Source organism: Gopherus flavomarginatus, chromosome 9 (assembly GCF_025201925.1).
Source record: "Gopherus flavomarginatus isolate rGopFla2 chromosome 9, rGopFla2.mat.asm, whole genome shotgun sequence".
Lineage (NCBI taxonomy): Eukaryota > Metazoa > Chordata > Testudines > Testudinidae > Gopherus > Gopherus flavomarginatus.
In genome coordinates, this window is record NC_066625.1 from 178,973 (window position 1) to 250,351 (window position 71,379).

Here is a 71,379-nt window from a genome sequence, read left to right on the forward strand (position 1 = left end):
AAACAAACAAAAGGAAGTACTTTTTCACACAACAGACAACCTGTGGAACTCGGTGCCAGGGGATGTTGTTGTTGGGGGGTGCAGGGCTCCAAGTAACTGGCAATATGGTGTGGGGTCAGAAGTTTACATTCTCAGGCCTACGACTGCCTTTCGAGCTAAACAATATGTTCCTTTAAAGTTAGCATGAGTACATGTAATCATTTATCATTTTCTTGTGTTCTTTTGTTTATGGTACAAGATGTAATCGATCAAAGGGGGGAGGGTTAGTAGTATGGGTTAATTAAAAGATCCGGTAGTTAATGAATTGTAAATGATGAATTGTAGCACCTGTGAACATCTTTGTAAACAAGTAAGGTATATAAGACATGGCAATGAATAGTGATGTGTGCATGATCTGAGATTTTACATCTCCTTGCACCTTATTTGACTCAAATAAAGATACTTGCTTCTCCACTCCGGTGTGGTCATTGCGGATAAGCACACTGGGCAAACGAACCCCAACTGTTGCACCCCCTGCAACAGCTTTGGCGACCGCGGCAGGACGGTCTGAGGCTGAAAAATTAGCCTTGCCCGGACCCTCTCCGGTGGCCGATGGACTGAGACAGTCACTGATGCCCAGCGCGCACCGGTGCTTTCACCGGGGGCCTCAGCGAAGTCTGGTACGGTCGACCCCGGGAGGCACAATGGTGCAACGCCCCAGAAGGTGGAGAAGCTTTGGTCCTGAGCGACGGTGAGGAACCGGTCTCGGGGATAAGGTAGGATAAAAGTTAAAGGGTTTAATCTGTCACCTGCTAAGACCTGGGGACGCCCAGGGTCTCCCGGTAAGGAATGGGACAGGGACAGTCACAGGATAAGGTAGCGTGCACGCCTTTAGAATGCATTCTGGTTGCATTCTCGGTAATTGGAAAATCTTTGGAATGGATCCACTAACTAAGGGTAAACTAAAAAGGTATTGTACAATAGACTGGCCTCAATATCAGCTAGAGGACCAGGAACGGTGGCCACCGGAGGGTTCAATTAATTATAATACGATCCTCCAACTTCTTTTATTTTGTCAACAAACTGGTAAATGGAATGAGCCTATGTATGGTCAGATATTTATGTCATTATGGAACAGAACAGATATTTTGAAGCAGTGTAATTTGATTCCAACAGGCTTAGGGAAGAGTTATGAAAATGTTTAAAACTCATTATTTACTGTAATAGCAGGAGCGGGGTCACATTCGGCCACAGCACCCCCATTGTATGGTGACAAAGTCCCCTCAGCCCCGCCAATTGAGCCCGCCACAGGTTTGTACCCTTTAATTACTGAAATCCGAATCGCTCGCAATGCTACGGCTACTCAGGAGTTAACCACTATGCAGGTGTACTCTCATGTTCCTTTTAATTCTGTGGATCTAGCGGCTTTCAAAGCGCAGGCAGGGGAATTTTCTACCAACCCCTCCCGATTTATTTCAGTTTTTGAAGGCTGTCTGGTTAGTCATAAACCTGACTGGGATAACTGCCAGGTACTTCTGTGAACACTCCTCTCTGAAGTGGAGCGAAACCAGATTTCAGCTAAGGCATGGGCAGAAGCAGAATGAAGATATGAGCAAAGTCTTGATACTTAGAAGGAGGCCAGGGAGGAATTACAGAAAATTATAGATAAATTCCTGCAGTGTGGGGTATTACAGGAGTGTCACTCAGCTTGGAATACCCCTATCTCACCAGTCCAGAAACCGGATGGCAGTTATCGATTGGTGCAGGACTTAAGAGCAGTCAACGAGAGGGTTAAGACTTTATACTCCCTTGTGCCCAACCCATATACGCTGCTAGCCTCTGTGCGGGGACAGTATTCATGTTTCTCAGTTCTTGATTTAAAGGATGCCTTTTTCACAATTCTGGTGGACACAGGGTCCCAGGAAATTTTCTCCTTTGAATGGGAAGACGCAAACAGGAATAAAAGGCAACTGTGTTGGACAGTGCTGGCACAAGGATTTAAGAACTCCCCCACTCTTTTCTGTCAAGCTTTATCCCTGGACTTGGAAGGATGGGAAAATGAGAACAAAGTCCTTCTCCTACAGTACGTTGATGATTTATTAATCGCAGCAGTGGGACTAGAAGTATGTCTCCAGGCAACCGTAAGTCTTTTAAACTTTCTCGGGCTGCGGGGGTATCGCGTGTCAAGAAATAAAGCCCAAATTGCCCTCCCCGAAGTACGTTACCTAGGCTTCCAGATCAGACAGGGGGAACGCCAGCTTTCAAGGGGGAGGCTTGAACCTATTTGTCGAGTTTCTACTCCCCGAAATCGCAAGCAGCTCAGAGTATTCCTGGGAATGGCAGGATTTTACCGCATATGGATTCCAGAGTTTGGACTACTAGCTAAGCCACTGTATGAATGTGTTAAAGGGACCGATCAGAAACCGTTTTACTGGACAACAGAGGCAAATAATGCCTTTACCTTAATAAAAAGAAAATTGATGGAAGCCCCAGGCCTGGGTCTGCCCGATCTTTCTAAGCCCTTTCAATTGTATGTACATGAAAGAAAAGGGGTGGCCCTGGGACTACTTACACAGTTATTGGGCTCTTGGAAACGCCCAGTGGCTTATTTCTCCAAACAATTGGATCAGGTTGCTAAGGGGTGGCTGGCATGCCTATGGACAGGTGCAGCTACAGCTCTGGTGTTAGAGGAAGCAGAAAAACTGACTTTGGGGGAGGGCTGTTCAAGTATACACTCCACATATGGACCAAGCCTTACTGGACACAAAGGGGGGTCTCTGGCTCACCCAAGCTCGGTTAGCCCAGTATCAGGCTAAGCTCTTAGAGAACCCCTAAGTTACCCTGCAGGCTTGCCCCTCCCTTAACCCAGCCACCTTGCTGCCAGAAACAGAGGGCCAAGAGCATGACTGCTTGGAAGTTATAGATGCCCAGTATTCCAGCCGTCAGGATTTAAAAGATCAACCTCTTGCTAACGCAGACTATGAGTGGTACACGGATGGCAGTAGCACTGTTGTAAATGGACTTAGAAGGGCGGGCTATGCCGTGGTGTCTCTCCATGAAACTGTGGAGGCAAAAAGCCTGCCCCCCGGGACTTCAGCCCAGCTAGCCGAAATAGTGGCTTTAACTCGTGTGCTTGAATTGTCAAAAGGGAAAAGGGTTAATATCTTCACAGACTCTAAATATGCTTTTGGTGTACTACATGCCCATGCAGGTTTATGGAAACAAAGGGGATTATTGACGGCTCAAGGCTCCCTGGTCAAGCACGGGTTACAAATTCTTCAGCTTTTGGAGGCCGTACAACTCCCCTTAAAGGTAGCAGTAATGCACTACAGGCTCATCAAAAGAAGGATCACAGTATTAACCGAGGAACACTGCTAAGACTGTGGCTCTTAAACTTGTTAAAGAGATTTTTCCTAGATTTGGCCTGCCTCGATGGATGGAGTCTGACCAGGGAACACACTTCACCTCAAAAATTGTCCAGAATGTCTCGGATATCCTCCAGCTCAACTGGAAACTTCACACCCCTTGGAGGCCACAGGCCAGTGGAGTGGTAGAATGTACTAATCAGACACTCAAAAGGCATCTAGCCAAGATATGTCAGGAAGCGTCTTTAAAGTGGTCTGATGCCCTACCTTTGGTTTTACTCCGCATTCGAGCTCTTCCTAAGGGAAGAACTGGTTTAAGCCCCTTCGAGATTATGTTTGGAAGGGCATGGCCTGTGAATGGTACCTCGATCCTGCTAGGGGAATGGGAGGCTGGGTGTGGACATTTGTCTCAGTATATGTGTTCTCTGTCTGCTGTTTTATGTTCTTTTTACAGGTACATTAAGGACTCTCAGCCACTCCCTTTGGATGCACCTGTCCATTCCCTACAGCCAGATGACTTCATCCTTGTCCGTACCTGGAAGGACGAACCTCTCCAGGAGAAGTGGAAAGGACCCTATCTCGTTTTACTGGTGTCCCACACGGCAGCTAAAGTAGAGGGACACAAAAGCTGGATTCACTACTCCCGATTAAAAGCTGTACCTCCACCGCAGAATCCAGACCCCGAGCAGTGGACGGTCCAGCCTACTGGAACCAGAACATCGGAAGATTTGGGACTCAAGTTATTGTTTAAACTCAAATCACTCTAATTTGGCCATGTTTTTAATACTTGTATGGGTGTTTACTGTTTCTGGACAGTTGGCCGCTTTATCTTTCCGCTCCCCAGAAAATAACTGGTGGGCTCTTTTAGCTGCCACAGCCTCTAATTCTTCTCACTTTTGTGTAGGGAGCGGTTACACTTTAGGGTCTGTATTTACTACTTGTTTTGTGGGAGTAGCTATGCCCTTGCAAGAAATTCACAAATATACTAAACTTGCTGGTTTCAATATTAAATTGACAGCTGGGCATCTGTCTCAGTTTGGTTCTATCTCAAATCCTAAACCCTATACAAACCAGCATTGTCTTCAGATTAGGCTAATGGCCGTGTCCTCAAATGTTATTTCCTGTTTTGCTATTGTAGGGGCACGGAAGGTTGATACTAATTTGACCAACCATGAGATGAATTGTTCTGTTTCCCCAACCCCGACTTCTTATTTTAATGCACACTTATATCTTCCCCGTGGGTGGTTTTTGCTCTGTGGACTAACCGCATTTACCTATGTCCCAGTTAACAGTTCGGGAGGCCCTTGTTCTCTCGGACGATTAACCATGGGAGTTGTCCCTGGCCATGCTCTAGTTTTAAAGACACCTGGACCTATCCGAGCCCGGAGGGCTCGGCGTGGCCAGCCTCTGGATGAAACATGTGATACTAAGGTAAACTTGGTGTCTAAATCTCAGGCCATAGCCCTTGCTACTTCATTGGTCGGAGTCCCAGGCCTGGCCTTAGATGCAGAGCTCCAGCTTGTTAAAGTGGCCTATGCCCTCGCCAAATCCATTAATCTAACTTCCATTTTAATCTCTGATTTGGCCTCGGAACTCACAGGGGTCTGAGAAGGGATACTCCAAAAATCGAGCTGCAATAGATTACCTCCTCTTAAGGCATAATCATGGCTGTGAGAAATTTAAGGGTCTCTGTTGCTTTAACCTTTCTGATCACAGCCAAAGCATTGAAAATAGACTGGTTAAGTTGCGTGACATTGTCACTAACATAACGCAAAATAGTGACAATAATTGGTGGGGTTCTTGGGGTTTTGGTAATTGGTTTGGGTGGCTTAAAAGCATTTTTACCTCTCTGCTAGTAGTGATAGCGATTGGTTTGCTCTTCTGCTGTGGTCTGCAGTTAGGAGTGCCTTGTTGTAAAAGTTGTCTTTCTGCCCTCCGTCAGCCAACAGAAATGTACCCCCTTAGGGCAGTCTCGCTGCCAATATCAGGTGGCTTGCCCTTTGACCTTATTCTAAGTAATGAATATGAGAAAACTCAACGAAAGACCTTTGAGTATTCTCAAAGGGGGGACTGTTGGGGGGTGCAGGGCTCCAAGTAACTGGCAATATGGTGTGGGGTCAGAAGTTTACATTCTCAGGCCTACGACTGCCTTTCGAGCTAAACAATATGTTCCTTTAAAGTTAGCATGAGTACATGTAATCATTTATCATTTTCTTGTGTTCTTTTGTTTATGGTACAAGATGTAATCGATCAAAGGGGGGAGGGTTAGTAGTATGGGTTAAGGATATAGTTAATTAAAAGATCCAGTAGTTAATGAATTGTAAATGATGAATTGTAGCACCTGTGAACATCTTTGTAAACAAGTAAGGTATATAAGACATGGCAATGAATAGTGATGTGTGCATGATCTGAGATTTTACATCTCCTTGCACCTTATTTGACTCAAATAAAGATACTTGCTTCTCCACTCCGGTGTGGTCATTGGGGATAAGCACACCGGGCAAACGAACCCCAACTGTTGCACCCCCTGCAACATTGTGAAGGCCAAAACTACAACTGGGTTCAAAAAAGAAGTAAGTTCATGGAAGATAGCCATTGATGGGCCTATTAGCATTAGCAGGGATGCAACCCTATGCTCCGGGTGTCCCTAGCCTCTCACTGCCAGAAGCTGGGAGTGAACGATGGGATAGATCACTCAATGATTGCCTATTCTGTTCTCTCCCTCTGAAGCACCTGGCATTGGCCACTGTCAAAAGACAGGCTACTGGACTAGATGGACTGTTGGTCTGACCCAGTATGGCTGCTGTTACGTTCTAAAAAGGTAAAGTTCTGAATTAGAAGTGCAGGTCCTTTGTTCAGCTCTAAGGGATCACTGATGGGGATATACAGGTAAGCTTCTTCCTAACTGATATCAGAAAGATTCCTAGGGACAGTGTAGCTAAGATTTATGATAGTCTTCATCCTACACTTGGATGTCTTCATGGAGTTACTGGTTTCAGAAGGGCAACTTGCCTTTACTACCACCCACCTTCTGCATAGATCAGCTGAATTTGGTTAAATTTGGCTTCTAAGGGAGGGGAGAAAACTTCACACCATGGTAATAGGTTGTACTCATGATGCTACCATAACTATCTCAGTTGAGGAAAATTGTTGGTGCTAAAATGAAGATTTGAGACTCAGTAGAATCTACTGTAGATTAGCATAGTGGTTCTCAAACTTCTGTACTAGTGACTCCCTTTCACACAGCAAAGCCTCTGAGTGCGACCCCCCTTATAAATTAAAAATAAACACTATTATAAATGCTGGAGGTGAAGTGGGGTTTGGGATGGAGGCTGACAACTCGTGACTCCCCCTGTAATAACCTCATGACTCCCATAGGGGTCATGACTCCCAATTTGAAAACACCTGAATTAGGTGGTCAGGGTTAGCTAACACAGCAAGGGAAGGTATTGTAATAATTATTTAAGTACAAATTATGTCCTTGCTGCTGGACAACTTGCTAGTATAACATTCCACAACTTTGTTAGAAGAATCCATACATTTATTCTTTATAATATACAGAATAGAGATACACTCCTTAAACATTACTGGTCTTCTGTAAAAAAAACATTCGATTTTCATTTTTCATCCATAAGAATCCCAAGGTGTAAGCACCTCTCAAATGCAACCAATCCTAGTGTGGGAGAACTGCAGTTGCAGATGATACACACCATAGAGGGAAGGAACATTTTTGCCTAAGCCAAAAGAGAAAAGGCTTACTCTTTAAATTGGGAAGGTGATTTTAATGTTCATGCAATGCAGACTTTATCTCAGTTTGCAAGATCTTGTCTGAAAAGTAGTGTAATTATTTTGCATTCACATCTGACATTATGCACTGGGTATGCTAAATGGATCACTAAGATTTCCTTGATTTGAAATCTATTACAATGTACGTTTGGAGTAGTAAATGCAAAATGCACACAAAAATGATAGTGTTTGTGATAGTACCCCAATATGTGACTAGAAGGATCAGGAGCAAGCTGTGGATGGCTGGAAAGAAAAGTCAGGGGAAGGGGGGCAGCACTACGGGTAAAAAGTCCTGAGCCAACACCAAAGCTGAGGTAGGAAAGAACTTGTGAGAGAGCATCACGGCCACCTGAGGCAAACCAGAAGGTTAGGAGGAAAGTATCCTACTTACAAATGGTCGTTCTGTTAGTCTTAACTTTTAGTAAACTGTGTGATGGTTGTCTTAAACAAGAATTTGCAGCAGAGATGGATAAGAGGTGAATATTAGCTGCTAGTGTGGAAACAGGTGTTAAAGGAATAACTATTTACACCTTACAGCTTTAATGTGGAGTAATTTCTCTAGTCTTTATGCAGTCATTTCCTTCTATCTTTTTCAATACAGCGTACTCCCAATTATCTGAATAGCATGAGGGACACAGATTTGGTTCAGATAATCAAGAGGCCATTCAGCAGCAGGGTGGCCTCCTCCACAGTCAGGGGCTTGTCATCCTCTTCACAGTCCTGGCCAGGGGTCTCTGCTGTGCCCCACTCACTTACTCCTGTGACAGTAATGTTGCAGACTCCCTGTGCAGCCACATGGCAAGTGACACCCAATTCCCTGCAGGCGCAAGGAAGACTGTGGTCCTGGCAGGGCAGAACAGAGTCTGCCCTATCAGGACCATAGCCTTCCCACTGCACCTTGTGCCTGCAGGGATCGGGTGTCACCAGCACTGTGGCAACATAGGGAGCCCTCTGCAGCTCTGCTGTCTTAGCCTCATTCACTCCCATGACAGCAGTGCTGCAGAGGGCTCATTCAGCAGCAGGATGGTCTTCTCTGCAGCCGGGGGCTCATCCTTCTTGCAGTCCTGGCTAGTAGTGTCTGCTCTATTACCCAAACCTCCACATTATCTGAATCACTTCCTTATCCTCCAGCATAAGATACATGCTGCAGAGAGCATGTATCTCATGCTAGGGGACAAGGAAGGGATCTGGATAATGCAGAGGTTTGGATAATGGAGTTTTGGATAAATAGGAGTATACTGTATATAATCTACCTGAAAGACTAGAAGGTAAATTTTGCTTTTTGCTCACATGTTCATCTCTGGCTAAAGGTTCCACATCACTCCATCCTTCTAGCCTCATCAGTGCTGCTACAGGATTAGCAAGTACAATGTGAACTACTCCTTCCCAAAGGCAAATAAACTGCCCCTGCTATCAGTGGTTAAGAAGTTTAGTAATCCATCCAAATTTGAGGACAAAACTGTTCCCCCCACATCAGGCAGAAATACAGATGCTGGGTATACAACCAATCACCTTTCACTCTAATTAGTGCAATAATTGATCAAAGCAAAGAGCACAGAACTGAGATTGGAGAAGTAGAGTCTGCAGACCCAATGGTTGGTAACAGTTTCAGCAAAGAGAATTTTTACAACTTAAACATCCTTGTAACCTGAACTACAACAGCTGTCTTCAATGGCAGAATTTAACTCAAACATTCTCTTCCTGTTGCCTTAGGGCAAGAATATAGAGCATTAGAAATATTCACAAAGCGTTGTTAAATTATCTTAGTACTATGATATACATCCAATTTGCTCAATAGTTTAGTCTATATGAACTTGATATTTATCAGCCAGACAAATTTCTTTAAAAGGTGTCATTCCAAATGCCTGTGTCTTCCTGTAGATGTTCATTAGCCTTTGAACCATTCAGAACACTTGGCTTTGCAGTCACCACTTTATGAATGACGTGTTCAGCACTTGTATTTTCAGCTGAAATATTTAATTGTAAAATGTTAGTTATTTCTTAACTTTTCATAATAAAAGCTGCAATTCACATGATTTTACTTAGTCACAATAAGTCACAGGATACTGTTGAGTTACAAAAACAATGAGGAGTCTGGTGGCACCTTAAAGATTAACAGATTTATTTAGGCATAACCTTTTGTGGGTAAAAAACACATTTCTTCAGATGCATGGAGTGAAAATTACAGATACAGACAAATAGATATTGGCACCAATATCAATTCCAAGAGAGGGAAAATTGCCTTTGTAGTGAGCCAGCCACTCCTTTAACACCATCAATTTGGGCTTGAATAGGGACTGGGAGTGGCTAGCTCACTGCAAAAGCAATTTTCTCTCTCTTGCTATTGACACCTCCTCCTCAACTATTGGGAGTGGTCCACATCCACCCTGACTGAACTGGCCTTCAACATTGTTTCTCCACTTGTAAGGTAACGCCCTTCTCTTCATGTGCCAATATATATTTATGCCTGTATCCGTAATTTTCACTCCATGCATCTGAAGAAATGGGTTTTTTACCCATGAAAGCTTGAGCCCAAATAAATCTGTTAGTCTTTAAGATGCCACCAGACTCCTCGTCGTTTTTGTGGATACAGACGAACACGGCTACCCCTCTGATGTTGAGTTACAATAAGTCATCCAATGCAAACTGTGATTTTTGCTCTTGAATATACAATTCAAATTCTGCTCTATATGGTTACACAAGTTATCCAGTCAGTGAACAGAAATCCTGTGTAATTTATGTAAATAATAGTTTAAACTGGATATTAATTAGCAAAATCTATAATCTGCATACGTTCCAACACAAGATTTTTTTCCCTGAAAAAAGTCACTCATTTCACATAATGAAAATGAAAGTTTCTCATACAGAAAAGAACTACGAAATGCAAATATATCACTTGCTCAGTTCTAGTCATTAGGTTACAGCCTAATATTTCACTGAGATGCCAATCTCTGAACACAAACTACAAAGAGGTGCACCTTAAGAAGCTAAATGCCCAAGGGGCATCACGTGGAACTTAGGGAATTAACTACACAAGGACTGGAATTTGACATGATAATTGGGGAACAAGCACTGAGAAGAATGAGGCAACTTGGTTCCTAGGAGGCAGGATGAGACTGGAACTTGCCTGGAGTAAATCCAGACTGCTTCTTCACAGCCAGGACCCACCCTCCTGCTGTTGCTCTCTTCTTTAAACCAGGAAGTAGCATGGGACAGGTGGTGAATATCTGCAGCGGAGGCCAGTGAGAGAGAGAAACTGACCAGCAAAGAGTGGAATGAAGTATGAAGCAGGAGACTTTACACACACCAAAGGAGAACATTTCACATACTCATGGGAGCAGATTTTATCGTTGGCGTGCATTTGGGAGAAATGAGATGAAAATATTAGTCTTGAATGCTGTGGACATTAACACTTAGCACGGAGGAAGAATCAGAGACTGAAGCTCAAAGTATACCAAAATAGAAGTGGTAGCAGCTACAGTCCCATTGTAAAGGCTAGGAGTACTTGTGGCACCTTAGAGACTAACAAATTTATTTCAGCATAAGCTTTCCTGAGCTACAGCCCACTTCTTCAGATGCATAGAATGGAACACACAGACAGGAGATATTTATACATACAGAGAACATGAAAAGGTGGAAGTATGCATACCAACAGGAAGAGTCTGACACCAACAAAAACCTACATATATTTTTAAACAAGTTCTCGCAGTCAAGGGTCTGTTCAGTCAAAATCACATACAGTATGCTTTATGGTGGGGCTTGACCCCTCCGATGAAAGATTATTTGTTTATCCTGATCTTAACAATATTTTTCATTTAAAAAGAGAAAGCTGAGCATTCATGTTCTAAATAGATAGGAATGAGAAAGTAGAACTACACAAAGAACTTACCTGTGTTTCTTTCATATACAACACCACGTTGAGTTAATAAATCTTTAAGCCTTATTATTTCTTCAGAAAGTTTCTTGTACTCCTGGAATAAAAAATATTTTTAAAATGGACAATATGTTTTGCCTAAATACACATGTCTACTTAAAAATTCAGTTTGCATCAAGTATAAAATGTCCAACCATAGTTATAAGGGCAGCCACTGGGAGGAAAAAAAAACATGTTTGGAATCTTGATTTACCAGATGACTGGAGGATAGCTACCAATTTTTTAAAAAGTTTCCAGAAGCAATCCTGGCAATTACAGGGCAGTAAGCCTAATTTCAGTACCATTCAAACTGGTTGAAACTACAGTATAAAACAGAATTATCACACACACAGATAAACACGATTTGTTGGGGAAGAGTCAACATGGCTTTTGTAAAGGGAAATCATGCCTCACCAATCTATGAGAATTTTTTGAGGGGGTCAACAAACATGTGGACAAGGGTGATTCAGTGGATACAGTGTACTTGCACTTTCAGAAAGACTTGACAAGGCCCCTCACCAAAGGCTCTTAAGTAAAATAAGCAGTCACAGGATAAGAAGAAAGGTCCTCTCATCAATCAGTAACCGCTTAAAAGACAGGAAACAAAGGGTAGGAATAAATGCTGTTTTCAGAAAAGAGAGAGGTAAATAATGGCATCCCCCAGGGATCACTACTGGGACCAGTGCTGTCCAACATGTTTATAAATGATTTGGACAACAAGGTAAACAGTGAGGTTGCAAAATTTGCAGACAATACAAAATTACTCAAAATAGTTAATTCCAAAGCAGACAGAAAGAGTTACAATGGGATATCACAAAACTGGGTGACTGAGCAACAAAATGGCAAATGAAATTCCATGTTGATACGTGCAAAGTAATGCACATTGGAAAAGATAATATCAACTATACAAATAAAATAATGGCCTCTAAATTAGCTGTTACCACTCAAGAAAGAGATATTGGAGCCATTGTAGATAGTTCTCTGACAATATCTGCTCAATGTGCAGAGGCATTCAAAAAAGGATGGGTAATAAGACAGATAACATCACAATGCTACTATATAAATCCGTAGTATGCCTACACCCTGAACACTGCATGCAGTTTTGGTTCCCATTCTCAAAAAATATATATTAAAAATTGGAAAAGGTACAAAGAAGGACAACAAAAAATATTAGGGGTATGCAATAACTTCCATATGGGGAGAGATTAAAAAGACTGGGACTACGCAGTTCAGAAAACAGATGATGAAGGGGAGATATGATAAGAGGTCTATAAAACTATAGAGTCATAGACTTTAAGGTCAGATGGGACCATTATGATCATCTAGTCTGACCTCCTGCACAATTCAGGCCACAGAATCTCACCCATCCACTTCAATAACAAACCCCTAACCTATGTCTGAGTTATTGAAGTCCTCAAATTGTGGTTTGAAGACCTCAAGCTGTAGAGAATCCTCCAGCAAGTGTCCCATGCCCCACGCTGCAGAGGAAGGCGAAAAACTTCCAGGGCCTCTGCCAATCTGCCCTGGAGGAAAATTCCTTCCCAACCCCAAATATGGCAATCAGTTAAACCCTGAGCATGTGGGCAAGACTCACCAGCACCCAGGAAAGAATTCTCGGTAGTAACTCAGATCCCACCCCATCTAACATCCCATCACAGACCACTGGGCATACTTACCTGCTGATAATCAAAGGTCAATTGCCAAATTGCCAAAATTAGGCTATCACATCATATCATCCCCTCCATAAACTTATCAAGCTTAGTCTTAAAGTCAGATAGACCTTTTCCCCCCACTACTCCCCTTGGAAGGCTGTTCCAGAACTTCACTCCTCTAATGGTTAGAAACCTTTGTCTAATTTCAAGTCTAAACTTCATAGTGTCCAGTTTATATCCATTTGCTCTTGTGTCCACATTGGTACTCAGCTTAAATAATTCCTCTCCCTCCCTAATATTTATCCCTCTGATATATTTATAAAGAGCAATCATATCCCCCCTCAACCTTCTTTTGGTTAGGCTAAACAAGCCAAACTCTTTGAGTCTCCTTTCATAAGACAGGTTTTCCATTCCTCGGATCATCTTAGTAGCCCGTCTCTGAACCTGTTCCAGTTTGAATTCATCCTTCTTGAACATGGGAGACAAGAACTGCACACAGTATTCCAGATGACATCTCACCAGTGCCTTGTATAATGGTACTAACACCTTCTTATCTTTGCTGGAAATACCTCGCCTGATGCATCCTAAAACTCCATTAGCTTTTTTAATGGTCATATCACACTGGCGACTCATAGTCATCCTGTGATCAACCAACACTCCGAGGTCCTTCTCCCCGCTCCATTACTTCCAGCTGATGTGTCCCCAATTTATAACTAAAATTCTTGTTATTACTCCCTAAATGCATGACCTTGCACTTTTCACTATTAAATTTCATCCTATTACTATTAGTCCAGTTTACAAGGTCATCCAGATTTTCCTGTAGGATACCCCGGTCCTTCTCTGTGTTAGCAATACCCCCCAGCTTTGTGTCATCTGCAAACTTTATTAGCACATTCCCACTTTTTGTGCCAAGGTCAGTAATAAAAAGATTAAATAAGACTGGTCCCAAAACTGATTCCTGAGGAACTCCAATAGTAACCTCCTTCCACCCTGACAGTTCTCCTTTCAGTACAACCCGTTGTAGTCTCCCCTTTAACCAGTTCCTTATCCACCTTTCAATTTTCATATTGATCCCCATCTTTTCCAATTTAACTAATAATTCCCCATGTGGAACCATATCAAATGCCTTACTGAAATCAAGGTAAATTAGATCCACTGCATTTCCTTTGGCTAAAAAAATCTGTTACCTTCTCAAAGAAGGAGTTCAGGTTGGTTTGGCACGATCTACCTTTTGTAAAACCATGTTGTATTTTGTCCCAATTACCATTGACCTCAATGTCCTTAACTACTTTCTCCTTCAAAATTTTTTCCAAGACCTTACATACTACAGATGTCAAACTAACAGGCCTATAGTTACCCAGATTACCCTTTTTCCCTTTCTTAAAAATAGGAACTATGTTAGCAATTCTCCAGTTGTACGATACAACTGCTGAGTTTACTGATTCATTAAAAATTCTTGCTAATGGGCTTGCAATTTCCTGTGCCAGTTCCTTTAATATTCTTGGATGAAGATTATCTAGGCCCTCTGATTTTGTCCCATTAAGCTGTTCGAGTTTTACCTCGGATGTGGTAATATCTACCTCCATATCCTCATTCCCATTTGTCATGCTACCATTATCCTTAAGCGCCTCATTAAAGACTGAGGCAAAGTATTTGTTTAGATATTGGGCCAGGCCTAGATTATCCTTAACCTCCACTCCATCCTCAGTGTTTAGCGGTCCCACTTCTTCTTTCTTTGTTTTCTTCTTATTTATATGGCTATAGAAACTTTTACTATTGGTTTTAATTCCCTTTGCAAGGTTCAACTTTACATGGCTTTTGCCCTTTCTCACTTTATCCCTACATGTTCTGACCTCTATAAGGTAGCTTTCCTTGCTAATCCTTCCCATCTTCAACTCCTTGTAGGCTTTCTGCTTTTTCTTAATCACCTCTCTGAGATGCTTGCTCATCCAGCTTGGTCTACAACTCCTGCCTATGATTTTTTTCCCCTTTCTTGGGATGCAGGCTTCTGATAGTTTCTGCAACTTTGACTTGAAGTAATTCCAGGCCTCCTCCGCCTTTAGATCGACAAGTTCTTCAGTCCAATCCACTTCCCTAACTAATTTCCTTAATTCTTTAAAGTTAGCCCTTTTGAAATCAAAAACCCTAGTCACAGATCTATTTTTGTTTATCCTTCCATCTAGTTTGAACTGAATTAACACATGATTACTCGAACCAAAGTTGTCCCCTACAACCATTTCTTCTATGAGGTCCTGACTACTCACCAAAACCAAATCTAAAATGGCGTCCCCTCTTGTTGGTTCTTCAACTACTTGGTGAAGAAATCCATCAGCTATCACATCCAGAAAAATCCAGTAGCTTTCTTTTCCAATGTGATTTTTGCCCAGACAGACTCTGTCTTATCCATTCCATCACTTCTTATTTCTTTACAGTTAACCTCCTCATTGATATACAATGCTACTCTACTACCTTTGCCTTTATTTCTGTCTTTCCTAAACAGCACATAGCCTTCAATACCTGTACTCCAGTCATGACTACTATTCCACCATGTTTCTGTTATTCCTATACTATCCGGTTTCACTTCCTGCACCAGTAGCTCTAATTCCTCTATTTTGTTACCTAGGCTCCTCGCATTAGTGTACAGACATTTTAATTTTTGCTGTTTGGCTTCACTGACATTCTTTACCCGATTAGACACAGACATTCTACCACCACTATCACCTATTAGACTGGTATCTACACTACCCTTCCTCCCCATGTCCATTCTTCTGCCCACGGCTGTATCTTTTCTTACTTTGTTTTCTTCCCTCTCAGTGTTGAATTCTGGCATGGAGATTACCTGGACATCTCCCAACCATCTCCTCCAAATTCCTAGTTTAAAGCTCTCTTAATCAGTTGTGCCAGCCTCCATCCTAGAAGTCTATTTCCCTCCTTTCTCAGATGAAGTCCATCCTGAGAGAACAGTCCTCTGTCCATGAATGCTTCCCAGTGGCTGTACATCCCAAAGTCCTCCTTATAGCACCACTGCCTTAGCCATCTGTTAATCGCCATAATCTTGTCTCACCTTTGTTGCCCCTCTCTAGGAACAGGCAGAATCCCACTGAAGATCACCTGAGCCTCGATTTCCTTAAGCATCTTCCCCAGTCTGGCATAGTCTCCCTTGATACGTTACAGCGAGAATCTAGCCGTATCATTCGTTCCCACACGAAGGACAATCAACGGATTCTTTCCTGCTCCCGTTAGGATCCTTTTCAGCCTCAGGTCCACATCCTGTATCTTAGCACCCGGCAGACAGCACACCCTTCTGTTCTCCGGATCAGCTCTAGTTACAGGCCTGTCTATTCTTCTCAGTAAGGAGTCTCCAATCAGGTAGACCAGCCTTTTCCTAGTGACAGTGTGATTCTCCGGTCTATCCCCTGCTCCCACTGGCTGCAAGTCCTCTCGATTCCTATTCATCCTTGCAACCCTCCGCAACCCATCCTGTATCCTCCTGGGGCTCATATTTGGTGTTGTCTCCATTAACTCTTCCCCTCTTCCTGTAGGACTAGCTGCTCTTCTCTTGTTCCTTGCTCTCTCATCTTCCGCGACCACTTGCTGTGCTCCTTCTTCATTTTCCAACTCTGCAAACCTGTTCCTGAGCTCTATTTCTCCTTCACTGGCCCGTCTTTTCCTCTGCCTGGTTCTCTGAGTCACATGCTTCCATCGTCCACTTTCCTTACCCAGCAGTCTCCCCTCAGAATTCTTTGGTCCTGCTTCCATCTGCAAGTTTGAGCTTATCCCTTCAGCCTCCTTATATCTTTGCTCCATCATCTGCTCGGACCCCCTTCTACGCTCTACCAGAGTTTCCACCTGCATCTCCAGTCCTCAGATCTTTTCTTCCATCAGCTCAGTCAGGCGGCACTTCATGCAAACAAAACTCTTTTCAGGCACCCCCTCCAGGATCATGTACATGCCGCAGCTCCCACATCCAGTCATCCTCATTGGGTCTTTCACTGCTGCCTCTGTATCGGTCATAGCCTTCCCACCTAAAACTTGTTAGTCCAGGAAACACAAACCAAAACAAACCCCCAACAGGCACCAGAATACCACCCACTCCCTTCACTAGCCTGTGAGTTCCTCTACTTAGGTCTCCAAGTCTTCCCCGCAACCTCCCCCTGTAAACTCCCACTGAAACGCCCGTTTACAGCTCTGTTTGCTGGCTCCTGTGCCGCTGCAGCTGTCTATGCCACTGACTGACTGGCTGGCTACCTTTATAGGACCCGTAAGCAGGGAAGCCCCACCCCCTCAGCAGGGCTCAGCTTCTCTCCCAGCACAAAGCCCCTACCAGCCTCCACACACACAAACTACAAAATACAATCCACAAGATACTAAAACCTATGAATGGTGTGAAGAAAGTGATCATCCTAGAGGATCTCCCAGTCGACCGCGATCTCCGGCAGCAACACAGCGTGGCTGCTTAAGGCAGGGGTCTACCTCTGTGCATGCTGCTCCTGCCTGCAAGCTTGCAGAGAGGGGCAGCGCGTGGAGCCACATGCCTCCTGCCCTCCCCACCCCAGGGACTGCAGGGGCACATTGGCCCCTTTCAGGAGAAATATGGGGGTGGGGTAAGCAGGGAGTCTGCCTTACCATCGCTGCACCCACCACCGATCGGGAGCCACTGGAGGTAAGTGCTGCCCAGCAGGAGGCCGCACCCAAACACCCATCCCTGAGCCTCTTCCCAGAGCCAGCACTCCATACCCCCTTCTGCACCCCAATCCCCACCCTGAGCCCCCTTCCGGAGCCAGCACCCCATACCCCCTCCTGCACCAGGCTCATACCAGAGCCCCCTCTCACACTGCGAATCCCTCAGCTCCAGCCGAGAGCCAGCACACCCTCCCAAACCTCAACCCCCTGCCCCAGCCTGGTGAAAGTGAGTGAGAGTGGGGGAGAGCAAACAACAGAGCGGGGGGGATGGAGTGAGCACAGCAGGGCTTTGGGGAAGAGGCAGGGTGGATCCTTAGTTGCCCTTAGATTCAAAAAGTGATCTTGGGTGTAAAAAGGTTGGAGACCACTGCTATAAGGAAAGCTGGAATCCCATAATATTCATCACTAGCTAGCTAAATTAAAATTGAAAATAAGGTTCAATTTTTTAATAGAACTGGACATAAGCAGCGGGTGGAGCCCCCCTTTGGGGAAGCTAGCCCCTGGCTCCGCCCCTTCCGCCCACACCCTCCCCATGGCCAGAAACCCGAGACCCCCTGCTCCCCCCCACGGCCAGAGCTACAACTCTCCCCCACACCCATCCAGAACACCCTGACCCCCCCAGCCATGGGAGCCCTGGGCTGGCCGAAGTTCTGAGCACTCCCCACCTCGGCTGGAGAAGCCTCAAGGAGCCCTGGGCTGGCTAAAGCCGCGCTGTGCCTCCCCTCCCCAGACCCAATCTACGCAGAGGAAAAGTGTCTGTTAAGGTGTTTTTGATATGCCCCAGGCAACTTCCAGGGTGGCTGAGGAGGCAGTATGTGCCTCCTCAGCCGTTCTGGAACCTGCGTGGGGCATAATAAAACAAAACTTAACCGCCAAACCCTGCAACGGGAGGCTGGGGGTGTCTGGCCGCCACAGCAGAGCCTCTCCTGGCCTATTAAACCCACCGACCATGGAACTGGACCAACCCAAAAAGATGTGGTGGATTGTCCACTGCTTTAAATCACCACGTATATCTTTCTAAGAGAGATGATTTAATTCAATCACAAGTTATTAGGCCTGATGCCAGAATTAATGGGTGAAATTCTATAGGCTTTGATATCCACAAGGTCAGACTAGATGACCACAATGGTCTCCTTCTTGTTTTGCAATCTATGACTACGCTTCCATATCCTGTTAATGAATCTCAGCACATCAATGAGATGGTATAACCATAGCACAAACTTTTAGGCTGAATGTATTCTCTCCATACATATTATGCACTTCATTTAATGCTCAGTGCTTGCCTTTAATTCGTACTAACAAGCCTTGTAAATTCTGCTGCAGAGTGTATATGTATAGGCATATATAGTTGTAGATACAGGAGCACACACAGAGAATTTAAAGGATACATGATATGAACCACTGGGCCTTTGTTTGTAAAATGGCCTGAAGTTTTTGCATAGTGTGTATATTATATGATTACCAAGTACCCATCCGTCACAAGGCTCTGGTCCACCTTCCACTTTCACTAACTTCCTTCTGCTTCTTAATCTCATTCCAACCCCACTTTATGAGAGCATGTCTAAGATGCACATCACCTAGGTATCCAAACGACTTCCCATATGCCGCCCCTTAACGTCTCCTGGAAAGGCATTCGGTAATGCTAGTTTGTTTCCAATTTTCAGCATTAAAATAAGTTCTGCTATTTCTATTTATTTTTAAATATACTGTTATTTAGGCAACAGAAGATAACCAAGGGAGCAGACTTTATCTGAATGGACAGGCAGCTTGGCTGAGAGTCCAGTGGCTCAATCACACAGCAGAAGGATGGTGATTAATTCCATGTTGGTAAAATTTATTAGACAAGCATTGAGAATTACTTTCCATACCTTATTGCATTTCTCCACTGTTTCAAATTCCAGACTTTTTAGCTTTTTATTTTTTTTCTCAATCTCCTTTTCTTCTGTTGCTCTTAAAAGTCCTGCTTCCTCAAAAATCTCCTTCAACAATTTTTTGTATCCCTGGAAAAAACAAAGACATTACATAAAGCCATTCTATTTCTGTTTGTAATTTGCATTGGCTATTTATTTTACAAGGTTTTGTGATTACCAATAAGCTGTAGTTAGATGCAGAACACTAATAGTTTTTGCCAATAGTAGGATAAAAACATCTATCCTAAAAAAAGCTGGAACTACAGAAAATGGACCAGTACTAAGTAATTTTAAAGTGATAGTCCTTTAACAAGAAATCAGAATGGATCAGCAAACCTGTTCAGTTATTAGCTCATCATAAAGAGACTGCTCTGCTTCATCCCACTTCCTTCGCAGGGCTTCAGTCAGTGTTGGATAAACTGAAAAATGGAAAGTAAAGCTGTCATAAATACTAACAGCTATACTTTCCTTAATTGACTACTTGAATGTAACCCTAATGCTGCTATGTGTGTGTTTTAACAGCTTAATGCTTCACTTCAACATGGATCACTGAGACCGTAAACTGCCACATTCACGTGCCTGGACCTGTTCCTCAATCCTATTTAAATCAATAGGAATTTTCTCAATCACTTCAAATGGGAACAGGAGCAGGCTCTAGAGGTCTAATGCTCCAAGACAGCAGCAGTGACCAAAGGTCTCTTCTTCCAGCTCCAGCCGTCCAGAAGGATGCACCCTTCACTGCTGAATGAGATCCAGACTGCACCCTCCTCACTTATAGACTACTGAAACACATCCTATCTAAGAATGACCACTAAGGCCAAATGGAGGCATACTCCAAGGGGTAGCTGGAGTGCACAGCATATGGTGGCAGTATGAATCCAATTCAAGGTGCTGGACTTCAGTTACAAAACCCCAAAAGGGCTGGGGCCTGACTATTTCTGTAAACCCCTCTTAGGGCTGAGCCTCACTCTTACTACCTTCAGGGAATATTTCATTAAATCTCTCTTCATGCAGACATTTTTCCAAACTGTTGAATGCACCCACTGACTTGTCTAACTGGAGACTGGGATGGAAGTGGTGAGAATGAGAGAACTACACTCTTGTACACAAATAAATTTACGAAGGTGTTGTTTGTAGATTATGTAGGCTGAACTTATTGCAATGCTCTTTGTATTCCTCCATTCCCTCTCCCACAAGCTCTCTGTATGCCCACCATCCCAGCCCCTTCTTTTTCCAGGAATTTCCTGCAATTCACCCGAATCTCTTCCTTGCAAGGGTCTGTGTGCCCCTCACTTCCCTCTTCTTCCATATCAGGTCCCTCACTCTCTCCCCATACCAGCAGCTCAGCATGCAACCTATTATCCTCTTTCCCCCATACTCCATTCCTCATACGAGGGTCCTCCAATCAACCCCACACAGGAGGTCTGTGTGCCCCTCATACCAAATCCCCCATGCCAGGGGCTGTGTCTGCTCCAATTCTCTGAAGGCCCTTCATTCTGGCCCCCAAGCCAGGGGCTGTGTGCAGTCTTATTCCCCACCTTCCCTGGGTCCCTCAATCTTCCCCCAGCGGGCTCTGTGCCCCCAATTCTCTCTCCCCCATATCAGATCCCCCCAACCAGAGGTTCAATGTGCTCCTTTCTTCCCTCCCTCCATATGAGGGTCCCCAATTTTCCCCTAACATTCCAGCAGCTGTGTGAACTTCTCTCTGCTCCCCTCAGGCCCCTCCATTTCCCTTTCCCCCTACCACCATTATTTTCTGTCCAGAAGAGAAGTCATTCAGCATGTCAATGTGTTACACTATTGGGAGGATAAGCTGACATGAGCATAGGTATTGTGCTGGAAAGTGTGATCTACAGATAACTGTAGATATGCTAGAGGCTGTGGCTAAAGAGCTGTCGGGGGCACTTTTGTTCCCCAATCTCCCTCCCTTTTGATTTTCTGCTCTTCCCCAAGATCAAATAGGATTCTGACAATTAATGCCTAGAACATTCTCTGAAATTTTGGAACTAACTGGATGGAGTTTTCAAAAGTTATCCCATTACAAACAGAGAAATGCCACTGAGGTGACTGTAGGGACTTTGCAAGCTCAGATAAGAGTGCCAAATTATTATAGTGATGGGTACTTTACAAATGCTTGTAATAAACAATGTTACATTTACTTCTCATTGACTTAATGATACAAACTAACAAACCAGAAATCTAAACTTCAAGGCTTGGGTGAAAGGTCACCTGCCTCTCACACATGCACAGACCTTTTTATCCCACCTACCTAAAAGAGAATGAGGATGGCAAGCAAGAGGAGTCTCAAACATTAGAGAGTAAACACAAGTACTTGGCTCAGACACATGAGCCAACTTATTGTTTTTTCCACAAAGAAGAAGAACCTGAAGAGCAGAAAAAGAAGCATGAGAGGAAATAGGTTAAACACACAATACAGTCACTAGTTTCATGTTGAACAGAACCAACATACATCACTAACTTCCCATTTTACCATGAGTATAGCTGCATTCCAGCAAGTCCTGTAGTCAGCTCTCAGTGCTGCCATCATTATACCCAATGCAGAAGAAAGAGGTCACAGCCACTAGTTAAGTCTTTTTCACATTACGTTATTTTAAAGCATGGAACAAGCTTGTTCCTTTCCCAATGGGAAGTGGTTCCTCCACCTTCAACCCACCTAAGTCACCACAACTTCCAACAGAGAGAGACTAAATTAGATGCCCTTCAGAGCCTGTCAGCATCACTCAGCAGGTGCATTTAATACTGAGTGATGCATGTTCCCACCTCTGAAGGACTACCAGCCTTTGAACAGTGAAAAATTGAATCCAGGTCTCCTAAATTGCAGTACAAAGTAAAAAGCACTAAACACTAGGTTCTTATGTCCTTTAATTTTTCCAGAGAATATTGATCTACTCTACATTGTAGATGCTTATTATGATCTTTACATTTTCAGCTTTAATGTTTCATGACCTTTTACAAGCAAAACCCAAGGAGGATTCAAATTCTTAGTATTAGAAATCATGTAATACTAGACGGCCAAATATATCTTCAATGCGCCTACAGGAAGAAAGGATGCTCTTATGGCATGCGTAATAGGTTCCCTTCTCCACCCCTTGAATCAACACAAACAGGCTGAATGCTTCCCAGTTTATAAGCACCATTTTTTTAATTCAGTGAGTCTCCTTCACCAGTACAGCCTCATGAAGCAATATATAGCTGAAACTCTCCCCTTAGCCCACTATCCAGGGAAGGAGAGAGACAGATCTTCTCATCCTGAGATCCTGCCTCCCCTAGCCCTTACCAGACACTCCCCTTGCACTTTCTTCTTGTCCTCTAACTTCCCAGCTGACAGGTTGGTTGCTCTCACTAGCTTGTCAGCTTCCTGCCTAATTAAACCACTGAGCACCCCTCTCCAATTAAATCCGCTCTAGGGGGGAATAGGTAGCACCTTAGTGACAGAGTACTGGGCCAGTTCTAGGCTCCCAGCACTCTGTCACAGTAAGACAGTGCACTCGAAGTCAGAAATCTTGGTTCTATTGCTGGCTCTCCAACAGGATTCTTCTGTCATCTTGGCCAAGTCACTTCACTACCCGCCTCTCTTTCCCATTGATCAACCTATCTATCTTAGGATTTTACATAACCGCCCATCACTGTAGTATCTAAGTGCTTCCACATAAAACCAATAGCAATAGGTATTATCTTATGTCACAGAGGAATGTGAGACTTAATTTTGTAAAGCTCCTTAACTTCTAGGAAGGACCTAGAGAAGTGCAAACATTATTTTAACAAGGGGAGAAGAGAGGTCTAAGGCAGGAGTTGTCAGAGTTTTACATAGTATGGACCACATATTTTCAGAGTCTTTTGGACACCTCCTTCCCGTTCACAATCATGTAACATCCCTTTTCAGCAACAGCAACTGCTCACATGTAAGAGTCATGTATTTTAACTGTTTTTAATAGTTTTGTCTTTTTGACAAAAAGCTAATTATACTATCTCTATTTGCTCTTCATTTCACCTCCCACCCCTTCTGCCCACATCTGTTTTGCTCCTCTCTCACCTGCACATGCTTCTTGTGACCTGGCCCTCTACTTTTCCCATACAAGTCTCTCTGCCACTTGGTTTCCTTTCAACTAACTAAACTAAACTAAACTACCAAGTTCTCTCTCCTTGGATCCCTAGACATGTGTCATCCAGTAGAGGCTGGCAACTCCAGTCCCACGAGTAATTCTTATTTCTCTTCCTCTTATTCAGCAGTGGCCCATAGCAGAAGTTACAGAGCATTTGTCCCTAGTGGTAATGGTAATACCAGAACATCCTATTTTGCATGAACAAAAAGAAAAGAGTTAAAGTCTCTAAACTGGTGTGAGTGAAAATATCATCAGCTTTTTATCCTGGTTTTACCCTCCATTCCTAACTGTTGTCCCATATCTCATCTTGCATTTTTCTGCTTCATGTCCTAAGCCATGAACTCTTTGGGCAGGAAAAGATCTCAATTTGTAAAGCCCCATCTAAGTTTTCAAGTCCTATGGTATATTAATGGCTTTAATAGTTTAAACTAGTACAAACATGCCATCTGTATTAACTGCATCAGGATGATTAATTACTGTACCTTTGTTTCTCTGGTTTTGGTTTCACATGAATCCCCTTCTCTCATCCACATGCCAACAAATGTGTTGTTGTAAATTTCCCATTCATGCCAAATACTGGAAAAAGAGAACAGCTCAAAAGACTTGTTTTATAATTTTGGAGAAAAAAGTTTAAAACTTGGTAAGAAAAACAGAAATACTCTAACACTGTATTAAAATTCACTTTATCAATTTCAATTTTTTGAAGGTCCTTTAATATTTCCTTTTCTTAGGGCCCAGATCTGCCCCATCACAGATCAATTACCTCATAACCACAGTGGAGTTCTTTAATTACTTATAGAGTCTCCATCACCGTAGTTTCTGGGCACTATGGTTATTCTGACGTCTCAAAACCATTTCCACGCTTTCTTAATCAAATAAAACTGAAAAAGGGTTTGTTTTTGTCATCAATAATTTGTCTGAAAGAGGCATTACCAAACTGCAATCTTCTCAACTGCTCAGAATACAGAGTAAGCCCAATCAAAGTATGTCATCAGGTGAGTGAAACAAGAATACAAACTCAAAAATGTGCTCACTCTTCAAAACTTGTCATGAAGAGAAGAATTTATTGACAATATATTTCTGGAAAATGACCTATTCCAATTTAAAATGAAATATTCCCTGTTAGACCATAAAACTCATGACAGTCACAAGAGCGGCACTGTGGTCTCACAATCAACCCAGGTTGGGGGCCAGGACAGAATCCTGACTCAGAGGATAGCCTTAGGGATTGCCTACCCAAGGTTTTTTCACATTGACTTTTTTTTTTTAAACACTTAAAATGCCTTGGGTCCATACAACACAATTGGTCTTTCAGATGAAGTGCCAACTATTGCAAAGTGGATTATCCATTTTGAACGTTCATTTCAGAATGAATTAGTGCAGAAAAGGGTTTTTGTGGCTGCATCTGTATTTTGCACTGACTTGGCAGTCCTACAGTTGCTCTCCCACACTGCATTGCATCACACCACATCAGGACCAAGCTGCCTGTTTACCTACGTTCACTCTATCACTCTGGGAGGTCATTTAAGCTGGATATGACCTCCTCATTTAAATGCTGCTGCATAACCACAATCACCCCCTTTGCGATTGCAAACTCCTGGAGCTCCATACATCAGTATTATAACACTGTTATTATTGCAACCATGCTTTGTGCATCTGCATGAAACCATGCAGAGATCATGGACTTCCCTGTCAACTGGACAGAGAAGAGGAGCAGGCCTGCCTTTACAACAGCCACTGTAAGGTCATTAGAAAAGTCATTTCACCTCTGTTGTTCTGTTTCCCATCTGTAAAATGGGGATAATACTTACTGCTTCACAGAGGTGCCCTGACAAATAACATTTGTATAGCTCTTTGAAAATATAAAAACACAGTAAAAGGAGGGCAACCCATAAACCTCAGCCTGTCCCATTCACTCCCTTCCCTTAGTTTACTGAAAAAGACATGGAAATCGAACCCTATAAAAATTGTGGGGCTAACAAACCAACACTTTACTTCAGTTTTTATTCACTTTGCTTTTCGTAGTTTTTCTTGTGTGTGTGTATGTGTATGGTGTCTATTTACACTAAGCCAGTGGTCCCCAACCTTTTTCGTCTGGCGGGCGCCAGATGAAGGATCGTGGTGGTGGTCGAGCATCCACCGAAATGCCGCTGAAATTCGGTGGCATTTCAGCAGCGATGCCTCTGGATGACGCTGCTTCTCGGTGGCAAGCAGCGTCATCCAGAGGCATCACCACCGAAATGCCACCGAATTTCGGCAGCATTTCAGCAGATGCTCAACTGCTGGCCAGGACGCAGGCGCATTTAGATGCCCCCGTGGGCACCATGGCGCCTGCGGGCACCACATTGGGGACCCCTGCACTAAGCTCTCTGAGGCAGGAACTTTATCACAGAATAATAGAAGATTAGAGTTGGAAGAGACCTCAGGAGGTCATCTAGTCCAACCTCCTGCTCAAAGCAGCACCAAACATATATGATCTGTAAGGTGCCTATCAAACAACTGGAGGTCAAAAATGCAGAAAAGTAAAATATTATTGTTACATGATAATGCAAGGTCTTGCCTTTTAGGATGTGGCACCCATTTCAGGGTGCACTGCGATCTCCAAGACACAGATTCTCTGTATTCTGGAGTTTGAAGGCATTTTGCAGAACAACCAGAGGGACTTAGATACTAAATTTTTGGAATGATCTAATTTGAGTAGAAAGAATAATCACACACTTCAAAAATACTCAGTAACTTTCATACTCAAATATGTAAAATCCTCATTTTTGGTTCTCAGTCCAAGAAATCCTTTAAAACATCAAGTTAGTCCATCCATTATCTTTCATGATGTATAAACATTTTAAAGTGAAACTGAAACAAGCACACGTCTGTCCTCTTGGAACATCAGTTTTCATTTTTGCTTAACTGAAACAAAAGTGCTTGATCGCGGAAAGAACCAGGCTTTGCTAACCCCTGAAAGAAAAAATATCTCAAACACTTCTAAAGCACCTATCCCTACAGCATCTAAGCAACAAACAACAAATAAAGATAGCACTGACTACAGCATTCGTAAAAAGAGGCTCCTTTCTGATGTGTGGGAAACAGGCCTTTTTGAAAACACAGGTCTTGAACTTAGACCTGAATCACAGATTAGGGTTGAAAGAGACCTCAGGTGGTCATCTAGTCCAACTCCTCTGTAGTCAAGCTCAGGTTCATATTGATGATTTCTGACCAAGAGTCCCATAGCTAGGGCCCTGCAACATAGGATGTTTTGCCCCTTGCACCCAAGAATCTGATCCTGGACTAAAATGGTCCTTTAAAAGTATTTCTGAAAAGGATAAATACCCTAGCTCAGCAGTTCAGTGCAGTGTCTCTGCATCCTGAACAGTTTCTCAGGTCAGGACTTTTCTCCAACAATTCTGTGGCTCTCTCAGTTTCCAGACAAATCTAGTTATTCAGTGGTTCTGGGTCTTCACAGCTTAAAGACCTATCTCCAGCACGGGCTCCCTACTGCTGTCTAGGAATCCACTGCAGCTCAGCTAGCTTGTAGGATTCTCTCCGATGCTGACAAGAGTGACTATAAACTAGTCTCTGCCACTATCTGGTCTTAAGGCCCACCATATTTCTGGGTGTAACCTCCTCCTCTCAGACTTTCTGACTATTCTACTTGCAGGGAAGACCAGCTCTTCACTCACTTTCTACCCATCTGCACATAGGAAATATTTACAGAGGCAGGCACCTCTAAATCAGTCTTTGTTTTTAAATTAAATGTATGCTAGCTCCTCTACCTGTATCTAGGCACTGACTATACAGGCTGAATGGGCTTTTATTAAATATGTTTAAAATTACTTCTAGGCTCAGACCAAGAAGGAGTTTCATTTCAAGAGATCACACTTGAGAGCTATATGCAACTCAAAACTGAGATTTAAGGAGAAAGTGCCCATGGAAACTTTGTCTAATGTAAATTGTGGTTGTATACTTATTTTGTGTTTCTTGAAGGAAATGTATGTCATGTGCAGATGACAATGGCTTCCAGTCTCTTTTTGCGTTAAGTATAAGACGTTAATTTTGAACTATAAAGCCCTTAATGGTCTGGGACCTGACTACCTCAAACTGTATGTCTCTTTGTGTTATGCCACTGGAACTACAATTAGCTAAGCCATTCAACATCAGAACAGGTGGTTTAAATGGAAGAAGGCTGGAGGTATGGTATCTTCAGAAACTGGAATTTATTGCCCTGTTGGTCCAACTTAGCCCAAATTTGTTAACCTTGTTGAGATAGATATGTATTACATTATATACTAATGTTAAATATGTAAAAAGTGTGAATAGAAAGGAGTAGTTAAATGATTGGATGTGTGCCTGCCTTTTTAGCCTTGCTGTAAATTGTTACAGCAATTTCTGTAACTAGCTCAAGGACAGAAACATTAATTATTTGAGACCTAGTGAAACAAGACAGAAAGTCTGTACCAGAGAGTGATAAGGACTTTGGGAAACAGTGTTGTTTTACCACTAACCCTTTCATCCCTTGGAATTTTGATTGTGCCTATGTAAATCTTGTAGTCATGTTCTTTAGCAATGTAAAGGGGGAGAGAAAACAGAATAACATGTAAATCAAACGTATTAAGCTGGAATGTAAGAACGCTGAAATGTGAGTATGCTGGGTGAGTGGAAGTGAGTGTCTGTGACAGGTAAATAATCGATTAGGAAATAGTACCAGCCAAACTCAAAAAAGATTCACACCTATCTGCTGGCTGAAGATAACGCAGGAAACCGGATGACCCCCAAAGAGCAAGCCGGAATCTGCCCAAGCGCATCAAGAAAAAATTAAAAATAACATATGCATAACACTTGCCCGTCGTGAATGTACCATCCGCCGGTCAAGCTGATTGATGGTTATCTCAATCATGACAGAGCAATTCTCATAAAAACTTACATTAAACCAAAGACCTATAAAAATAGAGCCAGGGGACTGTGATCTTTGAGTCTGGTTCTGTGACCACCCTCCAAGAGCATCAGATGCGCATCTGACAACGGCTCGGCTCCAACCTCGTGTCCAGAGCACCTGGCCAGTGACTTGGCACGAGCAACTGAAGGTTGGTAACTATAACTGATCATTGCAGAACTTGCATGAATGTTTGGCCATGGCTACACTTACAGTTTTGCAGCGCTGGTAGTTACAGCTGTGTTCGTACAGCTGTGTAGGGCCAGCGCTGCAGTGTGGCCACACTGACAGCTACCAGCACTGCAGTGTGGCCACATTTGCAGCACTTGCAGCGCTGTTGGGAGTGGTGCCTTTTGGTCAGCTATCCCACAGAGCACCTCGTCCCATTTTGGCGCTGTGGTTTGTGGGAAGGGGAAGGAAGTGTGCAGGTCTTTCCGCTTCCTGTTCCAACGCCCCGTGGTGCTTTGATACACATTCCGAGCAGTTTGGCGGCATTGTGAGTCTGCAGCGCGATTTCTGAGATTTCTGTTACAAATGGAGCCTGAGCTGCTGAGGACCTTGCTGATGAATGTTGCCAGCACATCACGCATGGCAGTGGAGCTATTCCTTCAGCTGCAAAGTGACAGTGAGGAATCAGACGATGATATTGAAATGCCTGACGCTCAAGACACTCAATTGCTTGTGGCAGTAACAGACGTGCTCAGCACCGTGGAACGGCACCTTTGGGCTCGGGAAACCAGCACTGAGTGGTGGGATCACATCGTCCTGCAAGCCTGGGATGACGAGCAGTGGCTGCAGAACTTTCGGATGAGAAAAGCCACTTTCATGGGACTGTGTGCTGAGCTCGCCCCTACCCTGCGGAGCAGGGACACGAGATTGAGAGCTGCCCTGCCAGTGGAGAAGCGGGTGGCTATTGCAATCTGGAAGCTGGCAACTCCAGACAGCTACCGATCGGTGGCGAACCAGTTTGGAGTGGGAAAGTCCACCGTTGGAATGGTGCTGATGCAAGTTTGCACAGCCATTAATCGCACCCTGCTAAGAAGAACTGTGGATGGCTTTGGACAAATGGGTTTCCCTAACTGTGGAGGGGCAATAGATGGGACGCATATTCCTATTCTGTCACCACCCCACCTGGCATCAGAGTACGTTAATCACTAAGGGTATTTCTCCGTGGTTCTGCAAGCGCTTGCGGATCACCGTGGGCGTTTCACTGACATTTACTCAGGATGGCCTGGAAAGGTGCATGATGCACGCATCTTTCGGAACAGTGCCCTGTTCAGGAAGCTGAGGGCCGGGACTTTTTTCCCAGACCGCAAGATCACAGTAGGGGATGTCGAAATGCCCACTGTGATCCTTGGAGACCCCGCTTACCCCTTAATGCCTTGGCTCATGAAACCGTATACAGGGAAGCTTGACAGGAGCAAGGAACGGTTCAACTACAGGCTGAGCCGGTGCAGAGTGACTGTGGAGTGTGCTTTTGGCCGTTTGAAAGCCCGCTGGAGGTGTCTTTATGGGAAGCTAGATTTGGGGGAAAGCAGCATCTCCACTGTTATATCCGCGTGCTGTACCCTCCATAATATTTGTGAAGGGAAGGGTGAAAGATTCAGTGAGGAATGGATCTCCGAGGTTCGACACCTAGAGGATGAATTTGCACAGCCAGAGAGCAGGGCTACTAGAGAGGCCCATGAAAGGGCTTCAAGGATTAGGGATGCCTTAAGGGAGCAATTTGATGCTGAGAGCCAACAGTAATGTTTGGTGCCTTTGCTGTGCTCCTTTCTACCTTGGGGTACAATATTTACCACTTCCTGCAATAATAAAAAGTATTGTAAAAGCCATAAAATCCTTTATTCAAAGTACAGCACATAAAAGGCCAGGGGGGTTAGGGTGGTGGACTGTACATTCAGAGGTTTGAATATGTCCTGTTTGGATTACTGTTCAATGTCTGCTGCACTTCAGGATTACTATGCTGCAGAATAATGGGGGTGAAGTGCACAGGGTAAGAATTGTAGTTATCAGGGCTGGTAGGTGATCGTACAGGTGTTGGGGGCAGCTGGGGGTAATAAGAAACTGGCTGCTGGAGAAAGGTGTTTTGTGCAAATACTGGGGAACAAGAAAGAGAGCTTTGGGAGGGGTGTGGGTTACCACGGTACAGATCTGCCTGCATGGCTACGAGAGACTCGAAAAAGTCAGTTTGGCGAGCCAGGAGGCTTATCATGTGCTTTGAGGTTTTTTTGGTAGCCAATTCCTTTCTCCTGCTTTGTGTTTGCCTCCACTCATACATTTTCTCTCTCCATTCCTGCGTCTTCCTACTTTCTCTGTTGTAGCGATTCATAACTGCTTTGATCAACTCCTCTTTTGCTTTTCGTGGATTTTTTCTCAAGTTCTGCAACCGACGTGAGGCCAGTGATCCGGCTGCATTAGTCAAGGTCACTAAAAAAAACAGATAGAAACATGTAATACACAGAGGCTACATTGTTTATTATCACACAGTGAAGGAGTTTGTAGACTTTTTGTAGCATCATTCCCACATACCTAACATAACACAGAGAGGCCAGGGAAGCGAAGGCATGGCGAGCAATGAGGTGAGTGTTTCTGCCCCGACTTCACCTGGGAGGGGGAACTGACTGATGGCTCACTGGGTTTTATCTGCACTGGGTACAGGAGGTAGCTGGTGGCCTGCACAGGGGACAGTAGGGAACATGAAGGTGGCGAGCTGCTGGCGGGGGGGGGGGCGGTCCGCGGAACTGCCGGCCTGCTGGGGGGGGGGGGGGGAGAACGCACCGCAGGGCTGGCTGCCTGCTGGAAAGGGTGGGGGGGGGGAGGGGGAGACCGGAACGCACCGCGGGGCTGGCTGCCTGCTGGAAAGGGGGGGAGGGAGACCGGAGCGCACCGCGGGGCTGGCTGCCTGCTGGAAAGGGGGGGAGGGAGACCGGAGCGCACCGCGGGGCTGGCTACCTGCTGGAAAGGGGGGGGAGGGAGACCGGAGCGCACCGCGGGGCTGGCTACCTGCTGGAAAGGGGGATGGGGAGACCAGAGCGCACCGCGGGGCTGGCTGCCTGCTGGAAAGGGGGGTGGGGAGAACGGAGCGCACCGCGGGGCTGTCTACGTGCTGGAAGGGGGTGGGGAGACCGGAACGCACCGCGGGGCTGGGGGGGACCGCGAACCTGGCGCCCTGCACTCAAGTATCCCTAAATTCTCAACAGGGTTTCCTACTGCCAGATATATCACTGCTGCGTGTTACCTGGGAAGAGAGGGAGGGTCTTCTACAGCAATGTGGATTCTGCCCTGGCCCCTATGCAGCTTGCCTGTGTGCAGCCATGGTACCCCCACCCCTCGCTGCACAGTGGATTGGACGAGTTAGCCTGACCGGGACAAGGACCACGGTGGCTCTCCTTATAAACTTGCGAAAGCACATTGCCCACGCTCTGGCTGCAACTTTTCAAGAGATTACCGAGGCAGATTACAGAGACGTGATAGAGCAAATCAATGGGCTATTCCACGTTTAGGCATGCATGCAGGCAGCCATAACCCAAACCGTCCTCTCCCAAAACATAAAAATATGCTTACCCCGAGCACGATCCTCTGCTTCTTCCTCACCAGCAACTTCCAGCTGCTGCGACTGGCTAGTCTCCTCCTGGCTTGAGAAGAGCTCCTGGCTGCATGCCTCCTGGGACTCCGGGGTGTCTCCCACCACCACAGTAGCCTGACTCTCGGCTTCCTCTACACCCTCCCCCACTTCTCCCTGCTCTGAACTCTCCATCGTGCTCCTAGGATTGGCAGTGGGGTCACACCCAAGTATGGCATCCAGCTCCTTGTAAAAACGGCAGGTCGTGGGGGCAGCTCCTGAGTGGCGATTTCCCTCACGGGCTTTGCAGTAAGCACTGCGCAGCTCCTTATTTTTACCCTGCACTGCAACACGTCCCGTTCATGGCCCCTTCTCAGTAAGGACTGTGATATCTGCCCATAGATATCATAATTTCTCCGGCTGGAGCGCAGCTGTGCTTGCACAGCTTCCTCACCCCAAACACTGATGAGGTCCTGCAGCTCAGAACTGTTCCATGCTGGGGCTCGTCTGGGGCGTGGAGGCATGGTCGCTGATTGATTGATTGCACTCCACACCTGGCTGAGCAAACAGGAAGGGGATTTTTAAAATTCCCAGGGCATTTAAAGGTGGGGTCAGCTGAGCCCAGGGCAGTGGAGTGTGCAGGATTACCAGAGAGGCTTAAAAGGTATGCTGGGATACCTCCTTATACCCCGGAGGTCAATAAAAGTGCTGGTGGGCGTCCACACTTGCTGACCAGCGCTGGATCACCAGCGCTGGAATCGCTACACCCGAGGCTCGACCGGGTGTACAGCCAGCGCTGCAACCAGGGAGTTGCAGCGCTGGCCGTGCTTTGCAAGTGTGGCCACATCCTAAGTTGCAGCGCTGTAACCCCCTCACCAGCGCTGCAACTCCCTAGTGTAGCCATGGCCTTTGTGGGAGTAAATAATTCTAACAGCCGTCAGTACTGTTCTGTTGTATTTGCAACAAATGTGGCGATTTGCCTTATCCCTCTTATAAGATCCTGCTGGTATTTATTTTATTAGTGTAACAACCTTTAGGACACATTAAAAGTCCTATTGTAAAGATATGGACTACACATAATTTTTGTGCTCTGTAAGTGAGACTCGACGGGGCTCGACCCTCCCAGGTGAGGAAGGGAGCCACACCGGCCTCAACTTGTCGTCTGAGGGTCTCGGTTCCCGGAACTGTCGCCCACCGCCCGGGTAGCTCAGTCCCTGTGGACGGGACCGGGCAGTGGTACAGTCAAAGGGGGCCCAGCCCTTGGTTCGGGCGGGGCACCAGTTACACAGTTATCTCAACTCCGGCCCTTTGGTTCAGGGGCGGGCTGGTCAAGGGTGCGGGTTGCTCGGGCCCTTTGGGACAGGACCGAGCAGTGGCACAGTCAAAGGGGGCCCAGCCCTTGGTTCGGGCGGGGCACCAGTTACACAGTTAATTTCAAGCTCAGGCCTTCTGCTGCAAGGCTGAGCAACAATATACAGTCAGTTAGGAGCTCAGGCCCTTTGTCTCAGGGCTGAGCAGCAACGTACAGTCAATTCGGGGTTCAGGCCTTCTACTGCAGGGCTGAGGAACAATATACAGTTAGGTAGGGGCTCAGACCCTCTGCTGCAGGGCTGAGCGACAAATCACAGTTACCAGTTTAGCTGGCTTCTTCAGGCCAGGGCAGGGGGATTCTGCCACCCGTGGACAGGTGGCAGGGGGAACGCAGGCCCACCCACTCCACTGCGTTCCAGCCCGGGGCCCTAGTAGCGGTGATCACCGCTGCGGGTGGTCAGTGGGGATCCTGACCGCAACACACTGCCATGGGTATCGGGAAATCTGCAGCCTGACTCAGGTCGGCTGCCCCCGGGCTACTTCCAATATCCCCCTCCGAGCCTACCTGGTTTGTGGAATCAGCTTCAGAGATGTCCCACCACGTCGGCTCCTCACGGCTAGGGCTGGGCGGCAGGTCCAGCAGCTCCTCTGGGAAGTCCGGCCAGGCCTGTTCCGGGATGTCCTCAGGGCCGCAGCAGGGACGGGGCGGCTCTGGCAGCTCCTCATTGTAGCGAGCGCAGGGAAGCTCTGGCAGCTCCTCGTTATAGCGAGCGCAGGGAAGCTCTGGCAGCTCCTCGTTATAGCGAGCGCAGGGAAGCTCCAGCCAGTCCGGACACCAGCCTGCGGCCTTAGCAGCTTCCCAGTCAGGAGCTCCCGCTGACAGGTCTGCTCCTGACGGTGGCTGGGCTCCAAATGAGGGCTGAGAGCCGGCTTTTATCCTTCCGGGTCGTCGCTTGACCCTCTGAGGGGCGGGACTTCTACTTAGAGGCCCCGCCCCTATGGATGATTGACGGGGCTCGACCCTCTCGGGTGAGGAGGGGAGCCACACCGCCTCGTTACATGCTCTTAGAGTGTCCAATAAATAAATCTCATACTTAACTATAATGCCTCCATTTTGTAGTTATGTCAGTTCTGCCTTAAAATTTTTTATTTGGTGTTTTAAGAGACATGATCCCATATGTGGGATAATTCCCATTCCTGGCAATCTCAAGCAGTTGATGTAATGCTACACGTGATCCAGAAATTGGGAAAGGATTATTAGAAAGCATACTTACCTTTAGAGACCTCTTCCACCTTTTACTCTCAGCATATGTTAAGACCAACTAGGATTGCTAAATTCTGGATTCTCATGGCTTAGCTAAGATGCAGTTTTTAAGTTTAAAGCAACAGCCACTAAAATTGTATTTTCATCATTAACTATAAAGTAATGAGAACAGCAGCAACTAGATGACACCTACAGTTGAAAGATGTCAGATTGATCTGTTTTATGTATTCTTAAATTAAGTCTCAAGAATAAAATGCTATAGTCAAATAAGAAATTAAATTATTAAAATAAATGGTCAAGGAGCCTAATTTACTAAATGTCCATGATTGTTTTTCCCATAGACATACGGTCAGAAGGGATCATTATGGTCATCTAGTCTGACCTCCTGCACAATGCAGGCCACAGAATCTCACCCACCCACTCCTGTAACAAACCCCTAACCTATGTCTGAGTTACTGAAGTCCTCAAATCATGGTTTAAAGACCTCAAGGTGCAGAGAATCCTCCAGCAAGTGACCCGAGCCCCATGCTGCTATTAGAAGAGGTTTAACAAGATACATTTTGCAGCACTTTCACACAAATTGTGCCTTCAGTTACACCCTTACAGCCTCTGCATCAGCTTCTACAGGGCAGTGGCACTGGTATAACCGAAAACAGTTTAGGGAACAGGGTTTGGACTAAATGCCAAGATTAGTTTATTTTCAAGGTAACGTAACTATAGCTAATTTAAAAAGTGCTGATTTCAAGAGTTCTACAAAGAACACAACTCACAAACTAAAATAAAAAGAAGAGTCTGGATTTTCTCACCCTAAAATCCCACTGTAGGCATTCCACCGAAAGGTCTGCTCGTGCTGAGTGACATTATTGAAAGGACAGAACTCATATTTATACCTAAAAAAACAAAATAAGTCAGATTTTAAAAAATAAAATGAAGGCCTATATCACAGCCAATCCTAAAAATACAGTCAGGCACCTAAACCAGTTACTCACGTAGATTCCACAAAACTGAAACACTTGCCAGCAAGCCTAAAGAGATGTGCAGGACCTGAAAATAAAATGAAATGGCTTGCAAAGGGGATAATAGGTTGGTTAAATTTAAACAGAGTTATCATGATAATACAATTGTATGTGTACATGTTGCAGATTTAACATTCTACAGAGCATAAGGCAATCAGCATCCAAGGAACCTAAACTAAGGTACTTATTTTGTCCTTGTTACCACAGTATCTTCATGCCTCAATCTTTAATGTATTTATCCTTCAAACACCCTGTGAGGTAGGGAAGCACTGTTATCCCCATTTAAGAGACTGGGAATTGAGGCACAGAGAGAATCACACAGGAAAATTATTTTGACTAGGTTAGGCGCTATATAAGTGATAAGTACTAACTGGTAGCATCTGGGATGCCAATAATTATCTGTGAAATTCAGAGAAGAAATTATTCTTCCATAAGGCTAAGAAGCATTTTCATGATTGGATTAAAGAACATGGACTAATCATGTAGATATTATATTGTGGCAAGTGTTTCTACCAAAGTCTATCTTACTATTAGACAACTGCAATAAAAAATTACATACTCACACACAGATTCTTTTAGATTATAATCACAAAAATGGTATTAACTACACATATAATAACTGACATTTGCACACACCTGAGATTGGGGAAGGTGCCATCTTTGGAAGGAGCCTGTTTGTCTGAGGTAGGAATGGGTTGTTCAATCTTTTAAAAAAGAAAAAAATACTAATTTAAAATGATTTAGACTAATTTAAAATGATTGTTTTCCATTTGCGCTAAGATTAAATTAGAATATTTTTATCTAGGTATTTAATATGTCCCCCAGCACCCTAGTATCTGAGCATCTAAACAACAGCCAAAACCATCAAACGTGGATCCTAAATCCATATTTATATACCTGAATAATAGCAGTCTGATTTTCAAAGGTCCTGAGGATGAACAGTTTTCATTTTCTTCAATGAGCCACATGTATGATCACATGAACCCCTGGTAGGGTCATGGTTACTTACTGTAACTGTGGTGGTTCTTCCAGTAGATGCAGCCATGCATTCCACTTAGGTGACTCACAAACAGTATGCACCCCAGGAGGCACGGCTCAGAGTCTACCTAAACAAGGATTGCAGGACCACCCTACCAAAACTTGCATCTACTCTGGGTGATAGGTAATGGCATAATGGTTCATAAATGTATGGATCGACAACCACATAGCAGCCCTGCAAATGTCCAATATTGAGATGTCACAGAGGAACGCTATTGACATTGTTTGATCTCTCGTACAATGAGCTCGCACCCACTGAGGCGGTATAGCCGAAGCTATTTCATATGCAGTCTTGATACAGCATGTTATCCACTTAGAGACCATCTGTGAAGAGACCAGTTGCCCTTTCATGTGATCTACATATGACACAAGCAGATGAGGCAAGCATGACATGGTTTAATCCTGTCCCAATAAAAGGCTAGACATCATCTGACATCTAACCTACGGAGATGCTGCTTCTCCAGAGGTCAATGTGGCTTAGGAAATAACACCAGTAAATGTATCACCTGGTTCAAATTAAACAGAAACTTTAGACAAAAATTTGGGGTGTGGTCATAAAGTAACTTTTTTCTTGGAGAACTGTGTATAAAGGGGCTCTGACATCAGAGCCTGGAACTCACAGACTCTCCTTGTTAGTCTCTAAGGTGCCAAAAGTACTCCTGTTGTTTCTCCTTGTAGATTATCACTACCCAGAACGCAGTCTTCTGACAAGCTGAAATGGACAAGATGCCAGGGGCTCAAATGGAGATCCCATCAAAGTCACTAGGACCATGTTAAGGTCCCACAGAGAAACCAGCTCTCGGACCAGATGATGGGGATGAAGAAGCCCTTTTAATAATCTTACTACCATGGCATTGGAGAAGACTGATCTTCCCTGAATGGGGGTATGACATGCTGACATGGCTGCCAGATGCACTCTCAACGAGCTAAGCATAAGGCCTGACAACTGAAGGTGCAGCAAGTACTCCAAGTTCTCCTGGACAGAAGCAAGCATCGGCTGAGGTCTACAGGCCAATGACTGCACTGAAAATCGCTTCCAGTTTGCCAAATATGTCATTCTGGTAGAGGGTTTTCTACTATTGAGTAAAACTTGTTGAACAGCCACCAAAAATTGCTCTTCCTCATTCAGCCATGAAGAAGCTGTGCTGTGAGACGTAGGGAGGTGAGAATGGGAAGTAGGGTGTGACTGCAATTCCATGTAAGTAGGTCAGGATGGAGAGAGGAAGGGATACAGGAGGCTGAAATGACAGTACAAGAAGGTCAAGTACTGCCTTGGGCACATTGGGACAATAAGAATGAGCTTGGCCCGATCCTCTTTCAGCTTGAGGATGACCTGTGGGATGATCAGCATTGGGTGGTGGGGCAGCATACAGGAGAGCTAACTGCCAACTGAGATGGAAAGCATCAGACTGGGAGTCCAGACAGAGACCCCCTTGAGAACTGAACAGACAACACTTTCTGTATCACTTGTAGCAAACAGGTCAATCATCAGAATGCCCCAGATATTAGGAATGGCAATATACAAAAACCTGTAGGAGAACACTTCAACCTCCCTGGCCACTCTACAGCAGACCTTAAGGTGGCCATCCTGCAGCAAAAAAACTTCAGGACCAGACTTCAAAGAGAAACTGCTGAGCTTCAGTTCATCTGCAAATTTGACACCATCAGCTCAGGATTAAACAAAGACTGTGAATGGCTTGCCAACTACAAAACCAGTTTCTCCTCCCTTGGTTTTCACACTTCAGCTGCTAGAACAGGGCCTCATCCTCCCTGACTGAACTAACCTCATTATCTCTAGCTTGCTTGCATATATATACCTGCCCCTGGAAATTTCCACTACATGCATCTGATGAAGTGGGTATTCACCCACGAAAGCTCATGCTCCAAAACATCTGTTAGCCTATAAGGCACCACAGGATTCTTTGCTGCTATTACATCAAGATAATTACTTTAGTGTAAAATCCTTGTGGTGGCAAGGCACTGTAGTTTTAACCTTGATGTAGCCAGTCAAGATAAACCCCATATGAGAGAGCAGTTATTTCAACTTGCTACATTAAGGTAGAAACTACCTTTGCCTCATTTCCACTAGGATTTTACACTGAAAGAGTTCTTGATGTAAAAACATATTTTTTTTTTTTGCAGTGAAAACAAATTTGCTCAGGGTGCAACCCATGGGCCAAGGAGTTTGACAGGAAGATGACGATTATCGTTGCCAAATTTCATGTCTATGATATAAGTAAATATGCCCAGCGGCCACAAAGGGATAGCAAATTGCTGTCAGTAACAAGAGAAATTCAGCATTGAGAAGTACCAGGGCCACGCACCCAAAGGTGTTCGGCTCCTCCACGATTTTCATCTTACCAGCTGACGTAAAGAGACCTATAAGAAAGAGGGCAGAGGGCACGGTCAGTGGGTGGCAGAGTCGGTGCGCGGGAAAGGGGCTCACTGGGGCCCCCTGTGTGTTGGGGGGGGCACTCCCGGTCAGCGGGGACAGCGCGCGAGGGCGGTGGGATCGGTCACGGCAGGTGTGGGGGGCAGTGGGGGCGCGGTGAGTGGTTAAGAAGGGGGCGCCTACGGCCCGGTTCCGCTCCCACTCCATATAACCCGAGTTCTTGGGTTCCATTCCCCCCTGGGCGCTCACCGAACCAGGCGCTCAGCAGCGCGACCAGCACCAGCTCCCAGGCCGCCATTGCTCGCGGAAGCGGAAACGCGCCTCTCGCAGCAGAGTTCCTTCCGGTCCGGCCGGTCACGTCACGGGGCGGCTGAGGTGCGGGCTCCCCCCCAGCCATGGGCAAGAAAAAGCCGTTTCGCCGCCCGGAGGGACGCGCCCGGCGCGCGCCCAAGTCCCTGGAGACCTTCGCGGCGGACGCGCAGGCGGCGCTGGCAGGTGCCCGGAGCCCGCGGTTTTCGCCCCAGGGGGCTGGAAATGTGACTAACCGTCCGCCCCGCACCCGGGGGGCGGAGGAGGCCGCTACCAACGCCAACCTCCAGGCGCGCCCCCGTGATGGGGAGAAAGCGACTGCGGAGCCCACCCGCTCCCGCGGGTAGAGGCCGCTGCCTAGCCTCTCCTAGCCCCGCCCCGGGGTGGGGGGAGAGCCCTGCTAGGGTTGCCAACGGGCTAATCACACAAACGTAAACACCGTTTCCCTGCCCCTTCCCTGAGGCCCCGCCCCACTCACTCATCCCTCTCCCCCATACCTGTTCATGGGGCTAGTGGCTCTGGGCTGAGGGGTTTTGCAGGGTGGGAGGGGGCTCCAGGCTGAGCCGGGGGTTGGGGTGCATGCTCTGGGAGAGAGTTTGGGTGCTGGAGGGGGCTCAGGACTGGGGCAGCGGGTTGGGATGTGTGAGGGGTGGGGGCTCTGGTACTTCAGGCGGCTCCTGATTCAAGTCACAGTGGGGTTAGGGCAGGCTTCCTATCTGCCCTTGCTCTGTACCATTTGCGGAAGCAACAAGCAACTCCCTGCGGTCCCTGGGCAGATGTCTCTGCGACCTGCCCCTACCTGCAGGCACCATCCCTGCAGCTCCCATTGGCCACAGTTCCCAGCCAATGGGAGCTGCAAAGTCAGCACTAGGAGCAGGGGCAGTGCGTGGAGACCCCTTGGACTCCCCAGGGTCAGCAAGGACCTGCTGACAGCTTCCAGGCGTGGCACAGGACCAGGACAGGCAGGGAGCTTGCCTTTGCTCTGCTGCGCCGCTGGACTTTTAGCAGCCGAAAATCTCCTGGTTTGGCTTCAGTAGCCTCCGGGAGATAGAGCCCAATTCCAGGAGACTCCTGGAAAAACAGGAAGGGTTGGCAAATCTAGCTGCTGCTGAGCCCCACTCCCTCTATAGCCTTTGGGCCTCTGAGAAAAAGGCTGAACTCTGCTTTGTGTGTTTGCAGCCTGCTTTCAGCAGGATGACGTTGGAGAGGGGGATGCTGCAGAGGTGAGATTCCCATGCCCTCTTGCCATGTGGGAGCTCAGACACTGTGATCCCAAGAAATGCACGGGGAGGAAATTGGCTCGCAAAGGCCTGCTCCGAAACCTGCGTCTCAATCAGAGATTCTGGGGGCTCATCCTCAGTCCTATGGCAACTCAGTATGTCTCTGCAGCTGACAAGTAGGTTCCGTGTGAATCGCAGTCCTAGTGTTATTTTTTAGGTACAAATCCACTGTTGCATGTTTGTTTATTTTTTGCTATATTATGAGTTTCCAGAGAGAGAGAGAGTCTGGTGCTGGTGTAAATTCAGTGCTAATGTTAACAAATGTACTGTTAGGTGAGTTAAAGAAAATATTTCATTATTTGATTGTCAGCTAAAATGGTGTTTACACATGGGGGTATCTTGCCTTCCCTGTTCTGTTAATATAGTTAAATATGCATGGAAAGTAGGTTCCTTTTTCTTTAACAGGCCCAAGGATTATTTAGAGATGCTGATAGTGGCTGAGATGTGCAGCTTTTGATATTAAAAAAAAAAAAAAAAAACAATACAGTAAAGTGTGGCTAACATTCTGAGGTCCCACGACTAGTGTTTCCATATCTAAAGTGCTCAGTTCATGGTAGCTTTTTTTTAACTGCTATGAAATCCAGGCTTCAAATTTCAGAAAGTCATAAAATCATAGGACTGGAAGGGATCTCGAGAGCTCATCTAGTCCAGGCCCCTGCATAAATTTCAAGATCAGAAGGGACCATGATGATCATCCAGTCTAACCTCCTGTATAACACAGGCCATAGAACTTCCCCAAAATAATTCCTAGAGTAGATCTTTTAGAACATCAAATCTTGATTTAAAAACTATCAGTGAGGGAGAATCCACCACAATCCTTGGTAAACTGTTCCAGTGGTTAATTACCCTCACTGATAAAAATTTACACCTTATTTCCAGTCTGACTCTGATTAGCTTCAGCTTTCATCTGCTGGATTGTTATACCTTTCTCGGCTAGACTGAAGAGTCCATTATTAAATATTTGTTCCCTGTGTAGGTGATCAAGTCACCCCTTAACCTTCTCTTTGTTAAGCTAAATATATCAAGCTCCTTGAGTCTATTAATCATTCTTGGGGCTCGTGTCTCACCCCTCTCCAATTTATCAGCATCCTTCTGGAATTAGGGACATGAGAACTGCATACAGTATTTCAGCAACAGTTGCATCAGTACCAAATAAAGAGGTGAATAAACATCTCTACTCCTACTTAATTCCCCTGTTTCTGTATCTAAGGATTGCATGAGTCTTTTTGGCCACAGCATTGCACTGGGAGCTTATGGTCAGCTGATTATCCTGGGAAGCAGTGATTCTGAAAAAGATTTAGGGTTGGTGGTGGATAGAGTCCCCCATCCTGTAAATATGGCTTACCATGTATACTCATTCATAAGCCAAATATTTTTGGTAAAAAAGTGACATATCAAAGAGCGGGGGTTGGCTTATTAACGGGTCTACACTGAAATCTGATGATTTTAAACTCTATGGAATCATTGAATTTAATATGTAATTGTCATTTTGTTTACCTGGAGCATTCACAGACATGGAGCCCCTCAGCTCCCTGTGGCCACAGTTCACAGCTCCCACTGGCCGCGAACAGCAAACTGCGGACACTGGGAGCTGAGGGGCTCCATGCCTGTGAACACTCCAGGTAGACAAAACGTCCAGGCCCGCTAGTGGCTTACCCTAATGGGCCAGGAGCCAAAGTTTGCCAACCCCTGAAATATAGGGTTGTCTTATGAAACGGTCATACAGTTTTTGCTATTTTTACTTAACCATTTTGGGGGGTCGGCTTATAAACGAACGGGCTAATGAACAAGTGTATATGGTACATTGTCTCTGTTTCTGGATGTTTACATTTACTCATAAAAACATAGTTTGTATGCATCTATCTTACTGTGCAATCCAGCTTGCTCTATCAGTGACCTGCCCTCTTCATTATTTACAATTCCCCAAATTTTGTATCATCTATAAACTTCATCATTAATGATTTTGTTTTCTTCCAGGTCATTAATAATATTACGTAGTGTAGGGCAAAAAATTGATCCCCAATGGACCCCCATAGAAACCCACCCACCCGATGACGATTCCCCATTTACAATTACCTTGAGACCTATTAGTTACCCAGTTTTAATCAATTTAATCTGTACCATGTTAATTTTATACCTTTTTAGACTTTATCAGAATGTCATGCAGTACCAAGTTCAGTGCTTTACAGAATGCTAAGTATAGTACAACACCAGTATTACCTTTATCAGCCAAACTTGTCAAACTAATTTTCCATTTCCTTTTGATGAGATTACAGGATCTATTTTTCATAAACCCATGTTGATTAGCATTAAGTCTATTAACCTCTTAATTCTTTAGTAGTCAAGTCCCATATCAGCTGCTCCATTATATTGCTTGGGATCTAAGTCCAATTGAAATCCTATTTATCCTTTTTAAATATTGGCACCATATTAACTCTTCCAGTCTTCCAAAACTTCCCCGGTGTTCTAAGATGCATTGAAAATCAAAATTAATGGTCCAGAGAGCTCCTTATCAGCTCGGTGCGGATTTAAAAATATCTAACTTTAATAGCTGCTGTTTCATATCTACCTGAGATACTAGTGGAATGGAATGACACTTGTCAAATATTATGACTACATCAGTAAATATTCTGTATTTTGGAAAAACAGAACACTTCTTGGTTTATGCATTAGTATTGATAATTCTGCCATTTTTATGTAGTAATGGACCAGTACCATTGGTAAGACTTCTTTTGTTCCTAATACACCTCTACCCCGATATAATGCTGTCCTGGGGAGCCAAAAAATCTTACCACATTGTAGGTGAACCTGCATTATATCGAACTTGCTTTGATCCACCGGAGCACACAGCCCCCCCCAGCATGCTGCTTTACTGTGTTATATCCAAATTCATGTTATATCGGGTCGTGTTATATCGGAGTACAGTATACTTAAACGTATTGTCCTGAACTCTGCTGACCATAGATTTCTCCTTGTCCTTTTGCTTCACTGGTCAATTTTTTACAATTCCTACCTTCTGACTTATATTCACTATCAACTTTCCCTTTCTTCCATTTGTTTTTTTCTAGAAGCCTTCATTTTCACTCAAAACCAGATTACGAATTAAAAAACATCACAACTTTTTTCTTTGATTGTGGCTTTTGGGGCATCTGGTAAGGTGTTCTGAAACAATTCCCAATTATCATTCACATTTTTCTGATTAAATTCTTCCCAACTGATTTGGCTCAATTGTTTTCAGCTTCGTGAAATTGGCCCTTTTAAAGCACCAGGTATATATATATCACTGGTCTGGACTTCACTCTGCTTGCACATTGTGATTGTCATGATCACTTGTACCTACGTTACCATTAATTTTTAGTTCTTTGATCAGTTTCTCTATCTGTGAAGGTGTGTTCCGTGAATCAAATTCCTGCTAACTAAAGCACTTATTTCTGGGTAGACTTGACACTGTAGAAGCGATGGTAGCTTGTGGAACTTGAAAAAGGTCCATTATTTCAGAATGAAAAGATGGTTTTGTGGTGAAGGCACAAGCACTAAGAAGAGCTGAACTCTCTGTTCCTAGCTTTGCCATATACTTGGAGTGTTTTTGCAAATCAGTTAACACACGTATGGAAAATTGCTTGTTTGCACTTTTGGGGAGGTAGTTCCTGTACACAGTACCAGCCTTAATCCAAAGAACTAAACATTAAAAATAGATATTAGATGCTTAACTACAATAAAGTTTGTTTTTCAGACAGGTTGTAGCTCAGAATGGAGTTGCAGTCATAGATTGCTCATGGGCCAAGTTGGAAGAAACCCCATTTAGTAAAATGAAGGGAAGCTATCTCCGACTGTTGCCTTACTTGGTGGCAGCAAATCCTGTAAACTACGGCCGGCCGTGCAAGTTGTCCTGCGTGGAAGCTTTAGCTGCTACTTTCTGTATTGTTGGTAAGGCTATAATGTGGAAAAAAAATCAGGACTGTGATCATTATTGTAGTTTTCTTTTAAGTGATTTTTGTCCAACATCTTGTTCAGTGGACAGATGTAGAGCATGTTTTGCTCAAGGTCTGTATCTGTCATACCCAAAAGATTTTTTGAGCATCCATCAAGCACTAAATAAATACAGCAAGTCCTGGAGAGGTCCATTATGGATTCTGTTCTTCACTTCTAGGTTTGACAGCCTTATTTACCATTACTGTTATCCACACTTGCAATGCTTTGTCTTTGGTTACTTCACTTCCATTGTGCTCTGAATACAGTTACTCAGGCTGTCTTAACTTCTCCAGTAGGGCATTCTGCAGACCATTGGTGAGAATACCTTTTCTTTAACTCTTGAAGGCTTCGCTCTTAGCTATAGGAAGTAGACTTTTTTCAAGGGATCATAAACAGAGCTGGTTTGAGAAAAGCTTCAGTGTTTCCTAATGAAGTTACAATAGAACTCCATTTATCCGAGCCTCCATTATCTGTCTCTCCATATTAACCAAACCAGGGCTGATGGCCCAAGTGGCAGGACTCAGGCTCCAGTTGAAGCCAGAGCTAAAGCTCTTTGCCCATTCTCCAGATTATCCTAATTTTTGATTATCTGATTTGGCGCTGCTCCCAATTAGATTGGATAAATAGGGTTCCACTGTATTGAAACCTTCATTGGTTGGTTCTGAAAAATTTACACCAGCTCTTATTGTGTTGGAATAGGGGTCTTGGCTGCAGGTGGGCCCCAACCCATTGTGGACCTTGAAGATTGACGCCCTAGTTTTAAATTGGCACTAATGAGTGTAGGCATGTGTGACCCTCCCTTGCTGTCAGTCTCTGAAGGGAGGCGATAGAGCTGGTGGTCATCACATATTGTCAATAGAGCCTGTGGTGTCTCAGCCACTCAAGGTGGTCAGGGAACTGTTGTCCATTGCCACTCCCTGAATCCTGTTAGAGAAGGACGTTTGAAACCATCATAGACCTGTACTTTCCACTCTGAGAGCTTGGAAGTGAGTTAACAGTAGACTTTGGCTGATTATTGACTGCTGCACAGAGATCTACCTTTTGTTTACACAGTACTGTACATCATCAGATTTTATATTTCCACATTCGGAAGACTGATTAACTAGAACACAGTGGATTTCTCCTGGATTCACTTGGATGCCTCAACTTAAGTCTGTCTCCAGTCCTAGATTCCAAAACATTCAAGGATGCTGACAAATGTCTCGTATCACTGTTTTAGTGATAGATGTTATGCATTGCACTTATGCTGATTAGATACAGCTGCCTTGATAAGCTTTTTTGTTACGAGTCCCATGTTTGAAGAGAAGCTGGTTATATTTGTTTTCTATTTTAGGATTCTCTGATCTAGCCACCATTCTTCTGAGAAAGTTTAAATGGGGAAAAGTGTTTCTTGAATTGAACAGAAATCTCTTGGAGAAATATGCGGCCTGCCATTGCCAGGAAGAGGTGCTGAAAGTTGAAAAGGAATTTTTAGCAAGTGCGCAAGAAAGAGAAACTGAAGATATAGGTAAAAGCCTCCCTTTGAGTGACCTTTCTGTGTCATTTCCTGACAATTGCAAATACTCTGTTGCTAAAGATGAAAAAAAACCTCTCAGTAGGCATTATATGGACATTCATTTACCCAACAGAGTGGCTGCCCTGACTAGTTTTATAAAGGATGTTTTCAGGGAATTAAGGAAGAAAAACAGCTCACTTGTTACATTAACAAGACCTAAGAAGACCTAAAGAGGAGAATATTGGCACAAATTAAAACTAAATTCATATTGGAAAATTTTAATTGTATGGTAGCAGTGCCTAAAGGTTCCCGCCAAGCCTGGGGCCCCAATTTTGTGGGCACTGTACAGACAGAAGATTGAAAGTCCCTACCTGAAAAGCTATCTAAAAATCCAGACAGATGTAGTGAGACAAAAGTAACGTACTAAAAGTATAGTACAATTCCTTCCCAGTTTCCATGTCTCACAACTGGTGCCAGTTTTCCATGTCCTGTCTCCTTCAGTGGTTTTTCAGCCTGCATGTTCTGTCTTCTCCCCTCCACCCCCACTCATGGGAAAGCACTTCACTTCAATGCAGGAGGCACACAAAAAAATCCCAACACAACCTGCCCAAGTGTGTGTGAAGGCCACAGTTCTTAGCCACTGTCCCTTTCCCTCCCTGCTGTGGGTGGATAAGTCCCATGCCCCTCCCTAGGCTAACTGTGTGCTGGCAGTTCACATGACCCAAGCCTGGAACCATGGTGTCCTGGCTTTGCCAGTAACTTCTCCCCACAAAGGTGGGAGATGCATCTCATTCACATTCTGTGGGGGAGAGCAGGTGGCCCCTGGTGTCTTGGAAGAGGGGATGAAATTGAGTGAAAACTTAAGCTGAATAACAAACATCACCTTGTCACTGGAGTATATTAGTTTATGGAATAGAATAGTCTCCCTGGCGAAGCGGAAACCCAGTTACTTGAAACATTTAGAAAAAGAATCCTTAAACTCACCAGAATAGATCCTAAGGAACATGCCTATTCTGGTCCTGCCTATTCTGGTCCTTCAGAAAGGCAGGAGGACTAGATGGCCTTTGTCACGGTTACAGGGCTAGCTGCACTTCTGTCTCCTTTCTGGTCCTTCTGAGTACAGCCTTGGATGTCAGGCTTTGTGCCTTTACCACTTCTGAGATGGAAATCTCCAATTTTCCTTCTTAGACTGGGCCCAGGTCTACTCAGATTCTTAACCTTTTGGAAAGACTGATTTCCAAGTGGAGTTGTCACCTGGAATTAGCTCATTTCTGATGATGAGACTTGGGTGGATTTCTGGCCCACTGTGAGGTGAGGCCAAGTTCAGACTCATTCACTCAGTCATCTTCCCTTCTGTCAGGAGCCCCTCTCCAACACTTTTATCAAGAGCTATTTATGATTTGTAGAGGGTGTGTGTGTGTGTACTCACCTGTAAAGCAACTAACATCTGTACACAGAGGTGGTTGTATTACAGGGAGGCTTATATTAAGCCTCCCCTCTGCTTACTACAATCAACCTTAAAGCTCCCTGGGAACTGTATACTTTATTGCACTGGAAAGGAGTGAGTTTTTACTTTAATTGAGATCTCAATTTTTCTCTAAAGCCAAAACTGACACATTCCACAGCTTGACTAAAGGCAATTTGTTGTGAGCGTTTCTTAAAATATCTGCTTTCACTTAGGTTATGGATACACTGGTCAATGAGAGAGAGCTTAGGGCCAAAATTTTCAGAAGTGACTAGTGGTTTTAAGTGCTTCAGTTTTTTGGGCACTCAACTGGAGATGCCTTTAAGGGAAGGGGCCTGGTTTCCAAGTGTCAAGATGAGCAGTGCTGCTTCACTGGATTTCCTCATATAGAGCCAAATCTTGGCTAAATCAAGAGAATCCCTTTCATTTTCCTCTTTCTTCATTTTCTGAATGAAGAAAGAATCTTAAACTTAATTCTCACCACATGTAACTTTTTTTCAGATCCATTTGATGTTGACTCTGGAAAAGAATTTTCAAATCCTAATAGATCAGCCAGCTCCATAGGGTAACTACTTTCAGTTCTCATTCTCCTTTCAGAAAGTTCTTTTGCTTTTATACCTCTGAAAAAAACTTCTTATTTTCAGAATAGCACAAGATGATGAAGAATCTGGTGAAGAGGATGGCAGTGACAGTGATGATGACAGTACAGAAGATGACAGTGAAAAGCTTGCTGCACAAACAGCGAATAAACCAGTTATTTGGAAGGGAGTTAAAAAAAGACTAAAAGATTAAAAAGAGTTTATAAAAGTGAGTTTTGAAAATTTGTATAAAGAAACCATGAATATAATTGAAAGGAAAATTAAAACAATGTTGTCTAGACTTTTTCCATGAGCAGTGAAATGACTTGGGCTCCGCTCCTGCAACTGGGTTTTTGTAGGGGACCACTGTGCCTACTCCATTGACTTCAGCAGGACAACAAGGAGGCACAGGGGTCTGCCTGCATCTCTCTCTAGTTGAAGCCTTTATGTCAAGGCTTCTCTGCACATTAGTTCATGGCATGCTGGGGAATGAATCTACCCTGCAATAATCTGCTGCATCCTAATTGTCCATGTGCATACTGCTAATGCACATTAACAGTTTCTCTTTGAAAGGGGACTAAACTAAAGCTCATTAGTGAACTATTAAGCACATCAGCAGTGTGTACATCTACAGCTTTTACCCCCAGTAGGTCTGTTGTGCACACTATGTAGAGTACAAGTCCAAAAGTGAATTGGTAACATGGGGAGCTGGTTTCACTCTTTGGGGTGATGGAGTAGAGGGGAGTAGTCCAAGTAGCTGGTAATTAAGGACTTGGCCTAGACATATTTTGGGAGACTTGGGACTGAAAAGGCTGTTGCGGTCACCTTACAAGAAGTAATTAGGCTGCTGGAAGCCAGGTTGAGATCCTTATGCTTATATGCTGGCTATTAGTATCAGGGTTCTGAGTCATAGTGGCATAGCATTAAGGCATCCAGGGTTATAGGGCATGCAGTGACAGAATCCCCAAAACATCAGTGGCCCAAGGAGGAACAAAGGAACATAAAACTGGTTCCAGCTATTGCTTCTCTGCTCTTTGAAGCAGCATGGCTTTCAGGGATTTTTCATCTCTAAACAGTAGTACTTCGTAGCTGACAGATCTTGCTGAAAAACATTATGTACTTTGTATGATGTATATTGGGATTGTGTGATGAATATGGGAATTTTGGTAATATTTCTGATTCCTGTGTGCACCTCAGTCCCCCTCTAGGCTTTGCATTGCTGTGTGCTGAGTGTAAATGGAAAGGATGAGGTGAATAGTGGATCCCCATTAGACAGTGGAAACCCCAGGGGCTGGGACATTCATGCCTAGCAACCAACAGTTAAGAGAGATTTCCCACACACGCTTCTCTTCAGGGAAGCACAGAGTAAAGGCCATGAGTTGGCAAACAAAGGCAAAAGGGGTCAGGTGGCTGGGTTAAGGGCTTGAGTGCTCAGGGACATAGGGCTCTGACCTGGTTCAGACAGAAACTGCTTCCTTATGCTGATCTAAGGCCTTTCAGATTCTTTTTGCCAAGTGACTGACAAATTACCTTGTTTTGGAAAGGCTGCTTGGTGGCATTGCAAATAGTGAGAACATTTCACCAGAAGGGATATGAACAAGCCACCTGCAGGCTTCTGGTTTGGCTGAATTCAGTGTAGGGAGCCACGGAGGGAGAGATGAGGATTGCTGGTGTCCAGATGTCCAGTTTCAAAGTTGTGAAGTCTATGGGCCTGCCCCTGTGGAACTGGTAGATCTTTAGGGTCCAGCAAGCTAAAAGGTGTCACTCCCAAGGGACTGGCTAGAGCATATACCAGACCCTGTAAATCTGTGACAAGGTGGAATAAGAATATAAGAATGGCCCTACTGGGTCAGATCAAAGGTCGATCTATCCCAGTACCCTGTCTGCCTACAATGGACAGTGCCAGGTGCCCCAGAGGGAATAAACAGAACAGGTAACCATCGAGTGATCCATCCCCTGTCTCCCATTTCCAGCTTCTGGCAAACAGAGGCTAGGGACACCATTTCTGCCCATCCTGGCTAATAGCCATTGATGGACCTATTCTCCATGAATTTATCTAGTTCTTTTTTTGAACCCTGTTATGATCTTGGCCTTCACAACATCCTCTGGCAAGGAGTTCCACAGGCTGACTGTGCATTGTGTGAAGAAATACTTCCTTGTATTTGTTTTAAACCTGCTGCCTAGTAATTTCATTTGGTGACCCCTAGTTCTTGTGTTATGAGGAGTAAATAACACTTCCTTATTTACTTTCTCTACACCACTCATGATTTTATAGAACTTAATCATATCTCCCCTTAGCCATCTCTTTTCCAAACTGTAAAGTCAGTCTTATTAATCTCTCCTCATACAGCAGCTGTTCCATACCCCTAATCATTTTTTTTGCCCTTTTCTGAACCTTTTCCAATTCCAATACATTTTTTTGAGATAGGGTAACCACATCTCCACACAGTATTCAAGATATGGGTGTACCATGGATTTATATAGAGGCAAGATGATATTTTCTGTCCTATTATCTATCCCTTTCTTAATTATTCCCAGCATTGTTTGCTTTTTTTGACTGCTGCTGCACATTGAGTGGATGTTTTCAGAGAACTATCCACAATGACTCCAAGATCTTTCTTGAGCAGTCATAGCTAATTGAGAACCCGTTGTTTTAGATGTATAGTTGAGATTATGCTTTCCAATGTGCATTATTTTGCATTTATCAACCTGAAATTTCATCTGCCATTTTGTTGCCCAGTGACCCAGTTTTGAGAGATCCTTTCGTAGCTCTTCACATTCTGCCTGGGTCTTACTATCTTTAATAATTTTGTATCTGCAAATTTTGCCACCTATTTACCCCTTTTTCCAGATCATGTATGAATGTTAAATAGGACTGGTCCCAGAACAGATCCCTGGGGGACATCACTATTTACCTCTCTCCATTCTGAAAACTGGCCATTTATACCTACCCTTTGTTTCCCACCTTTTAACCAACCAGTTACCAATCCATGAGAGCACCTTCCCTCTTATCCCATTGCAGCTTACCTTGCGTAAGAGCCTTTGGTGAGGGACATTGTCAAAGGCTTTCTGAAAATCTTAAGTACACGGAATCCCCTTGGTCCACATGCTTATTGACCCCCCTCAAAGAATTCTAGTAGATTGGTGAGGCATGATTTCCCTTTACTAAAACCATGTTGACTCTTCCTCAACAAATTAGGTTCATCTATTTGATGATGATGAAGGGGGCAAATATAGTGCCCATCTATAAAAAGGGAAATAAAAACAACCCAGGAAACTACAGACCAGTTAGTTTAACTTCTGTGCCAGGGAAGATAATGGAGCAGGTAATCAAAGAAATCATCTGCAAACACTTGGAAGGTGGTAAGGTGATAGGGAATAGCCAGCATGGATTTGTAAAGAACAAATCGTGTCAAACTAATCTGATAGCGTTCTTTGATAGGATAACGAGCCTTGTGGATAAGGGAGAAGCGGTGGATGTGATATACCTAGACTTTAGTAAGGCATTTGATATGGTCTCGCATGATATTCTTATAGATAAACTAGGAAAGTACAATTTAGATGGGGCTACTATAAGGTGGGTGCATAACTGGCTGGATAACCGTACTCAGAGAGTAGTCGTTAATGGCTCCCAATCCTGCTGGAAAGGTATAACAAGTGGGGTTCCGCAGGGGTCTGTTTTGGGACCGGTTCAATATCTTCATCAACGATTTAGATGTTGGCATAGAAAGTACGCTTATTAAGTTTGCGGACGATACCAAACTGGGAGGGATTGCAACTGCTTTGGAGGACAGGGTCAAAATTCAAAATGATCTGGACAAATTGGAGAAATGGTCTGAGGTAAACGGGATGAAGTTCAATAAAGATAAATGCAAAGTGCTCCACTTAGGAAGGAACAATCAGTTTCACACATACAGAATGGGAAGAGACTGTCTAGGAAGGAGTATGGCAGAAAGAGATCTAGGGGTCATAGTAGACCACAAGCTTAAATATGAGTCAACAGTGTGATACTGTTGCAAAAAAAGCAAACATGATTCTGGGATGCATTAACAGGTGTGTTGTAAACAAGACACGAGAAGTCATTCTTCCGCTTTACTCTGCGCTGGTTAGGCCTCAACTGGAGTATTGTGTCCAGTTCTGGGCACCGCATTTCAAGAAAGATGTGGAGAAACTGGAGAGGGTCCAGAGAAGAGCAACAAGAATGATTAAAGGTCTTGAGAACATGACCTATGAAGGAAGGCTGAAGGAATTGGGTTTGTTTAGTTTGGAAAAGAGAAGACTGAGAGGGGACATGATAGCAGTTTTCAGGTATCTAAAAGGGTGTCATCAGGAGGAGGGAGAAAACTTGTTCACCTTAGCCTCCAATGATAGAACAAGAAGCAATGGGCTTAAACTGCAGCAAGGGAGATTTAGGTTGGACATTAGGAAAAAGTTCCTAACTGTCAGGGTAGTTAAACACTGGAATAGACTGCCTAGGGAAGTTGTGGAATCTTCATCTCTGGAGATATTTAAGAGTAGGTTAGATAAATGTCTATTAGGGATGGTCTAGACAGTATTTGGTCCTGCCATGAGGGCAGGGGACTGGACTCGATGACCTCTCGAGGTCCCTTCCAGTCCTAGAGTCTATGAGTCTGTGTCTATATGTCTGACAATACTGTTCTTTATTAGTTTGCCCACTACTGAATCAGGCTTACAGGCCTGTAATTGCCAGGGTTACCTCTGGAGCCCTTTTTAAAAATTGGCATCACATTAGCTATCCTCCAGTCATCTGGTACAGAAGCTGATTTAAATGAGAGGTTACAGACTACAGTTAGTAGTTCTGCAATTTCACATCTGAGTTCCTTCAGAACTCGGGTAAATACCATCTGGTCCTGGTGACTTATTGCTGTTTAATTTATCAATTTGTTCCTAAACCTCCTCTAATGACACCTCAGTCTGAAAAGAATGGCTCAGGTTTGGGAATCTCCCTCTCATCCTCAGCTGTGAAGACCAATGCAAAGAATTAATTTAGTTTCTCCACAATGGCCTTATCGTAACATTGTGGTACTAGATATTGAATACAGGCAGTATTTGTTATAACTGTCCACCATCAACAACTTTGGAAACATGGTAATGACACACTGAATTATGTCTAGCATTAGAAATGTAAGTTAAGCTGTCATGAAAATGGTCCAGGAGTCAATGTTAAAGCAGAGGAAACCCTGAAGTTGTGCCCAGCTGGAGATGGATTGCAGTGGGAGCCCAACAAGTACCTTGCTGTACAGTCATGCAGAGCCAGAAGACACAAGGAAGGTAGGGTGAATAAAAGCCTTGAACATGTTTAGGGAATGTAATTGGAGAGTGGGGAAGCGTGCATATGTAGTCTCTGCAAGGCAGCGACCAGGATGGGAGAGAGAGATTGCTTCAGCCTTTGAAGAGAACACGCTGCTTAAAGTTGGCTGTTGGTGTTTTGAGACCAGCAATAAACATGAATTCCTCAACTGCTCTTTACACATAATCGTAGCTGTTACAGTGTAGATTTAATGTGCTATAATACTGAACCAGAGCAATTAAGTTCTAGTGTAAAAGAATGTTCGATAGCCTGAAAGGCTCTGTTTTATCGCTCCTTTAACAGGGCTTTGGAACGGATCCCGGAGCAGTGGAGCTACAGGTTTTTGCCTGAAGCTGGAGCAGCGCCCGAGCACTGCTCCAAAGCCCTGCCCATAAACAATCAATTTTTAACATATTCCATAGGCAAAGGTATTTGGGGCAGGGAAAGACTTCTTTGGACACTACTGTAAAGTACTGACTGCATCAAAGACATACTTTATGCCTTCAGACCACATCCTGCACTTTTCACTAGTAACGCTGCATGTACTGTCCTCTCCATTGGGTCATAAAACATATATCCCGCAATGCTACATCCTGCTCTCATTAAAGGGAAAGGATGCTGCCTTAAGCTCTAGCTGCTGTTTTCTCTGAGTTACTAATGAAAGAAAAATTAGGACTTGCTTCACAAGAAACCCAATGTCTGTGGAAACTCTGCTACAAAGGGACTGTATGGTAAGTAGACCCCCTAAGAGTTTAAGTTAACATACTGCCCCACTCAGTGTGATCATAATTGATTTTATAAGTAAAATACAAATATAAAAACATGCATGTTACACATTATGGTGTACTGATATGTTTAAAAAAAAAACTTGTTTAATGTAAACAGTTGTTTCACTGAAATGATACACCGAATTAGCAAAAGTGTAAACTAGAGGAAATAAAATTCCATTCAAGAATGAAAAGTAGAGGGGCATGAAACCACGACTTTAGCTATCCAAACCATAACTGATGCTCTATACAAATTTATATTCAGCATTCTTGAATCTCTGCAAAGATGATCATGCCTTAACCACTTCTGAGAGACTTTTCAATTGCTGAAAGCTCTCCTGATTTTCAGATGCCATATTGCATTACAGTTAAAATACACTAAATACCTTTCTAATATCACTTTTTCTTGAAAGCATTTAATTTTAGGTGCCTTAGGGATCTTAGGCAATTATAGTTGGGAGGAGAGTTGGCTATTAAATTGTGCTCCACGCTAAGGTTGAGAATCCCTGGCCTAAGCAAAATAAATCTACCTAAGCATAGGCCTGTAGGAAATCAAACATCCATTGAATAAAATGCCAATGACAATAGTTTTGTCTTAGCTACTGAGATCATCTGTGTGGGTTACAATGTGTTGTACAAACCACAACTTCCTCTTCAGAAATGCAAACCAGGACATTCTCATTATGTAAAACAAAACAGAATATCTAGATATAGATAATGTTCTACTTTTATAGTTTAACTATTAAGCACTGTAATAAAGGGAGAGGAAACTAAAACAGAACAGGAGTACTTGTGGCACCTTAGAGATTAACAAATTTGAGCATAAGCTTTCGTGGGCTACAGCCCACTTCTTCAGATGCATAGAATGGAACATTAGTAAGGAGAGATATATACGTACAGAACTTTAAAAGGTGGAAGTAGCCATATCAACTCTAAGAGGCTAATTAAAAAGCTTTGGTAGTGACAGTCAAGATAGCCCATTTCAGACAGTTGACAAGAATGTGAAAAAACAGATTGACAGAGCCAGAAGAGTACTCAGAAGTCACCTACTACAGGACAGGCCCAACAAAGAAAATAACAGAATGTCACTAGCCGTCACCTTCAGCCGCCAACTAAAACCTCTCCAGCGCATCAAAGATCTACAACCTATCCTGAAAGATGATCTCTCACTCTCACAGATCTTGGGAGACAGACCAGTCCTCGCTTACAGACAGCCCTCCAACCAAAAGCAAATACTCACCAGCAACCACGCAATAAAAACACCAGCCCAGGAACCTATCCTTGCAACAAAGCACAATGCCAACTCTGTCCACATATCTATTCAAGTGATACCATCATAGGACCTAACCACATCAGCCATACCATCAGGAGCTCATTCATCTGCACATCTACCACTGTGATGTAGGTCATCATGTGCCAGCAATGCCCCTCTGCCTTGTACATTGGCCAAACCGGACTGTCTCTATGCAAAAGAATAAATGGACATAAATCTGAGGTCAGGAATCATAACATTCAAGAACCAGTAGGAGAACACTTCAACCTCTCTGGTCACTAAGTAACAGATTTAAAGGTGGCAATTTTGCAACAGAAAAGATAAAAAAACAAACAGACTCCAACGAGAAACTGCTGAGATTGAATTAATATTCAAACTAGATACCATTAACTTAGGCTTGAATAGAGACTGGGAATGGCTGAGTCATTACACAGATTGAATCTATTTCCCCATGTTAAGTATCCTTACTCCTCTGGTCAACTGTCTGAAATGGGCCATCTTGATTATCACTACAAAAGTTTTTTTTTCCTCCTGCTGGTAGTTGCTCATTTTACTTAATTAGCCTCTTAGAGTTGATATGACTACTTCTATCTTTTCATGTTCTGTATATCTATCAATCTATATATATATATATAGATATATCTTTACAATATGTTCCATTCTATGCATCTGAAGAAGTTGGCTGTAGCCCACAAAAGCTTTTGCTCAAATAAATGCGTTAGTCTCTAAGGTGCCACAAGTACTCCTGTTGTTTTTGTGGATACAGACTAATATGGCTGCTACTCTGAAACCTAAAATAAAACAGTTTTCAGGAGAAAAGAAGGAACATTCTTCCTTGTGAAATTCAAGGCTCTCTTCTCATAGGAGATATAAAGGTTACTTTTATCAACAAAAAGACCCAGGTCATATCTGTACCACATGACTAGTGGATAGCTAATGTAACGCCAATTTTTTTTTCAAATGGTCCAGAGGCAGTCCTCACAATCAGTACCAGGCAAATTGGTTGAAACTATAGTAAAGAACAGAATTATCATACACATAGAGGAACGTGATATGGTGAGGAAGAGTCAACACAGCTATTGTAAAGAGAAATCATGCTAACCAATCTATAAAAATTATTTGAGGGGGTCAACAAATGTGGACAAGGATGATCCGATGGATATAGTGTACCTCGACTTTCAGAAATCTTTTCACAAGGTCTCTCATCAAAGGCTCTTAAGTAAAGTAAGCACTCATGGGATAAGAAGGAAGAGCCTCTCATGGATCAGTAACTGGTTAACAGACAGGAAATAAATGATAGGAATAAATGGTCCGTTTTCATGGTGGAGATGTAAACAGTGATATCCTCCATGGATCTGTGTTGATACCAGTGCTGTTAAACCTCATAGACTCATAGACTCTAGGACTGGAAGGGACCTCGAGAGGTCATCGAGTCCAGTCCCCTGCCATCATGGCAGGACCAAATACTGTCTAGACCATCCCTGATAGACATTTATCTAACCTAGTCTTAAATATCTCCAGAGATGGAGATTCCACAACTTCCCTAGGCAATCTATTCCAGTGTTTAACTACCCTGACAGTTAGGAACTTTTTCCTAATGTCCAACCTAAATCTCCCTTGCTGCAGTTTAAGCCCATTGCTTCTTGTTCTATCATTGGAGGCTAAGGTGAACAAGTTTTCTCCCTCCTCCTGATGACACCCTTTTAGATACCTGAAAACTGCTATCATGTCCCCTCTCAGTCTTCTCTTTTCCAAACTAAACAAACCCAATTCCTTCAGCCTTCCTTCATAGGTCATGTTCTCAAGACCTTTAATCATTCTTGTTGCTCTTCTCTGGACCCTCTCCAATTTCTCCACATCTTTCTTGAAATGCGGTGCCCAGAACTGGACACAATACTCCAGTTGAGGCCTAACCAGCGCAGAGTAAAGCGGAAGAATGACTTCTCGTGTCTTGTTTACAACACACCTGTTAATGCATCCCAGAATCACGTTTGCTTTTTTTGCAACAGTATCACACTGTTGACTCATATTAAGCTTGTGGTCCACTATGACCCCTAGATCTCTTTCTGCCTATTTATAAAGGAGCTGGAAAAAGACGTAAACAGTGAGTTGGCAAAGGTTGCAGAGGATATAATATTATTCAAGATAGTTAAGTCCAAAGCAGACTGCAGAGAGTCACCAAGGAATCTCGAGACTGGGCACCACAATGCAGATGAAATTCAGTGTTGATAAATGCAAAGTAATGCACACTGGAAAACCTAATCCCAACTATACATATAAAATGATGGGGTCTAAATTAGCTGTTATCACTCAAGAAAGATTGTGGCATCAGTTCTCTGACACCATCCACTTAACGTACAAAGGCAGTCAAAAAAAAACCTAAATGTTAGAAACCATTGGGAAAGGGATCGATAATAAGCAACAAATATCACAATGCCACTATATAAATCCATGGTATGCTCACACCTTGAATACTGTATGCAGTTCTGGTAATCTCATCTCAAAAAAAGATATTAGAATAGGAAATGATACAGAAAAGATCAATAATAGTGATTAGGGGTATGGAACAGTTTCCATCTGAGGAGAGATTAAAAAGACTGGAACTGCTCAACTTGGAAAAGAGACAAGTAAGAGAGGGATATGATAGACGTCTATAAAATCATGAAGGATGTGGAAAAACAATTATTTGCCCCTTCTGATAACACAAGAACTCAGTCACCCAATTAAATTTGTAGGCATCAGGTTTAAAACAAATGGAAGTACTTCTGCATACAAAACACAGTCAATCTGTGGAACTCATTAATCAGGGGACATTGTGAAGGCCAAAACTATAACTGGGTTCAAAACAAGAATTAGGTTCTTGGGGGATAGGTTCATCAATGGCTATTAGCCAAGATGGTCAGGGATGCAACCACATGCTCTCAGTGCCCCTAACCCCAGACTGCCAGATAAATTTTCCCTCTTCTGTTCATTCCCTTTGGGGCACCTGGCATTGGCCACTGTCGGAAGACAGGGTACTGGCCTATAAAGACCACTTGTCTGCTCCAGTATGGCCATTCTTATGTGCTTGTGGCTGCACTGATTGCCACAGCTCAACAAAGAGGTAAAAGGTGCTTTAAGCCACATTTAAATTCTCCTGATCATGGGCCCATTGTGGCAATCTAGAATTTCATCCTGTTGATTTCAGATGAATTTCTGTTGATGAGACAAGATTTTGAATTTACAGAGAGTTTTTCTTCAGGTCCGGGAAACGTTCTCAGAGTGGTGCAGATAAACATAAGGTGGACCAGATTGTTTAGCATAAGCAGTTAACAGATATGTCAACAATTCATCAAGGGAAGTGACCTATTAACACCCCTCCAGTCATGGGGAGTGGGGAAACTCTGCTTCAAAGAACTCGTTCACAACAATAACAAGACCATCCACAATTTCTACTGACAGTCATAAGAAAAAGGAATGATCAGACTGAACACCCCACAGCCCTTGAAACCATGATCTCGGTCATTACATTGATTGCTTCAGGGGAAAAAAAGGACTGTGAAACAGCCACCTGAATAGATTCCCTGAATTCCAGTCACCAGATAGTAATCAAACCAACAGACACAGGAGGCACCATCATTCTCCTCAACCACGATTTCTACATTAATGAGGTCAACCCACCATTCTCTGATACCAACTACTATAAAGAACTCAAAGAAGACTGGGCAGGCTTAGTGGCCTAATAGATAAGGAAGGCATCAGCCTCTGGAGCTGGATTGTGCGTTCAAAAGTCCCACCTGGGTTGAGCATGTCTCATTTTGATCCTTTCAGTCCCTTCTAACCCTATGATTTTATAAGATCCCACACCACAATTTACCCACAAATTTAAGAATATCACCAAATCCTTCCTTAGACAACTCCAGGAGAATCTCTATACCCTCATCCTCCTTCCCCAGACAACTCCAGGAGAATCTCTATACCCTCATCCTCCACAAACCCACCCCAGGGCCCTTCTACATGCTTCCCAAGATACCCAAACAAGGGAACCCAGGCAAACCCATCGTATCTGTTCATGGCACTTTTACTGAAGGAATATTGGAATTCATAGAAACCATTTTCAAACTACTCATCACACGAAGGGACACTATTGGCTTCCTCTAGAAACTCTGCAACATTAACAACCTTCCTCTGAACATTATACTTGCCCTGATAGATGTCACCTCCCTGTACACTAACATCCCTCACAATGACAGCATCACTGGCTATCTCAAATATTTACAAGATAATGGATCATCCTCAGATATCCACTGCAAACACATCACCAAACTCAATTATTTCATCCTCCCCCTTAACAATTTTATAGTCAACAACAAACAGTTTGTCCAAGCCATCAGAACAGCCATGGGTACTAGGATGGCTCCCCAATAGGCAAACCTCTTTATGGGCCACATTGAAAAAGAATGTCTGGACAAATGTATCACAAAACCAATGATATACTTGAGATAGATCAATGATATTTTCATACCCTAGACAGATGACCTAAATGCCCTCAGATTTCCACCACAAATACCCATCCATTAAACTCCCTCTAGAACGCTCTGCAACACTAGCATCGACTTCCTGGACACCACAATCATCTTCAGCAATGAAGCCCTAAGACAACTGTATCCAAAAAAGAAAAACAAACAAATAAATAAAATAAAAAAAAACACAGATCACCACACTTACCTTTATAGAGCTAGTAACCACCCCAAACACACCAAGAAATCTGGCCATCTACAGCCAGACACCGACAGCTTAGCACCCTTAATTTTAAATTCTCTCCCCATGTGAGCTCCAAAGTTAACTGATCAAAGTTAACTGATTACATACATAATTGCACATCTAAAATTAATGCAGCATAAGAGAATTATTTTCCTCATAGAAAATCTGATAACAAGGCTGCTATCTCCTACCTGTTCTCTACAGCAAGGTGGCCGCAGCAGCATGACTCCTGAAGGAATCTGGCTGCCACACAGGGAAGTAATGAACAACTGCCCCAAACGTCCCCAGGCATCCCATGTGCTTAGAAATTTCCTTGACCATATCCGGATACTCGTGAGTCTTGACCCAGTTTGCTTACTGGGCTGGGATGCAAAATCCCTATTTCAATGGAACAGTCCACAAGTTAAAATGCATGGCGTTTTCTAGCCTCTGTCTGGGTACTTCCTGAAAGAGGGAACAAGTGGGCCCCTAAATATCAGATTTATTTATTTCATTTTATAAACGTGATTCTAATCAAAGCACAGGGCACATGTACATTATGAAATTATGAACAAGTAGTAGGATTATGGCCAAAATAATTCCCTCAGAGCGCCCCAGAGATCCATCCATAGCCAAGATTCCACTAACCCTGCATCAATTCATTCCTCCTATCCAGAAAGTCTGAGATGGCAAACTGGCCTTGCAGCACGATCTGAAAGGTCAACAAATATGGACTTTGGTAAACAAGTAAAGCAAGTTCCAGAGTCCCTTCCAGAATATGCCCCACCTCTGACAACCTCCTGGCTATATCAGAAGTCTCTGAGCTCAAGCATCTCAGAGAAGTCTCAATGCTTGTGGTGTCACACTCACATGGGCAAAGCAGCACTCTCTGAGGTCACTAATGACCTAGCCCATGGAATGTTTTGTAAGTTAAAAACCAACATCTTAAATTTCACCCAGAAACAAACTGGAAGCCACTTTATAGGTCTAATGTGCACTTTTTGAGAAATAGCCCTTCATAAACATGCCTTTATATTTGGAACTAGCTGAAGCTCCTGAGTAGTGGTACAGTGCAGCCCCAGAGACTGCACATTGTAGTACCTAATCTTATTGTTGTTCAACTTTATCACAGAATTGATTCCCAATTGAAGACTATAGACATGACATGCTTAAAAGTTTTAAATACAAACTGTTTTGAATTATCAGCAAACAAAACATTTGCTAAAGCATTAAAAGATTTTTCATTCCATGCTTAAAATAAAACAAAACATCCAAAGGAAGTTTCCAAAACGGTCACCTCTGGGCTGAATAGCAGCAAAAGTAATTTAAAAAGAAAAGATAATATTTGAGGAGAGTTAAAGACCAGAAAATAGGTTTATAAGGAAAGAGCCTCTACAAATACATATGTATGGGGGGGAGGGGAAGAAGAGGGCTGCAGTCTTTTCCGGTGTCTAGCTGTGATAGTCATGACACTTACCTCATAGTATTTTTTATCTTCAATGCGCTTAATATTAACAAGCTTCTCTTTTAAAAATATTGTTTAGATTAAAAAAATATTGTAACCATTGCATTCACTTGCTCTCTGTAAACCAGCAGGACCACATTCAGGGCCATCATTTATGAGGCCCTATGCAGTATTATTAAACTGGTGCCCTATACCTGATGGCAGTCCAGGCTCGAATGTGTATTTTACATAAGGGGGGGTCTTTTGAAGGATTTATTTAAAAAACTGTGTATCTGAAGATCCAAGCATTTAAGGCTAAAGATGAATACTCATTAAAAAATCCTTGCATAAATTTTTAAGATGCGCCAAGATGTGATTTTTATAATCTTCAGCAACACACGAATGAAATATTTTTAAAGCAAATTTTAAACTAAGATCCCGTAGAGACTAGCATGTTCTGAGTAAATATTACAATAATGTGCAACTGTTTTTGTCAGTAAATTCAGAAACTGACCGTATATACCTGGGGGTTGGCAAATGCCTGTTAAATGTCTTCATTACCACTTGATTGGCTAACAGTTTCAGTGTTGTGCTAATACGTCTGGCAACCTGGAAGGCTTTTTCACTTATAAGTACTAGATCCCCTCTGGAGGAAGACTTACCAAGCTGCAGCAGCTAGTTATGGTGGGAGCCTGCAGGAAGGGACAGAACAGGGATAGGAAGAGGCAGGATGGTGGACACTAGGGTGACCAGATGTCCCGATTTTGAGGTCTTTTTCTTATACAGGCTCCTATTACCCCCCACCGCCATCCCGATTTTTCACATTTGCTGTCTGGTCACCCTAGTGGACACTAACACCCAAGGGTGCCACAAATTTTCAAGTGCCCTAGTGTATGCTGCTTATGCCTAAGGACAGCCCTGACCACATTGCTCTTCAAGGTGTTTCAGGAGCTGTAGAATGTAACAATAGTCCATGCTATGTATTTGCTGGTGCTTGTTGCATGCCTGCCATTGTCTCAGTATTATACAAAGAGAAGCATGCCTTTCTTAGCAATTGACACTTTCCTTTAACACTGCCAAGGTTTATTTTTCAGTTAGCCTCAATATTCCCTCACATGATGGAATCATAGAACCTGGAAATGGGAAAGATTTACTAGGAATCCTCTAGTTCATCTTTCTACTTGTATCAGAGGGGTAGCCATGTTAGTCTGTATCCACAAAAACAATGAGGGGTCCAGTGGCACCTTAAAAACTAACATTTATTTGGGCATAAGCTTTTGTGGGTAAAAAAAAACAAAAAAAACACTTCTTCAGATGCATGGAGTGAAAATTACAGACACAGGCATAAATATATATTGGCACATGAAGAGAAGGGAGTTACCTTACAAGTGGAGAACCAAAAGTTGAAGACCAATTTAGTCGGGTGGATGTGGTCCATTCCCAATAGTTGATGAGGAGGTGTCAATACCAAGAGAGAGAAAATTGTTTTTGTAGTGAGTCAGCCATTCCCAGTCACTATTCAAGCCCAAATTGATGGTGTTAAGTTTGCAAATGAATTGTAGCTCAGTAGTTTCTCTTTGGTGTCTGTTTTTGAATTTTTTTTTGTTAAGGATGGTTACTTTTAGATCTGTTATTGAGTGTCCAGGGAGACTGAAATGCTCTCCTACTGGCTTTTGTACGTTACCATTCCTGATGTGATTTGTGTCCATTTATTCTTTTATGTAGAGTCTGTCCAGTTTGGCCACTGTACATGGCAGAGGGGCATTGCTGGCACATTATGGCATATATCACAGTAGTAGATGTGCAAGTGAATGAGCCTCTGACGGTGTGGCAGGTGTGGTTTGGTCCTATAATGGTGTTGCTAGACTATGGGGACAGAGAAGACAATGGGATTTGTTACAGGGATTGGTTCCTGGGTTAGTGTTTCTGTGGTGTGGCATGTAGTCACTGGTGAGTATTTGCTTTAGGTTGGGATAGACTGTAGATCATTCATGATGCGCTGGAGAGGTTTTAGCTGGGGGCTGTACTCTAAACTGGGAGGAGTGGTAGATACGCTGGAGGGCAGGGATAGGATACAGAGGGACCTAGACAAATTAGAGGATTTGGCCAAAAGAAATCTGATGAGGTTCAACAAGGACAAGTGCAGAGTCCTGCACTTAAGATGGAAGACTCCCATGCACCGCTACAGTCTGGGGTCCAGTTAGCTAAGCAGCAGTTCTGCAGAAACTGGGGATTACAGTGGATAAGAAGCTGGATATGAGTCAACAGTGTGCCCTTGTTGCCAAGCAGGCTAACAGCATTTTAGGCTGTATAAGTAGGAGCATGGCCAGCAGATCAAGGGACGTGATCATTCCCCTCTATTTGGCATTGGTGAGGTCTCATCTGGAGTACTGTGTCCAGTTTTGGGCACCATACTACAAGGAGGATATGGAAAAATTGGAAAGAGTCTAGCAGAGGGCAACAAAAATGATTAGGGGGCTGGAGCATATGATTTATGAGGAGAGACTCAGGGAACTGGGATTGTTTAGTCTGCAGAAGAGAAGAATGAGGGGGAATTTGATAGCTGCTTTCAACTACCTGAAAGGGGGTTCCAAAGAGGATGGATCTAGACTGTTCTCAGTGGTGGCAGATGACAAAACAAGGAGTAATAGTCTCAAGTTGCAGTGGGGGAGGTCTAGGTTGGATATTTGGAAACACTTTTCAATAGGAGGGTGGTAAAGCACTGGAATGGGTTACTTAGGGAGGTGGTGGAATCTCCATCCTTAGAGGTTTTTAAGGTCAAGCTTGACAAAGCCCTGGCTGGGATGAGTTAGTTGGGGATTGGTCCTGCTTTGAGCAGGGGGTTGGACTAGATGACCTCCTGAGGTCCCTTACAACCCTGATATTTTATGATGGCCAGTGGTGTTCTGTTATTTTCCTTGTTGGGCCTGTCCTGTAGTAGGTGATTTCTGGGTACCCATCTCGCTCTGTCAATCTGTTTCCTCAATTCCTCAAGTGGGTACTGTAGTTTTAAGAATGCTTGATAGAGATCTTCTGGGGGTTTGTCTCTGTCTGAGGGACTGGAGAAAATGCGGTTGTATCTTAAGGCTTGGCTGTAGACAATGGATTGTGTGATATGTCCTGGATGGAAGCTGGAGGCATGTAGGTAAGTATAGTGGTCAGTAGGTTTCCGGTATAAGGTGGTGTTTGTGCGATCATCACTTATATGCACTCTAGTGTCCAGGAAGTGGATCTCTTGTGTGGACCGGTGCTATTTTTTTAAATCTCACATCGGTGCCTTCTTTGTGTTGTCAAATCTGCTGTGAAAGTGTTCTTAAAAATGAACATATGCTGGGTCATCATCCGAGACTGCTACAACATTAAATATATGCAGAATGCGGGTAAAACAGAGCATATAAATACCTTGCAACACCGGCTACAAAAGTGCCATGTGAACGCGTGTCCTCACTTTCGGGTGACATTATAAACAAGCATGCAGCAGCATCTCCCGTCAATAGAAACAAACTTTTTTGTCTTAGTGATTGTCAGAATAAGAAGTAGGTCTGAGTGAACTTGGAGGCTCTAAATTTTTACACTGCTTTGTTTTTGAATGCAGTTATGTAACCAAAAAACTGCATTTGTAAGTTACACTTTCATGATAAAGAGATTGCACTTCAGTACTTGTATGAGGTGAATTGAAAAATACAATTTCTTTTGTTTATAATTTTTACAGTACATAGATTTGTAATAAAAAATAATAAAGTGAGCACTGTGCACTTTGTATTCTGTGTTGTAATTGAAATCAATATTGAAAACACAGAAAAACATTCAAAAATATTTAATAAATTTCAATTGGTATTCTATTGTTATAAAAAATAATCATGATTAATCGCACTTAAGAGTAATTAATTTTTTAGTTGAATTAATCAAGTGAATTAACTATGATTGGCAGCCCTAATAAAAATGCATAAAGTAAGTTAATATAATTAAAGAAGTAACTGAAGTATCTGTTTTTGACCCTGTAAATTTGTAACTTTTGAAATCTGTCCAAATAGTTTGGGAATACCTGCATGAAACAGCTACTAGCCAGATTTAATTTGTATCAAACAAATCAAGCTCATTATGAAGATTTCTGGGGCCAAGTTGTTTTCAAGATAAAACATTCACAAACTGAGGCACCTCTAACAACTGCAGCATGAGGGATAAGACTCCATTCACCTAGTATGACTGAAGAGTCTCAATTTCCCTCTTGTTGAGTATGCACAGATCTGACACAACAGGCTCAGGAGAGACTTCACTTTGTTTGCTGATTTATGCTTTTATCAAAATGGTTTCAGCAGAGCAGAGTTTAATTTTTAAAAGGCAAGAACAAAATGTAATTCAGAAACAGATTAAAAACCAAAACAAACCACTAGAAACAAATCCTTACACTGCCTGTGAAAGACATCAGCTTGACAGGCCTGGAGCTGCTCACAATTGTCTCATGGCATGCCCAGGAAGCAGCATCTTGTGCAAGTGGATAATCTCAATTGTCTGTTATGATGCAGGGGTGGGTTTTGTTTTGTTTTGAAATCAGTGCAGAGAAACAGTAGTAAGCAATTCAAAGTTTCTAGCAAAGATGGAACCCAAGGCTGATCAGTTTAATTGAAGAGATGCTAAGCACCTTAGGACCCATGAATGTGAACTAAGGCCTTGCCTACACCACAGAGTTTTGTCGCCAAAATGCAGATTTTGGCAACGGAAGAGTGGAGATGTACACACTGCAATTCCACCTTTTGGTAAAAAAACACTGCCGTTTTGGCGACAAAATAAAGCCACCTTGACAAGAGACATAGGGCTTTTTGCACAAATGTTTTGTCCACAAAGTGCCAATGCAGACACCGCACTTGATTGAATCGCTTTAATTGGCCTCCAGAAGGTGTCCCACAATGCCCATCTTGACTGCTCAGGTCAGCAGTTCCAACTCCACTGTCCTGCAGTCAGGTAAGCAACAGTCTGCTCCTTCCCCTTTAAAGTCCTGGCAATTTTTGAAATTCCACTTCCTGTTTGCTCAGCCTTGAGAGCTCATATCACATCTTTCCAAGTGACAATGGCAGCTGCATGTGACAAATGCTCTCCCGCTTGGAACAATGTGGATCTGCTCAGTATTTGGAGAGAGGAGGCTATGCAGTCCCAGCTGCGCTTGTACCAGAAGAATTTCAGTACCTACAGACAGATTTCTCAAAACCTGTGCAAAAAGCGCTATGACTGGGACATGTTGCAGTGCAGAGTAAAACTCAAGGTGCTGAGGCATGCGTACCAGAAGACAAGGGAGGCTAACCATTGCTCCGGTGCTGCACCACAGACCTGCCATTTTTATATGGAGTTGGATGCTACTCGTGGTGACCCAACTTCCACTGCCAAGAGCCCCATGGATTCTTCAGCAGGGCTGGAGCTGGCAGAAAATGGACCTAACCCAGAGGATGAAGTTATCAATCAAGAAGTGGAGTTAGACAACCACGTGGAGCCCACAGCAGGGTTGCCGTGTGGTGTGTCCAGTCAGGAGCTGTTCTCCACTCCAGAGGTGTCTAGCCAGTCTCAGCAGTCACATTCCAACAAGCAAGAAGCAGAAGAGGAGATCCCTGGTAAGTGGTTTTGCTTTGTGAAGTGCAGAGATGGGTTGAGGACATAGAAATGTACAAAGTGGACCGTGTTTCTGTGTGCTGGACATTTTCCTGTGCAGCTAAGCAGTATGGTGGAACAGGGGCTTGATGCACATGAAGATTTCACAGGAATCCTCCAGAGAGATCTCTAGGAAACTTTTCTGGAGGTGCTTGGCAATCCTCTGCCAAAGCTTCCTTGGCAGATCTGTTTTGTTCTTTCCCCCATTGAAGAAAACTTTCCCATGCCATTCTGCAATCACTTGTGCAGGGACTAAAGCAGCACACAGGCGAGCAACATAGGAACTAGGGCGGAAGCTGCAAGTATATAGTAGATGCACCCTTGCTCCTCTGCTTACTCTCACGAGTGATATATCTGGTACAATGACCCCCCTGTGGAAAAGAGTGTGAAATTTAGAATATTGTCCCCAGTTGATTGCACCCCAACCCTTTCAAATTGCTTTTCTCTCCATGTAAAATACCTTCTGCCCTGGGTAAACTCAGCATGCTTGGGGTGTTCGCTGGCATGTGTGCTAGTTAAGGGTCAATGAGAAAGTGATTGGTGTGTTACTAGAGGTGTATTTTACTGTACTGTTTCAATGCTGTACGTGTACTTAATCATGCTTCTCTGTATTGTTCCTTGTGCTTCTGCAAATGCAGCCTTCAGAGGCATTCCCTACACACTGGTGGAGCACCTCTGCTGGATAAGAAAGCACCCACGACGGAGCAAGGAGGACATGTTCCAGGAGCTGCAATATTCAGATGCAGAAAAGAGGAAATGCAGGCAGTGGAGGGCAATCAAAAGACAGGACAGAAAAGAAAATGAGGCCTTTATTAGGGACCCAACTGAGAGGATGAATAAAATTATGGAGCAGCAAACAAATGCTGAAGTCCCTCATAATGCTCCAGACTGAACATATTGTGCATGCCTGCCTTCCCTTTCAGAACTCATTCTATGCCTTCCCCAAACTCCACCTTGTGCATCCTTTCTGGGACTTCTTGCTTTCCCATTCACTCCACTCCCACAGATACCTTTCCAAATGATAGCTGGACTTACACAGCTCTAAAAGTCAGCCCCTCCACTGCTACCTCCTCTCCCCTCAAGCATTTGTGTGTGTGCGTGTGTAGTATTTTTTGTGCAATAAAAGCTAAGTTTTTTGAATGATAAGCAATCTTTGTTTCCTGCAAACTGCGATAGAAGATGGCAGCAATAAACAACCAGTTTAATCATTTGCTTACATGGAATCCAAGGCCACAAAAATCACAAGTGCTTCCTTACAAAACTCAATTTCATTGAGTTGGGAATTGGCTGATGTGATTGCAGAGCCATTGGCCATTATCTCTGAAAACTCGTGGCAACTGGGGGAGGTCCCAAATGAAGGCAAATATAGTGCCCATCTTTAAAAAAGGGAAGAAGGAGAATCTGAGAAACTACAGACCTGTCAGCCTCACCTCAGTACCTGGGAAAAATCATGCAGCAGGGCTTTAAGGAAACCATTTTGAAGCACTTGGGGGAGAGGAAGATGATCAGGAATAGTCAACATGGATTCACCAAGGGCAAGTTATGCCTTACCAACCTGATTGCCTTCTATGATGAGATAACTGGCTCTGTGGATTTGGGGAAAGCGGTGAACAGGATATTTGTTGACTTTAGCAAAGCTTTTGATACAGTCTCCCACAGTATTCTTGCCAGCAAGTTAAAAAAGTATGCATTGGATGAACGGACTATAAGGTGGATAGAAAGCTGGCTAGATTGTTGGGCTCAACGGGTAGTGATCAATGGCTCGATGTCTAGTTGACAGCCAGTATCAAGCAGAGTGCCCCAGCGGTCGGTTCTGGGGCTGGTTTTGTTTGACATCTTTATTAATGATCTGGATGATGGGATAGATTGCACCCTCAGCAAGTTCACAGACGACACTAAGCTGAGGGGAGAGGTAGATATGCTGGAGGGTAAGGATAGGGTCCAGAGAGACCTAGACAAATTGGAGGATTGGGCCAAAAGAAATCTGATGAGGTTCAACAAAGACAAGTGCAAAGTCCTGCACTTAAGACGGACGAATCCCACGCACCGCTACAGTCTGGGGTCCGATTAGCTAAGCAGCAGTTCTACAGAAAAGGACCTGGGGATTACTGTGGACGAGAAACTGGATATGAGTCAGCAGTGTGCTCTTGTTGCCAAGAAGGCTAACGGCACAGTTGGCTGCATTAATAGGAGCATGGCCAGCAAAGCGAGGGAAGTGATTATTCCCCTCTATTTGGCATTGGTGAGGTCTCATCTGGAGTAGTGCATCCAGTTTTGGGTCCCCCCTACAGAAAAGATGTGGACAAATTGGAGAGAGTCCAGCAGAGGGCAACAAAAATGATCATTGAGCTGAGGCACGACTTATGGGAGAGGCTGAGGGAACTGAGATTGTTTAGTCTGCAGAAGAGAAGAGTGAGGGGGGATTTGATAGCAGCCTTCAACTACCTGAAAGGGGGTTCCAAAGAGGATGGAGCTCGGCTGTTCTCAGTAGTGGCAGATGACAGAACAAGGAATAATGGTCTCAAGTTGCAGTGGGGGAGGTCTAGGTTGGATATTAGGAAACACTATCTCACTAGGAGGGTGGTGAGACACTGTTAATGGGTTACTTAGGGAGGTGATGGAATCTCCATCCTTAGAGGTTTTTAAGGCCCAGCTTGACAAAGCCCTGGCTGGGATGATTAAGTTGGTGTTGGTCTTGCTCTGAGCAGGGGGTTGGACTAGATGAGCTCCTGAGGTCCCTTCCAGCCCTGATCTAGGATTCTAAGCATTGCAGTCCCAAGCATAACATACATTACTGGTTCTCCTCTTCAAAAAGTGTTTCTACAAAGCCCCTCTGATTCAAAACTCCTCCCCTTTGTGCCCCGCTAAGAGCCCTGGTATCTGGCTGTTCAAAAGCCACAGCCAGGCATTCTGCACCTCAGGAGCACAGCCCTTATCTTCACAAATATTGTGCAATGTACAACATGCAGCTATGACCATGGGAATATTATCCTCACCAGTGTGCCTTTAATCTGTTAAAACGCACATTTCACGGTCATCCTGTGCCAATTCAGCCTATTGTTGAACCACTCCTTACTGCTGTTCAGGTTTCCCATGTAAGGCTTCATGAGCTATGGCATTAAGGATACGCCAGGTCTCCCAGGATCACAATGGGGATTTCAACATTCCCTACTGTAATCTTCTGGTCTGGGAAGAAAGCCCTCGCTTGCCACTTTCTATTCAAGCTGGTGTTCCTGAAGATACATGCGTCATGCACCTTTCTGGACCACACCATGTTGATGTCAGTGAAATGCCCATGATGATCCACAAGCGCCTGCAACACTATGGAGAAGTACCCCTTCCTAGTGATGTACTCAAGTCGCAAGATGGTCTGGTGCCAAAATTGAAATTTGTGCCATAAATATCTCCTCCAGTTAGGGAAACTCATTTCTGCAAAGCCATCCACTATTTCACACACATTGCCAAGAGTCAGTCCTTTGTAGCAGGATGCAATTAATGGAACTGTTAACGCAAGTGTGCGGGGCCAACAGTTGACTTCCCGACTCCAAACTTATTTGCGACCGCCTGGTAGCAGGCTGGAGTCACCAGCTTCCACACTGTGATCGCCATGCCCTTTTCCACCGAGAGGGCAGCTCTCATTTGGGTGCCCTAGCCCTGCAGGTAAGGACGAGCTCACCTCACAATTCCAGGAAAGTGGCTTTCCTCATCCAAAAGTGCAGCAGTCACTGCTCATCATCCCAGACCTGCATAACAATGCAATCCCACCACTCAGTTCTAGTTTCCTGAGCTCAAAAGCGATGGTCCACCATGTGCAGCTGTTCCATGAATGCCAAAAGTAATTTAATGTTGCTCTTATCCATGTCAGACTACTCAGAGATTCACAATTGCCTGATGTGCTAAGAACTTCATTATTAACTACACTGCCATTTGCAATGTGCTACTGAGAGCTAGCAGAGCACTGAAGAGCAGTGCGGGATCCATTCTTTCAGGCAGAGATGGCAGGCTGAGCAGAAAACAAGGGATGTTGAAAAATGCCATGAGATGAAGATGAAAGCACATGAAACGGTAGGATGCAAAGCAGTGCATCATAGGACATTGAGCCTGGACCCATGATGCGCTGTGATCTACTCCACCTTCCCACAAGACCTAGTGGCAGAAGGTGGACAGCTGAACCGTGGGATAGCTTCCCATAGCGCAT

The 71,379-nt window shown here is 43.9% G+C and overlaps 2 protein-coding genes, 1 long non-coding RNA gene and 1 pseudogene across 10 annotated transcripts; 3 read left to right on the forward strand and 1 right to left on the reverse strand.

Moving 5' to 3' along the window:
* Nucleotides 1–1,749: 1,749 nt before the first annotated feature.
* Nucleotides 1,750–5,811, forward strand: LOC127058144 (uncharacterized). The gene is made up of 2 exons (XR_007776296.1): nt 1,750–2,120; nt 3,799–5,811. It is a non-coding gene; the product is annotated as an uncharacterized LOC127058144 (long non-coding RNA).
* Nucleotides 2,127–3,791, forward strand: LOC127058142 (uncharacterized; annotated as a pseudogene).
* A 1,065-nt stretch (nt 5,812–6,876) lies between the features above and the next one.
* GNPTG (N-acetylglucosamine-1-phosphate transferase subunit gamma) lies at nt 6,877–39,255 on the reverse strand. Of its 7 annotated transcripts, none has more exons than XM_050967661.1 (11): nt 39,175–39,255; nt 38,858–38,912; nt 36,132–36,199; nt 35,286–35,369; nt 33,781–34,440; nt 23,895–23,988; nt 21,558–21,672; nt 19,625–19,707; nt 19,247–19,378; nt 11,020–11,101; nt 6,877–9,097 (listed from the first exon to the last, which is right to left on the reverse strand). In XM_050967661.1, the coding sequence occupies exons 5-11, from the start codon at nt 33,939–33,941 to the stop codon at nt 8,973–8,975; spliced, it is 792 nt and encodes a 263-aa protein (XP_050823618.1). In that variant the 5' UTR covers nt 33,942–34,440; nt 35,286–35,369; nt 36,132–36,199; nt 38,858–38,912; nt 39,175–39,255; the 3' UTR covers nt 6,877–8,972. The 7 variants fall into 7 exon arrangements, with proteins under 7 accessions (XP_050823618.1, XP_050823615.1, XP_050823616.1 ...); XM_050967658.1 differs by lacking the exon at nt 33,781–34,440 and adding an exon at nt 35,469–35,523 and having other exon boundaries at nt 38,845–38,912; XM_050967659.1 differs by lacking the exon at nt 33,781–34,440 and adding an exon at nt 35,469–35,523 and having other exon boundaries at nt 38,895–38,912; nt 39,175–39,251.
* TSR3 (TSR3 ribosome maturation factor) lies at nt 39,247–48,325 on the forward strand. 2 transcript variants are annotated; one of them, XM_050967664.1, is made up of 6 exons: nt 39,247–39,420; nt 40,414–40,630; nt 44,248–44,441; nt 45,820–45,993; nt 47,948–48,011; nt 48,096–48,188. In XM_050967664.1, exons 1-6 carry the CDS (start codon nt 39,321–39,323, stop codon nt 48,103–48,105), a joined length of 759 nt encoding a protein of 252 aa, XP_050823621.1. In that variant the 5' UTR covers nt 39,247–39,320; the 3' UTR covers nt 48,106–48,188. The 2 variants fall into 2 exon arrangements, with proteins under 2 accessions (XP_050823621.1, XP_050823620.1); XM_050967663.1 differs by having other exon boundaries at nt 39,250–39,420; nt 48,091–48,325.
* Nucleotides 48,326–71,379: the final 23,054 nt, after the last annotated feature.

What these genes read in the sequence shown, in the direction of transcription:
- GNPTG (XM_050967655.1), bottom strand. Translation starts at nt 39,223, where the DNA reads ATGGCGGCCTGGGAGCTGGTGCTGGTCGCGCTGCTGAGCGCCTGGTTC. An exon ending in GCTGCTGAGCGCCTGGTTCG is followed by an intron (nt 38,913 to 39,174) that starts GTGAGCGCCCAG and finishes TCTTTCTTATAG; the next exon opens with GTCTCTTTACGTCAGCTGGT. An exon ending in TTCAGTTTTGTGGAATCTAC is followed by an intron (nt 35,370 to 35,468) that starts GTGAGTAACTGG and finishes TTGTTTTTTTAG; the next exon opens with GTATAAATATGAGTTCTGTC.
- TSR3 (XM_050967663.1), top strand. Translation starts at nt 39,321, where the DNA reads ATGGGCAAGAAAAAGCCGTTTCGCCGCCCGGAGGGACGCGCCCGGCGC. An exon ending in TATGTCTCTGCAGCTGACAA is followed by an intron (nt 40,631 to 44,247) that starts GTAGGTTCCGTG and finishes TTTGTTTTTCAG; the next exon opens with ACAGGTTGTAGCTCAGAATG. An exon ending in AAGAGAAACTGAAGATATAG is followed by an intron (nt 45,994 to 47,947) that starts GTAAAAGCCTCC and finishes ACTTTTTTTCAG; the next exon opens with ATCCATTTGATGTTGACTCT.